Source organism: Lynx rufus, unplaced genomic scaffold (assembly GCF_022079265.1).
Source record: "Lynx rufus isolate CCGP_SWC_20201006 ecotype Redwood Valley unplaced genomic scaffold, mLynRuf1.p SCAF_6, whole genome shotgun sequence".
In the NCBI taxonomy this organism is placed as follows: domain Eukaryota; kingdom Metazoa; phylum Chordata; class Mammalia; order Carnivora; family Felidae; genus Lynx; species Lynx rufus.
Window position 1 is genome coordinate 143,452,110 of NW_025814878.1, and position 71,225 is coordinate 143,523,334.

A 71,225-nucleotide genomic window follows, 5' to 3' on the forward strand; every position below is an offset into this window, starting at 1 on the left:
GTTCTCAGTTTTTAAGAGTCTCTTATGCTTTGGCTCTCTCCCACTCTAACGTCTTTTTTTTTTTCTTCCCCTCCCCCATGGGTTCCTGTTAAGTTTCTCAGGATCCACATAAGAGTGAAACCATATGGTATCTGTCTTTCTCTGTATGGCTTATTTCACTTAGCATCACTCTCTCCAGTTCCATCCACGTTGCTACAAAGGGCCATATTTCATTCTTTCTCATTGCCACGTAGTACTCCATTGTGTATATAAACCACAATTTCTTTATCCATTCATCAGTTGATGGACATTTAGGCTCTTTCCATAATTTGGCTATTGTTGAGAGTGCTGCTATAAACATTGGGGTACAAGTGCCCCTATGCATCAGCACTCCTGTATCCCTTGGGTAAATTCCTAGCAGTGCTATTGCTGGGTCATAGGGTAGGTCTATTTTTAATTTTCTGAGGAACCTCCACACTGCTTTCCAGAGCGGCTGCACCAATTTGCATTCCCACCAACAGTGCAAGAGGGTTCCCGTTTCTCCACATCCTCGCCAGCATCTATAGTCTCCTGATTTGTTCATTTTGGCCACTCTGACTGGCGTGAGGTGATACCTGAGTGTGGTTTTGATTTGTATTTCCCTGATAAGGAGCGACGCTGAACATCTTTTCATGTGCCTGTTGGCCATCTGGATGTCTTCTTTAGAGAAGTGTCTATTCATGTTTTCTGCCCATTTCTTCACTGGGTTATTTGTTTTTTGGGTGTGGAGTTTGGTGAGCTCTTTATAGATTTTAGATACTAGCCCTTTGTCCGATATGTCATTTGCAAATATCTTTTCCCATTCCGTTGGTTGCCTTTTAGTTTTGTTAGTTGTTTCCTTTGCTGTGCAGAAGCTTTTTATCTTCATAAGGTCCCAGTAATTCATTTTTGCTTTTAATTCCCTTGTCTTTGGGGATGTGTCAAGTAAGAAATTGCTATGGCTGAGGTCAGAGAGGTCTTTTCCTGCTTTCTCCTCTAGGGTTTTGATGGTTTCCTGTCTCACATTCAGGTCCTTTATCCATTTTGAGTTTATTTTTGTGAATGGTGTGAGAAAGTGGTCTAGTTTCAACCTTCTGCATGTTGCTGTCCAGTTCTCCCAGCACCATTTGTTAAAGAGGCTGTCTTTTTTCCATTGGATGTTCTTTCCTGCTTTGTCAAAGATGAGTTGGCCATACGTTTGTGGGTCTAGTTCTGGGGTTTCTATTCTATTCCATTGGTCTGTGTGTCTGTTTTTGTGCCAATACCATGCTGTCTTGATGATTACAGCTTTGTAGTAGAGGCTAAAGTCTGGGATTGTGATGCCTCCTGCTTTGGTCGTCTTCTTCAAAATTACATTGGCTATTTGGGGCCTTTTGTGGTTCCATGTGAATTTTAGGATTGCTTGTTCTAGTTTCGAGAAGAATGCTGGTGCAATTTTGATTGGGATTGCATTGAATGTGTAGATAGCTTTGGGTAGTGTTGACATTTTGACAATATTTATTTTTCCAATCCATGAGCAGGGAATGTCTTTCCATTTCTTTAAATCTTCTTCAATTACCTTCATAAGCTTTCTATAGTTTTCAGCATACAGATCCTTTACATCTTTGGTTAGATTTATTCCTAGGTATTTTATGCTTCTTGGTGCAATTGTGAATGGGATCAGTTTCTTTATTTGTCTTTCTGTTGCTTCATTGTTAGTGTATAAGAATGCAACTGATTTCTGTACGTTGATTTTGTATCCTGCAACTTTGCTGAATTCATGTATCAGTTCTAGCAGACTTTTGGTGGGGTCTATCGGATTTTCCATGTATAATATCATGTCATCTGCAAAAAGCGAAAGCTTGACTTCATCTTTGCCAATTTTGATGCCTTTGATTTCCTTTTGTTGTCTGATTGCTGATGCTAGAACTTCCAGCACTATGTTAAACAATAGCGGTGAGAGTGGGCATCCCTGTCGTGTTCCTGATCTCAGGGAAAAAGCTCTCAGTTTTTCCCCGTTGAGGATGATGTTAGCTGTGGGCTTTTCATAAATGGCTTTTATGATCTTTAAGTATGTTCCTTCTATCCCGACTTTCTCAAGGGTTTTTATTAAGAAAGGGTGCTGGATTTTGTCAAAGGCCTTTTCTGCATCGATTGACAGGATCATATGGTTCTTCTCTTTTTGTTGTTAATGTGATGTATCACGTTGATTGATTTGCGAATGTTGAACCAGCCCTGCATCCCAGGAATGAATCCCACTTGATCATGGTGAATAATTCTTTTTATATGCTGTTGAATTCGATTTGCTAGTATCCAAATTGATTTTTTTCAACATGAACATTTTTTATGCTAGAAAAGTGAAAATTGCCCAGCTGAAATGTTACAAAAATCTTAAAAAAATATTAGAATTCATGTATCCAATGCTTTCACTTTTGTCATTACCTATTTCTTTTCCCACTTTACGCAATTGTAACTTTATAGTGAGTACGTTTTTGGTAAAATGGATGAATTGATTTTTTTCAGCAAATCGGTTACGCATTGGTTTCTGTCTAATGCACATATGGCACATTGATTTTGAATGAGTCGGTCTGATTCCACTGAAGGGACGCTCTGTTGAAAGGTGGTGACAAGTGGCTGAGGTACCTAACGGTCGGTTTTAGGAAGTGTAACAGCATCCATTTAACAATCCTGTAGCTCTGTGTTGTACAGAGAGGTTAGCAACCTGAAGTTCCATTGATGGTCAGGATGTTTAATTTCAGGTTTAAATAGTAATGCTACCTTCTGTCCATTGCTTCACGATCATCATGTTCATTTAAACAGTACTGATCGTGGGGCGCCTGGGTGGCTCAGTCTGTTGAGTGTCCGACTTCGGCTCAGGTCGTGATCTCACCGCTTGTGGGTTCGAGCCCCACATTGGACTCTGTGCTGGCAGCTCAGAGCCTGCAGCCTGCTTTGGATTCTGTGTTCCGCTCTCTCTCTCTGCCCCTCCCTCGCTCATGCTCTCTCTCAAGAATAAGTAAAACATAAAAAAAAAAAAAGACAGTACTGATCATTTGTTTGTTAATTTTTAATTGAAGGTACATTAGCAGTCCTCTGGGACACTGATCCAGTGAAGAAGTTTGCCTTGATGATGATGACATGATTTACATTTCCTTTTTTTTTTTTAAATTATTTAGAGAGAGATAGTGCGAGCATGGGAGAGGCAGGAGAGAGAGGGAGAGAAAAAATCCCAAGTAGGATCTACACAGAACCTGACACGGGGTTCGAGCTACAAAACTAGGAGATCATGACCTGACCCGAAGTCAAGAGTCAGACGCTTAATCGACTGAGCCCCCCAGCGCCCCTGTGGTTTATGTTTTCAAAAGCTTTTGACAAGGAGCTTCATCAAAAGTTGTTATTGTCGGGGCGCCTGGGTGGCGTAGTCGGTTAAGCGTCCGACTTCAGCCAGGTCACGATCTCGCGGTCCGTGGGTTCGAGCCCCGCGTCGGGCTCTGGGCTGATGGCTCGGAGCCTGGAGCCTGCTTCCGATTCTGTGTCTCCCTCTCTCTCTGCCCCTCCCCCGTTCATGCTCTGTCTCTCTCTGTCCCAAAAATAAATAAACATTGAAAAAAAAAATTAAAAAAAAAAAGTTGTTATTGTCATTTTTTTTTTTTAGAGATTTAGCTTATGTTTTGGGGGGAACTTTTTTTTAAAGTTTATTTTGAGAGAGAGGGAAGGAGAGAGAGAATCCCAGGCAGGCTCCACACCGTCAGCAAGAACCCGATATGGGGCTCGAACTCATGAACCGTGAGACGATGACCTGAGCCAAAATCAGGAGGCAGACGTTTAACCGACCGAGCCTCCCCAGGCGCCCCCTGACAAGGAAAATGCCAGAGCTGGAACTCTGAGCGCATAAAGCTGTGACAGAGATGGCAAGAGGGGCGCCACTACGTACTCTTGCCACTGGAGGGGAGCCGGTCAACTCAACACCCAGAGGGTAGCATTACTTTTGGTGACTTACTCTTAGGCTTCGCAATGAGGTGGAAAAATACGGACTTGGAACCAAGCCAGAACAGAATTTGAATGCTCATTCCACCACTTTCTATATAATTGACAGGAAAGTTACTTTACTGTTTAAATTTGTTTTATCATCTGTAAAAGCAGGTGTAGCAACGCAGACCTTCTAGGCCTGTAGTTTTAAAAAATGGGATAATGCACGTTAAGTGGCCTGGGATGATGCTTTTTAATAAATGGTAGCTATTATCGCCGCCGTCATTGTCCAGGGCCTGGTTCCAAGCGTCTGAGCCCAGGTGCGCCAGAACATATTCACATTGACCATCGCAAGTCAGATCGCTCATTTGAGACTCGTATAAAACAGGACGCTAACGTCTTAACAAAAGTGCAGCTGTGGTGAGGACTGGACTCTGTAATGAGCGCAAACATCGCGTTCTCTCCTGGCGGTCAGATCTGTAGAGGAAAGCATTGCTATCAGAAAACGAAGGTGTGGATGAAATGTGAAATTTGTGCGGAGGGCATTGGTTGTGTGATTCAGAAGGTTGTGGGACCTGCGGATCGCCCCACGTTGCCTCTCCAAGTCCCTCCAGCTCCCAGCCCATTCCGTCATGGGCCCTGTGCCCCTGTTTTCTTCCGTTCCCCCTCCTCTTCTCTCTGCCTGGACGCTGTAATTGACCTGGGGGCTTGGGCCGTGGTTATTTTTCCTCCGAAATGTAAACATAGGATCGTGAAGATGAGTACTGACCCCTCTCCTCCCCCGCTTCACTTTCAGCCAGTCACTCGGGTATACATACTGAGTGCCTACCGCCTGAGGTGCTGCGCCCAGGGGCTTGTGCACTGTGAGGCTCTGTGGTCACTAGTCAGTCTTGATTCAAAATGTTCCCAAATTGTCAGGGTGCCTGGGTGGCTCAGTCAGTTAAGCATTAGACTTTTGATTTTGGCTCCGGTCATGATCTCACCAACCGTGAGATCGAGCCCCACATCACGCTCTGCCCCGACAGCGCAGAACCTGCTTGGATTCTCTCTCCCTGCCCCTCCCCAGCTCGCTCGCTCTCAAGACAAACAATCGTTAAAAAACATGTTTCCAAATGATCCGATCTACTTTCTCATTTGCATTTGTCACAGTGAGAGACTTGACAAGAAAATGCGTCAGACTCTGAAAACAACTCTTCAGATAGTTCTGGCGCTTTTTCCTTCTCCTTCTTGCTCTCCTTCCCATGCAGCTCTCACGCACGCAGACTTACTGGCCCGGAGGTGGGGTAGGTGTCCTGCTTGCTCCTCGTCGCCTGTTACAGGCCGTCATTTATGCCTCTTCCCTGGAACCCCCAGCTCCACCAGGACACCTGCCATCAAAGCACAGAGCCGGCCACCCACAACCTCTCCTTGAGGTCCTCCGCCGACCCCAGGTCACTCCCTCATCCGCCGGAGGATACGGCACCTGCCTCACTCTTCCCGGGACTGTTCTCCTTGGGGATTTTAATGCACGTGCAGGCAACCCATCTAACGCCCGGCCCTCCTCTCCTCCCACAGTCCGTTTTCCCTTCCTCCTCAGACATCTGCACTCACGGTCACACTCTGGACCTTGTGTCCTTACCAGTAAGTACACTCCTCAGAAACCCCATTTCAAGCAGCCGCGGCCTGACTGCCATCTCCTCCCTACCCTTTCAGCTTCCTCCCTCTAGTACTGTCACTTTAATTTTTTCAACCCCAACAAAACCTCGAACAGACCTATGGATTTATCTTTGCTTCCCTCTCTCCATTCCCCGCTTAAATTCCACGAGCCATTATTATAAGCTGTCTCTCACAACCTCCCTTGTTTTCTTAACCTTCTGTTGGCTCAGACTCTCCTAGAAGACTCCCGGTTAAATCCGGTTTCCGGCTTATTCCGTCCCTGCCCCCCTGCAGCAGAACAGAACAGCAGACCGTAGCTAAAGGAAACTCCGGGATGGTGACTGGTCTCATTTGACGTTCACGGCCAGATTCCTCAAAGGGACTGTCCGTTGCCCTCCAGCCCCGCCTTTCCTCAGTCAGGTCAGTCCCCCCTCTCCTGCCCTCCTTTCCTTAGGCCTCTCCTTACTTCACCCACTGCTCAGGCTCAGCTGAGGACCCAATTCGACGAAGCGGCGGGAGCGGTCGGGGCAGCGCTTCCACGCTGGGCCTCCACCGGCTTTGGTGTTCCCTCCTGCTTTGAGGTCAGCCCGCGCCCCCTCCCTTCAGGGCTTCGCCGCCGCCGCCGTATGGCGACTTCTCTCCAGATCATCGCTGGTTCGGCCTCGGCAGTGTTCCAGCATACCGGGAGATCTCATCCATTCGGTACCCTCTTCCGGCAACTACCCCGATTTTCTCTCCGCGTTGTAGCAAAACTCAAGTGCCCAGACTTGGCTTTCTCCAACTGTTTCCTTCCTAGTCTGCAAACCCCCCTCCAGTCAGGTTTTAGTCTGCCAGAGCTGCTCTTAAGAGCAACGCTGATCTCGTTACTGCCAAACCGGACGTGCTCAGCCTTCGTCTTCTATCAGCCTCGAGGGAGACCAGTCGGCCGTCTTCGCCTTCTGAGACACAGTTTGCGTGTGGCTTCCGTGTACTGCGCTCCTTCACTATCCCGCCTCACCTGCTGCCTGCCTTCTGCACGGGTCTCACCTTTCTGATTCCTAAGGGCCCCGTCCTCGGAACTCTTCTCTCTGCTCTCCTCCCAAGCCAGCCCGTCCAGTCCCACGATCTTAAATATACACCGTAGGCTGTGGACAGGGTGGACTTCTCTCCTTCGTGCTCCTGACTTGCCTCCCTGGCGGCCTACTGGCGGCCTACGCCTGGATGTCTAAAGGATCCGAAGCAACACTTGGCCCCGATCGCTAAAAGTAAACACACAAACGCAAATGTTGGCAAAGATGCAGAGCAACAGAAACTTACTGCGTGGCGGAGGGGAAATTGTTCCGCTTTGGCGAGTGGTTTGGCGGGGTCTACTGAAGTTGAACGCGTGTCCCCCCCCACCCCGTGACGCCATCATTTCACTCCTAGGTGTCCAAACAGATGCGTACACGTGCACAGAAGACACGTACGAATGTCACTGGTGGCATTATTCGGAATTGCCTCGCACTGGAAACGGTCGGAACGATGCATCTGTTGGTAGGACGGAGAGACGGTGCTACATGCACAGCTCCTTGCAGCTGTGAGCCTCACACGCACGGTCTGAGTTTAAAAAGCTAGTCACAGAAGCCTCCAAACCGGTGAAACTTATCTATGGTATTAGAATGCAGGACGGATGGGGCGCCTGGGTGGCGCAGTCGGTTAAGCGTCCGACTTCAGCCAGGTCACGATCTCGCGGTCCGGGAGCCCAGAGCCCCGCGTCAGGCTCTGGGCTGATGGCTCGGAGCCTGGAGCCTGTTTCCGATTCTGTGTCTCCCTCTCTCTCTGCCCCTCCCCCGTTCATGCCCTGTCTCTCTCTGTCCCAAAAATAAATAAAAAAACGTTGAAAAAAAAAAATTTAAAAAAATAAAAAAAAAGAATGCAGGACGGCGGTTACCTTTGGGGAAGAGCGAGGTTGTGACTGGAAGGGGCTTGAGAGGGGCTGCTGGGATGCTGGTTGTACAGATGTGTTCTTTGTACGCTTGTATTTTGTGTGTGTGGTTTTTTTTTTTTTTTACCGTGTTTAAACAAGTTCCAAAACTGAATTCTGATTCGTCACCCCTCGTGTGAACCCGCGCCCTCTCTGGTGACCTCCGGCTCAGAACACCGCAGCTTCTTTGTGCGGGTTACACGAGCTAAAGCCCTGAGAGCCATTCTGGTTTCTTTCTCTCACGCTTCCGCGTCCACACCGTCAGCAAACCGGTCTGTTGTGTTTTCAAAATACGGCCTCAGCCGCTTCCTACCACTCACTGCTACGGTTTTGTCCAAGTTGCCATCAGCCCTTAGTTGGACTTCTTGGAGTAGTGTCCCGCTCGAGTCTTCTGGTACTTTCGACCCTGCAGTCTCTTCCCTACATCACAGCAAGTGACCCTTTTATTTTATTCATTTTTAATTTTTTTAACGTTTATTTATTTTGAGAGAACATGAGCAGGGGAGGGGCAGAGAGAGAGGGAGACACAGAATCCAGGCAGGTTCCAGGCTGTGAGCTGTCAGCACAGAGCCCGACATGGGGTTTGAACCCACGAACCGTGAGATCATGACCTGAGCTGAAGTCGGACTTTTAACCGGCTGAGCCACCCAGGTGCCCCAGTGACCATTTTAAAACATAACCAATGGGGCGCCTGGGTGGCGCAGTCGGTTAAGCGTCCGACTTCGGCTCAGGTCACGATCTCGCGGTCCGTGAGTTCGAGCCCCGCGTCGGGCTCTGGGCTGATGGCTCAGAGCCTGGAGCCTGTTTCCGATTCTGTGTCTCCCTCTCTCTCTGCCCCTCCCCCGTTCATGCTCTGTCTCTCTCTGTCCCAAAAATAAATAAACGTTGAAAAAAAAAAAATTAAAAAAAAAAAAAACATAACCAAAATCACATCCGTCCCCTGCTCAGTAGGCTCCAGTGACTTACCGTCTCATTCTGAATAAAATGCCAAATCGTCCCAAGGCCAGGCAGGCCCTGTGTGAATGTTTTCCAGCCATCTGACCTCTCCTACCACTCACCGAGCTCCAGCGGGTGTTCCTAGAACAGCCAAATGCTTCCGTCTCAGCCGAATGCTTCCAGGCCACACCCTCTGCCTGGAAAGTTCTCCTCCCAGGTATCTACTTAGTTCATTCCTTCAGTCTCTGTTTGGAAACGGACCCTCTCCTGAGAAAGGAGTTTCCGGCCATCTGATTTGCGTCGGCAGGGCAGCCCTTAGGGGGGTTTCCCACAAGCCATCTGTGCTATTTTAGTGCTATTTAAATACCGTCGCTCAGCATTTTACACATCTAAAAAATTTTTTAATATTTATATTTGAGAGAGAGAAAGAACCAGCAGGGGAGGACGGGTAGAGAGAGAGGGAGACAGAATCCAAAGCAGGCTCCAGGCTGAGCTGTCAGCACAGAGCCCAATGCGGGGCTTGAACTCACAAGCCGTGAGATCGTGACCTGAGCAGAAGTTGGACGCTCAATCGACTGAGTCACCCAGGAGCCCTGGCATTTTACACACTTATTTAGAATAAATGTGAGTTCTGTGAAAGCAGATTTGGTTTGGTCCACGTCTGAAGCCCCACTACTGTAAGGCCAGGTAACTCAGGCACTGGCTGTGGATGAATTACTTTTAATGAAGACCGACTAGGTTATGTGATATTTCCCCCTTTCCTGCTTCCCTCACCAAGGTATTGGACAAAAACCCAGTGAGGTGGCCCTTTATAATCTGGCGACAGACTAGGAAATTGCCGATCTAGGACCTTGGGAAAAATGCTTGGTCTCTATATGGGGACTGGACAGTCTTGGACGCTGAAACACCCTTAGAACTACATATGAAGGTCATAGAATTTTTTAGAAATCATAGAGAATTCCTTGCCTCCCAAAGTGTTGTTTTCTGGGTTACTGCTGAGATCCTTGTCAATGGTCGTGGCTACACCTCTGATGTAAACTGAACCGCTCTATTTTTCTGGGCTGATCATAATTTCAAGGAAAAAGCTGTAACTTCTTTTAAAGTTTTTTAAAAAGCTGTAACTTCTAACTTCCAAGTCTCCCCTTTAGATTTTAGTTGTACCCTGCCGTCTAGTCCGACACACCGGGATCCGGCACGTTATGTAAATCTGTAGCTACATTATGGTAGGTGTCTGTGGCGTATAAATAACAAAATTAGGGGAAAAAAGACATACCGCTTAAAGTAACTTCCTTTCTCGGTTCTTCAAATAGGAGTGAGGAGGGAAAAAAGGAGAGCCCGTGGCTAGGGGACAAGTCAGGCGAAGGACACCAGGCACCACAGTGGGCGATGAGACGGACGCGTCTGAGCAGCGGCTGGTCGTCTGCCCGCCTGGGGACCTGGGAGGTGTTCCGGGACAACTAGGAGATACGGTTTTGTGGGCTACTCAAAAAGATACAGAAACTAAGGTCACGTTAACTTTCGGAGTCTCCCTGCTCGTCCCTGGTCGGGGCCTGGCATACCGGGAGTGGTTAGCACACAGTCTGGAGAGCTGCTGGGCCGGCACGGGGGGAGGCATGGAAGAGGATGAAGTTAGGCAGTGACCGCACAGTCCCGGGGCTCCGCATCTGACCTGACAGCATCTCTGAAGGGATCAAGTTAAGGGAACAAAGTGGGATCTTTCAGGGTTCAGGACACATTTCCACATAAATCCTGTTCATTTAGGAATCGGTGGTACAGGGACAGGAGTCCTCTCCTTGCAGACAGACGCGGGGTTTCCCATTTGGGGATCTCCTCTGAAATGAGGACCCTTCCCACAGATGCAGAGGCTTCATTTCCTTGGAATCTGAGCGGCTCAGAGTCCAGCCAGAGCTTACCCTGTGACCGGGGTCCAGTCCTCCTGGCCAGTCTTCTCTCTCCCCGATGGGACGACCTAAGTCCTACGTGACAGAAGTCTCGAGAAATTGAGGAATACCAAGGTGACGTTCCTTTATAGATGCGTCAAGTTACGACAGAAAAAGGTCCTGAGATTTAAATGGCTACATTATTTCCTGAATTCTGTTTTTCACCGTCTGGCGTCTTCAGTCAAGGAGGGGCCCAAATCCCAGTGTAGGTCACTGGCATTTATATAAACAAGCCAAAAAGACTGCATGGATTTTTTTTTTTCACTTGTGAAAATCTGCAGCGCCCCCTCCCCCAAACCTCACCTGCAGAAGAGTCTAGAACTCCTTTTCTGTGCTACCCTGTTGTCAGAGCTCTCCATTCTCAAGGCCAGGCTGGGAAGTTGTCAGGTGCCCCTTAAAAGAGCTACCTGACCATCAGACTCCATCCGGAGGAAACCTGATGCTGATTTCTGGCCGACGCGTCGCCCTGCCTGCCAGGGGCATCGTGGGCACGGTCGTCTGCTTCAGAAATCTGGGGGCCAAGGAAAAGCAGGTAAAATGACCTTTACACAGCTGTTTAATTTCTGCAGTGTGGTGAGGAAATAAGTTGACCCTACACCCCAGAGCCTGTGCGAACCCAACTTAAAAAAATATTACAAAAACTATACTGTGTACAGCAGCCAATCTGTGAGGCTTGTAAGACGAGCCGCAGGAAGAAGCTACAATTCAAGGAGGGGGAATGAAATCTGCCCCCTTGTTCTTTCCAGGGTGCGCGGCAGGAGTGTGCCTGGTCTAACCCCCCAGGCCAGTCTCTGAGCACAGGGCCTTGGCAACAGAATTTTACAAAGTTCCTGAAGTGATTCCACGATGCAATGAGGGTTAAATAACACTGGTTTCAGGTACAGAAGAGGATCTTTGTAGGTTGTGATGAGCTAGAATGTTAAAACCAGAAGAGAAAATAACGGGAAGGTTTAACGTTATACTGACGTAAGCCGCTATATAATGAGTTATTAGTTTAGGAATGCTTTACAGTTCTTTTTATTAGGAACCAGTTAATCAACTTAAATGCATTAGAACAGAAGCATAACAGATCCCCAGCCTAGTTACTGAAGCACAGACGCTTTCTATTGGCAAAACATGCATAAATATACACACTCTAGATGCGACACAGCAAAATGCTGACGTGCAGTGACCCCGTTCAAGAGTACACTGTGAACACAAAAAAGTGGAATATAAAATTCCAAACAACCTTTGAAAGCGTCCACTCCAAATCCCCTCATTCACGGAGCAAAGTGAAGCTTAAAACAGTCGAATTTTCCAATGTCACAAAGTTGCTCGAAAACCACTGGATTGCTTCATCCCAATGTACTTTCCCTTCCGTAGTGTGACCGTGAAAAGTTAACATCTTTTAGGCAGTTTCTCACTTCACTCTGAATCTTCAGCACTTAACCAAAGGACAGACCGGAGCAAATGTGTCCGCCACGTCTGTGATGTTCCCGCAAGGGTCATATGCCCGGGTGCAGTCTCTGGTGCTTGTTGAGAGCAGAGCGGTATCGGAAGGCTTTCCCGCAGTCGCTACATCCAAAAGGCTTCTCTCCCGAATGAATCCTCTGGTGCTGGATGAGGTACGTGCTCTGGCTGAAAGTCTTCCTGCACTCGTTACAGTTATAAGGTTTCTCCCCCGTGTGCGTGTTCTGGTGTTCGGTCAGGTGCGTGCTGCGGCTGAAGGCTTTGTCACACTCGTTGCACTTGTAGGGCTTCTCTCCCGTGTGAATTCGCTGGTGCTGAGTCAGGTGAGAGCTCTGGCTGAAAGCCTTTTCGCATTTATTACACTGGTAGGGTTTTTCTTCCGTGTGAGTCTTTTGATGTTGAGCAAGAGAGGAACAGTGCCGGAAGGCTTTGCCACACTCCGCGCACTCGTAAGGCTTTGCTCCCGTGTGAATCCGCTTGTGTTGCGTGAGGTGTATGTTCTGGTTGAAGGCTCTCCCGCACTCGTTACACTTGTAAGGTCTTTCTCCGGTGTGTATCTTCCTGTGCTGAATCAGGGAGGAGCCGTAGCTGAAGGTTTTCCCACATTCGTGACACTGATAGGGCTTCTCACCGGTGTGAATTCTTTCGTGTTTAGCAAGAGATGAACTCCGAATAAAGGCTTTCCCACACTCCTTACATTCATAAGCTTTCTCCTGGGTGTGAGTCTTCTGATGTTGATTCAGGTTGGAGAGATAACTGAAAGCCTTTCCGCACTCATTGCATTCAAAGGGCTTTTCCCTGGTGTGAATTCTCCGATGCTGCGTCAGGGACGAGCAGTAACTGAAGGCCTTCCCGCATTCGTTGCACTTGTAAGGTTTCTCTCCGGTGTGAATTTTCAGATGTTGAGCGAGGGAGGACCAGTAACTGAAGGACTTTCCGCATTCGGCGCAGTCGTACGGCTTCTCCCCGGTGTGTGTTTTCTGATGTTGGGTGAGGTTGGAGTGCTGACTGAAGGCTTTCCCACATTCGTTGCATTCGTAGGGTTTTTCACCAGTATGGATCATGTGGTGACGAATAAATGTCGAGGGCCCATTGAAGGCCTTCCCGCATTCATTGCATTTATAGGTCTTCTCTCCAGTGTGAATTTTTTGATGCTGAGTAAGGTGCGTGCTCCTGGTGAAGGTTTTGTCACATTCATCACATTTGAAAGGTTTTTCTCCCGTGTGAATTTTCTGATGTTCCATAAAGTGGCCTCTCTGGCTGAAGGCTTTTCCACACTCATTGCAGGTGTACGGTTTCTCCCCAGTATGAATCCTCTGGTGCTGCACAAGATGGGTCCTCTGACTGAAGGCTTTCCCACATTCGTCACATTTATAGGGTTTTTCTCCAGTGTGGATTCTTTGATGTTGAGTAAGAGACGGACCCTCAATGAAGCCCTTCCCACACTGATCACATTTGTAGGGTTTATCTCCAGTGTGAATTCTTTGATGGTTGATAAGGTTTTCACTCCGGCTGAAGGCTTTTTCACATTCATTACATTTGTAAGGCTTCTCCCCGGTGTGCGTCCTCTGATGGCGAATGAGAGCAGAACAGTAACTGAATGCTTTCCCACATTCGTTGCACTTACAAGATTTCTCTTTTCTGACCGGGTTTGTATTCTGTTTGACGCTCGTCTTAGTAGCGGTCTCTTCTGCAGATGTTTCTTGTGTCAAAAGGTTTGAGCTTACACTGATGCTTTTTTCAAAGTCCTTGTTTATAGGGCCTCTCTCCCAAGTGGGTATTGTCTTTTCGGTTATTTTTATTTCTCTTGGCAGCGCCTGCTGGTGTGCCTGACGCTTCTCCAGACTGCCTTCGTACCCCCAACTTTCTGAAAAGTCAGAACCGCGAGGGTCTTCCCTTTTGTGGTTTTCCACCACTGCCCTGTGACACGGCCGCTCTTCAGAGATGTCCGGCTCTGGGACTGCTCGGCTATCTTCTGGTCCGACGTCACGGTCTGCAAGAAAAAGAAAACGCCCATGTTCTCTATTCAGAAGGAGGAAAAATAACTGCCCTTGTGGGAATGATCTAATGAAGCTAAAAATAAAGCTTTTGGGAAGTCCTGAGGACTTTCGAGCGCAGCCCTCTTATTTGAGTAGAAGGTCGGAAAGAGCCAAGGACAGCCATAAATAAAATCCGAAAGCGGTGAGACAATGTCTAATCCCACATCACAGAGATTATCTGTGCCAGTAAGGAAACGCCACTTGAGGTCACAGTAGATTAAGGACAGACCACAGAGCTGGCCAAGAGGAGACACAGATAGGCTAACGGAGGTGGTCTGAACTGGGATTCCTTGCCAGTGAACAGCAAAACAAAAATCAAGGAACCAAGATTCCCAGTAGGGACAGAAGGGGAAGACTTGGCTAAGACCACGGTGTTTAGCCTGGAACACAATCTAGTCCGTCTCTGCCAGAGACGCGAAGTTGTCAACGGAGGAAATACTTCAAGGCAGGCAGATGACAAGGTCAATTCTCGGCATTTTGAGAATGAGAAAAGGCAGTGACAGAGCAGACTGGGGCGGTGTTTGTGGGCGTGGAAGATGCCCAAAGTAGAAGGACCCAGACGTTCAAGTGACAGGAAAGATCAGCTTCAGGGGAAGCGAGAGCTGCGGAAGTGACAGGAACGTTTCGGGGGAGGGGCTCAATAAAACATAAACAGAGTTGAATACGTAATAATCTACACACAAGGCAGTTTATCAGCAAACGAACAACAGAAGCGGCGCCAGACCGGGGCTTCTGCACAAGCAGGAGGCGGAGCGCTGCCCCAGACACAGGCGACAACTAAAACTAGGTCCGTCGATGCCGGTAGAGTCGGGAAAGATAAAAAGCCGCATTTAAAACGTGTTTCTTTGGTCCCTTTGACAACAGGAGGCTGCGGCAGACACGCGAGAACCCCAAGTGTCCCGTGCTGCCGGCCTCGTCACGGTCACCATCACGGTCCCCGCCAGCACGCGCCCAGAGCTCTCCTGTCCCCTCTCCGTCCCTGGCGCCCTGGGGAATGGTGCAGGCGGACTCCTGACAGCGGCGCGTCCCCAGCAGGGACGGGAAGGTCCATGCGACATGGGTCTTGGGGAATGGCCAAACTTTCGTGTAAGAAACGGTACCTTTCCGGGGCACCTGGGTGGCTCAGTCGGTTAAGCGTCCGACTTCAGCTCAGGTCACGATCTCACGGTCCGTGAGTTCGAGCCCCGCGTCGGGCTCTGGGCTAATGATGGCCCAGAGCCTGGAGCCTGCTTCTGATTCTGTGTCTCCCTCTCTCTCTCTGACCCTCCCCCGTTCATGCTCTGACTCTCTCTGTCTCAAAAGTAAATAAACGTTAAAAAAAAAAAAAATTAAAAAAAAAATAAAAAAGAAACGGGTACCTTTCCTTAAGAGAACGGCACCTGGCAAGCCACGTGTACAGCACGTGCCCGTGAGGAACGGCTCCCAGAAGCGCTTCCCGGTGAGCAGGTGGAGACCGCGGCCTGTGAGGCCGTTCGGCGGCTCGTCTCCAGCCCCGGAGTCCCAGGGGAAGCCGGGACGTGCTCTCCACGTTGTCACGTCTGCGCGGTAACCAACGGAATGACCAGAACGGCAGTGGCGGGGCAGAGAAGGAAGGCTTGGAGGACCGTGGGGCGTGAGCTCGGGAACTCCCAAGCCTGCACCGCTGGGTTTCCAAGGCGCAGGGCGCACCGAGCCATAGGATGAACACGCCCAAGGCCCTACTTGAGTAGACAGGGAGGTGGGTGAGATTAGGTAAACGGGGCAGAGGTTTAAGAATAGGGAATCTCAGGATGACAGCATCCAAGAGGAGCTAAACGAGATGAGGCTGCAGGGCGGAAAGCACCCCCCCCCCCAACTTAGTACAGTAGCAGGAAGCTGATTTCACAGGAAGGAAGGACCCAATTAGGCAAACAGGTACAGAGGGCTATCGACCACCCCGGGATGATGTCACCCAGAGCGGAGCTAATTAGCAAAAGAAAGGTGCTTGTAGACCCTGAGGTGCAGGCTCTCTCTAGTCCCTGAGACCCGACCTTCCAACCTCCCGCCAGGAGTTTGTTTTGCACTGACCCAAACCCCCAACACCGCTTACCTTCAAAACCCCCTCCCCCACGCCCACGAGTTAACCTTCACGATTTCACGGGTTTCACGGTCTCTTTGTACTTGCCCGTCCCCAGGCTTGTACGCCTCCTGATCCTAACAAAAACGAAGCAAGACCCTTGCTCGGGGCTCTTGTCTCCTCCCGACATTAGCCTCTCTCACATTTTTAATCCTGCATCCGGCTCTCTTGCTAGACAAGAGAGAACTCCATACCCAGGATCTACGACAGAGAAAGTTCCAGAAGGCCAGACTGAACCGCACCATTCCCACTGCAGAAAGGCATTTGCACTTTACTGGTGTGAAGCTGTGGGCACCGAGCGCAGGACCGCAACAGCCCTGTGCGTGGAGAAGTACTCACACACGCGGACGGGCGGACTGCCACACACCAGGGAGACCGTAGGGATCGCGGCTACGCATCCAGATTCTGCAGAGACCAGGTCACCAAGACAGCCCAGAGGAGACGGCAGAAAGAGGGCAAGGAAGACAATGCAAGGACCAGGAGCCACTTCGGTGCAGGTATTGTTACCGCTTCCGATTACTGTACATTTCTGTAAATCTGTAAACTGCTTTTACAGAGGGAAAAAGCGCCAGGTCCGCAGCTAAGAGGAAGTCTGCTCTGAGGGCTGAAGCGGGCAGGACCAACAGCCAGCTTACAAGATGGCCATCGTTTGGTCACGTCCCAGGAATGAAAGTAAACCAAAGAATGGAGCCAAATATTTCAAGGGACTGTCTTCTACCTACGGACCGGGTCACTGGAACCACCACCTACGTGAGCTATGTATGTAGCTCATGTACATGACACACCAACATGAGGGGTCTAGTATTTTTACCTAAATAAGTCTTTTTGGTAATGACTAAAGCATTTTGTGAAAAGTCTAGGATTTTTAGATACATATTTAAATATTTTTAAATTGCTTTTTCATCTGCTCAAGTTGGAATTTTTAAAAACTTCGTTTTTAATTTGTAATAAAACTTGACCATTTTTTTCCCCAAAAGTTAACAACATGTAAGCATGACTTAATAAAAGCTTTTTTTTTTTAAATCACTTTTCTAAATTGTGTTCCATGAAACCATCTTCTTTTAAAAAATGTATTTATTTTGGGGGCGCCTGGGTGGCTCAGTTGGTTAAGCATCCAACTTCGGCCCAGGACATGATCTCACAGTTCCTGAGTTCGAGGCCCGCGTCAGGCTCTGTGCTGACAGCTCGGAGCCTGGAGCCTGCAGCCTGCTTTGGATTCTGTGTCTCCCCCTGTCTCTCTCTGTCTGCCCCTCCCCAGCTCATGCTTGCACTCTGTCTCTGTCAAAAACTTAAAAAAAAAAATTATTTATTTTGAGAGGGAGTGCACACAGGGGACGACGGGCAGAGAGGGAGAGAGAATCCCAAGCAAGCTTCACAATGTCAGCACAGAGCCCGATGTGGGGCTCGAACTCCCAGAACGTGAGATCATACCAAGAGTCAGACGCTCAATGGACTGAGCCACCCAGGGGGCCTCTAAGGGAAATATTTTAATTGTGCAGTTTGGAAAGGATTCACTGTTGGGAGGGTGAGGGTTTGAGGAAGAATGTGACATTCTATGCAACCCTGTTGGAAATTCATAATGCCCAACTACGTATTTGAAAATCTGAGTTCTTCTGGCAAGAAACCTGATAAAATTTTAGATGATCCAACACTTCCCAAATCTGAACACAGAGTACTTTCTTTTCTCCATAAAAAAGAACCCCCACCCCAGCTCACTGACTCTGGAGATCTATCCCTTACCTTGTATGACTAAGTCTGTATATGTTTTCAGGGTCAGATCTCTGAAGAGGTCTCTCTGTGCAGTTGGGAATTCACGGTTTACAAGAAAGTTATTCACAGTCTCAAGGACGGTCTGAGTCGTAAGATCGGAGGCGTAAGGAATAAAACGGAAGACTGCAGACACAGACTCGCTCGTGCAGAGTTTGGCTGGGAAGGCAAGGAGGCAGCCTGGATGGTGGCCGAAAGGATGAACAGTGTTGAGTAAAAGTATTCAGAAATTTAGGTTACTGTTTCCGTTTGAAAGGCCTAGTAATAGAGCCTGTAGATCTAAAAAAAAGGGGGAAAAACAACCCTGTAGGGCTGTAAAGCGAGGTGATAGTTAAGAGATCAGAGTCCCAAAGGAGGTGGGGAAAGATGGAACCCACCGGAGTCCAGGTTAAGAGGTTGCCTTCAGAACAAGGCAGGAAGGATGCCTCCTGGGAGAGGAATATAAAACTAGAACAGATGTCGAAAGCCCCAGTGTTCTCACAAAGCCCAAGAGTCCGGATGGATTCTCGTTTCGCCACGGGAGCTGCTTTCAAGAAAAACAGATCTATCTAGATTTCAGCCATAAAAACCTCTTGCCAGGCTGAGGCCTAGAAGTGACGATGCTCTTCCCCCAGGTCCCCAGTACTTACCCCCGCCAGTAGCTCCCGGAACACTGGACTCCACCACCCATGGCTCCGTCCCTTGTTCTAACTGGGAAATCACGTCAGGTTTGGAGACTTGGAGTCCTGCTCACAGGGGGAAAAAAAGGTGTCTGGCTGCAGTAAAAGCCCCGTGGGACAAATCCGACGGCTCTGAACAGCACATAAAGCCTCAGCGGTCCAAATGCCCAGACATGGTTTAATCTGGAAACTGACGTGGGTTCAGAAAAATTACTAGGTTGTACTTCTACCTGCTAGGAGAGTAGAAACCTTTTCAAAACTTAGCAATCTTTGCTTCCTTAACTTCATCAGAGGCAAAAACTTACCGAAGCAGAGAGCCCTCCTCCTCCACACCCACAGACACTTAACTCCGAGAGACCCTTACCTATAGAGACAAGGTGTGTATAATTCTCCAGCGTCACATCCCTGAACAAGTCTCTCTGTACAGGGTCCAGCTGTTTCCATTCCTCCTGGGTAAAATCCACTATCACATCCTTGAAGGTCACGGATTCCTGAAATAGCAAACATATTTCTCCTCAGCCATAACGCATTAACCCGGGGAAAGGGCCAAGTCGGCAACACTGACAGAAGCAAGGCGAGACAGTTGCGGGGCCATCTGGAAAAGGACTCTGATGGGTCCTCTTTGTGAAGTGACTATAAAAACGGTACCTCGTTCGTAGGCTCCCTGTGAGATCTATATAAGAAGTCAACGTGACACATTTAGGGTCTGGCATACAATTAGTGGTAAGTCAATGGAGGCCTTTGTTGTGGTCAGTCATCGTCACCTCTGTGTTCTAAGGTCTATCAAGTATTAATAATACACCTACTAACAAAAATGAAATGTTTTACTACCTACAACGTTCAGTAACAATCAAAAATGTTTCTGAAACAATCTGGGGAGGAGAATTCCCTATCACGTCTCAAAGTATACCAAGATGTATACCAAAAGATTAAGATAAATTAAAACAGTGGCCGAGTAAGGAATAAAACTCAATGTAGCAAAAGAGTCCAAAAATGGACCCATGGTTATAAGAACTGAATATATGGATTAAGCAACCATCAAATCAGTTTGAAAAAGCTGAATTAGTCACCAAACGGTGTCATAACAGTGACTGTCCAGAGAAAAAAATGAAGGTGGGTTTCTTCATGGCACACAAATATTTCTGTTGAGTCGAAATTCAATTTTAAGAAAAAGCAAAAATAGAATAAGAGGTAGGGTTTATAATCTTGCAGTGTAGAAAGCAAACATCCTAAGACAGACTGACCCATACCGCCACACAAATGTGTAAAACTTCTCAAATAAGCCATAAAAGGCAATATTCTGAGATCCCACAAATAGCAAAAGAAGCCCGATGAACCCACATCAATAAAAAAAAAAAAAAAAAAAAGCCAACAACCCAAACAGGCAATTCACCCGACAGCGTTAAATAAGCCGTGAAAAATGCCCCACTCCACCGCCACTACGGTGGGAGGAGCTCAGGCCGGCTAGCGCGGCGGGCAGCGCGCATGTGCAACGTGGCAGGGACACGCGGTCTGTCTCCGGGGCAACCTGACGGGATCCATAGAACTTTAAGTGCACGTATCCGTGAATCCAGCGTTATTGCTTGTAAGAATTTATTCTCCAGAAACGCCTCGGATGCAAAGACATACGCACCAGTGCCCTCGCAACACCGTGCAGGGAAAACAAGCAAATTAAATGCCCATTAATAGGACAGAGCTTACAGACTTTGCGGTGTATCCGTGCTACGCACTTGACGCGGACTTTTAAATGAAGTAGCTCGATGTGCGCTAATTAGGAAATGACGTGTGATACGAAGATCAGTATACATGGCCTGATCCTGGTTCTGTTCTTATGAACAGGCAAGTTCTATGTAAATGACAGAAAAAAACCTACAAGACGACACAACCAAGTATCAGTGGCGCTGTGTGGTGGGACTCGGAGGCAGTACGGGGGACGTCCTACTTTTGTCTTGATTCTGCATTTGAAATCGGGTGAGTTAATTTGGTTTGAAATTGGTAACTGTTGAGATTTCTGCCTCTAGCCACAGCAGAGCGACCGGACGGGCTCTCCCGGTGCGAGCGAGCACACGCCCCGAAACAAACACGCTGGCACTTGAACAGCAGGCGGACGGAGAGAGGGGAGCCGATCACCCGAGCCCCGCACCCCCTCGTTTCCGGCCCGGAGGCGCTAGGGACCCACAGCAGGAGGCAGGGCCCATCCCCGACGGGCGTCTCCCCGAGACCACGCCGGAGGCTCAGGACTGCGCGCGGAGGAACGTGCACGTTATGGCGTAAGCTCTGTCCCACGGGCAGCTGCCGCGGTGACAGAGCCAGAGTGGAGGGGACGCGCACGCTCCACTCCCATACCGTTCCGGCACACTCCAGGAGCGAGGCCAGAGGAACAGCGGCAGGTCTGGGCTGTTCGGCCCTTGCTCAGCTGCAGGGACACGTGACCAAGCCCTGGAAGCGAATGCCTGGGAGTCCCCGACGGCGGTGTTACCGTGTGCCTACGCGCCACGTCCCAGACCTGTCCGCACGTGAAGACACGCGCACACGGCGCCCACTTTGGGGTCTGCGCCACAGCCGCTCAGAGTCGCTCAGGACTCCAGCAGGCTTCCCGTCTCCTCCCCTGTCCGTGCGTCCCCTGTCCGTGCGTCCCAGCTGGAAAGGAAGTGCCTCTGCGTGACCGTCACAGAGGGAGGACTCGGAAGCGTGTACCTGATGTCTCTGGATTCCGCTTGTGATCTTTTCCCTTCTCACGCTGTTTTGTGTCCTTCGTTGTAATAATCTTTAGCCCTAAGTCTTGCCACCGAGTTGGGCGAGTCATTCTGGCAAATCACTGAATTCAAGGGTGGTCGTGGGCAGCCCGAAAAATGGACCCAGAGTAAGGCGAGGCTAGACCAGCCTTAAGAAAGCTTAGGGATCAAAAACAAACCGCAAGGGGCGCCTCGGGGGCTCAGTCGGTTAAGCGTCCGACATCAACTCAGGTTATGATCTCACAGTTTATGGGTTTGAGCCCCGGGTTGGGCTGTGTGCTGACAGCTCGGAGCCTGCTTTGCATTCTGTGTCTCCCTCTCTCTGCCCTTCCCCTGCTCGTGCTGTCTCTCTATCTGAAACAGACATCAAAAAACCCCACAAAACTTCAAGAAGATCAAGCTGTGGTCCAGATGAGAGTAACAAGACTGGCTTTACACTCCTGCATGAAATAACCAGAAACCCCCAGACAAAACCTATGAAACAACAGTTTCCAAGACAACGAATCTCCTACCACAAAGGACAGCCATCCCTAAGAATCAGTAAAGCAGTGAGGTGGGCCGTACAGCTGCTCCCACTTCCTGCCCCGAGAGCCCACGGACAGAGGGCCGCAGAGGAGACAGCGAGCAGAGAAGCCCCAAGAGCCGCAGAGGCTCCCACTTGAGCTTCCGGCAAGTAGCCAACCGTGCGTGGCTGCGAAGAGGCCGCCGGAGGCAGGGAGAGAATCGCCCGGTACCGGCGTTCAAAATGGGCTGGAGACAGTCTCCATTCCCATCATCAGTCGAGGTGGAAAATTTCATGGTTCATTAGACATTGGGTAGAATACGCAGGAAGGTCGTGTCTCAAGAGTGGCAGTAAGTGGCCTTAGACTATACACTGTCCTGGTTCACCTAACAGACCTTAAAGCAAGATTTGAAAGAAACACTGGTTCGGGCACCATAACTGCATCCCAGAATAAGGCTCAAGGATATTTGACAGGCACACAAAACTATGCAGAACCCAACAAAGTTAAATCAGAGATTTAAAGCAGAGATTATGAGGTATACAGAGCAGCAGGAAAATACAGCCTATAATGAGGAAAATAACCAGTTAAAGCCAACCCGGAACTAACACACATGCTAGAATTAACAGATGAGAACATTAAAAATTATTCTGGCCGTATTCCGTATGTTCAAAAAGCTAATAGAGGCACGCGAGACATTTTTTAAATAGACCTAAGTGGAACGTCTAGAGCTAAAAATGAGAATGTCTGGAGATGAAGAACACACTGAATAGCGTTCGTGGCAGATTAGGGATGAAGAAGAAAAGATTAATAAATTCAAAGACAATGAGATAAAAACTATCAAAAGTGAAACAGGAAAAAAAACATGTAAAAAGATATAGCTTCAGGGAGCTCTGGGCAACTTCAAGTGGCCCATTACGTGTGTAGCTAGAGTCCCTGAAAAAAGAAGGGGAGAGGAGCAGAGAAAACATTTGAAGAAATAAATTTGAAGAAATAAATTTTTTTCTAAACTTGATGAAAATTGTAAACCCACAGATCGAAGAAACTCCATGAACTCCAAGTATAAGAGACACAAATCTACATTGAGACACATCTTTTTTTTTTTTTTTTTTACAAAATAAAATGGTATTAGGTATTTTATTTTTTTTATTTTTTTTCATCTTTTATTTTTTTTATTTTTTATTTTTTTTATATATATGAAATTTATTGACAAATTGGTTTCCATACAAGAGACACATCTTAATTAAATAGCTCAAACCCAGTGATGGAGAAAATCCTGAAAAACAGGGCACATGAATAAATATAAAGGAACAGAGAAATGACAGCAGCTTTTTCGATGCAAGCAGTGCACAGAGGAGAAAATGAAGCAACAACAGCGTAGAACAGAATAGACAGTGTAGAGAGGAGAACGGTCAATGTAGAACTGAAAAACAAAGGCACAATAAAGACTTCTTCAGATATAAAAACTTGAAGGAATTCCGTGGCTACAAAGGTGCTCTGAGAAATCTTAAGACCTTCATGCAGAAGAAGAAATGATACCAGATGAAAACAAGGGCCTACACCAAGGATTCTCAACCTTGTCGTTACTGATATTTTGGACCAGATCATTCTTTTAAATAATCTGGGGGGAAGGGGCATCACTGCATCAACCCACCGGATGCCAACAGCACTTCCCACTGAGTCAGGACAACCAAAATGTCTCCTGACATTTCTGAATGTCCCAGGGGTCAAAATCACCATAATTGTGAATCACTGATGTACATCATAAAGGATGAAAAACACTAGAAATAGTAGTTGGGTGGATAAATATATATACATTTTTCTTACTATTTTTTCCAGCTCTTTAAAAGGTAATTGCTTGGGGCGCCTGGGTGGCGCAGTTGGTTAGGCGTCTGACTTCAGCCAGGTCACAATCTCGCGGTCCGTGAGTTCGAGCCCCGCGCGAGTTCAAGCCTGTTTCTGATTCTGTGTCTCCCTCTCTCTCTGCCCCTCCCCCGTTCATGCTCTGTCTCTGTCCCAAAAATAAATAAACGTTGAAAAAAAAATTATAAAAGGTAATTGCTTAAACAAAAATAAGTATTGTGGGATTTATAACAGGTGTACAAGTAAAACGTGTCTGGGGGCGCACCTGGGCGGCTCAGTCGATTAAGTGTCTGACTCTTAGTTTTGGCTCAGGTCATAGTCTCATGGTTCGTGAGTTCGAGCCCCCAGTCGGGTTCTGCGCTGACAGCGCGGAGCCTGCTTAGGATTCTCTCTCCCTCTCTCTCTGCCCGTCCCCAGCTCATGCTCTCTCACTCTCAAAAATAAACATTAAAAAAATATTAAGAAAAAAATAAAATTTCTTGAAAAACAAACATATGGCAATAACTGCATTAAAAACTGGGAGGAGTGGACTGGAAGTGCACTACTGGAAGGTTCTTACATTATTCCTGAAGGGCAGCCTCGCCTGAAAGCAAATGGCAATAAATGTGTATACCTTAAGCAACAGATAAAATAACCAAGGGTTATGGCTAGTAAGCTAGTGAAGAAAACACACTGGAATCCTAAGCAATATTAAGTTTCCAGAAGAAGGTACGGATAGAGGAAAAAGGGAATGAAGGCAATACAAATAAGAAAAAAAAGCTAGATGACAGACTTACACTAATCACTTCAACAATCACATTAAATGTAAATGTGAATGTATCACATTAGATATAAAATCACATTAAATAAATAGTCTAAACACCCCAGCGAAAAGGCAGATTGCCTGACTGGACAGAAAAAGCAAAACCCAATGAACTACATGTTGTCTATAAGTAACTCACTTTGAATATAAAGACACAAAGTAAAAGCAAAGGATGAAAAAAGATACACTACGCTGACACCAAGCAAATATCAAAGTAAGTTTCGAGACAAACAATATTACCAGGCATAAAAAATAAAAAGTTCATTTCTCAATGATAAATAAGGTCAGGTGATTAAGAGGACATAACAATCCTAAATGTTTACACACCTAGAAGCAGCTTCACAATACATGAAGGAAAAGCCGATGGAATTGCAAGGAGAAATAGACAAATCTATATAATAACAGCCCCAAATTTCACTATCCCTATCACAACATTTGATAAAACAAGTAGAAAATCAGTAAGGATATAAAACACTTGAGGGGCGTCTGACTTCGGCTCAGGTCATGATCTCGCCGTCCATGAGTTCAAGCCCCAGGTCAGGCTCTGTGCTTTCAGTTCAGAGCCTGGAGCCTGCTTCGGATTCTGTGTCTCCCTCTGTCTCTGCCCCTTCCCTGCTCACACTGTCTCTTTCTCTCTCAAAAATAAAAAAATATATATATTAAAAAAAAAAACCCACTTGAACAACAATCAACTTGACCTAAATGACACGTGTGGTATATGGAATAGTGGCCCTCCCAAAGATGTCCACATCCTAATCCTTAAAACCTATGAAATTATGGGGCGCCTGGGTGGCGCAGTCGGTTAAGCGTCCGACTTCAGCCAGGTCACGATCTCGCGGTCTGTGAGTTCGAGCCCCGCGTCGGGCTCTGGGCTGATGGCTCAGAGCCTGGAGCCTGTTTCCGATTCTGTGTCTCCCTCTCTCTCTGCCCCTCCCCCGTTCATGCTCTGTCTCTCTCTGTCCCAAAAATAAATAAACGTTGAAAAAAAAAAAATTAAAAAAAAAAAAAACCTATGAAATTATTATCTAATACAAGAGACACTGCAGAAGCGATCCCGGTGGGGAAATATCCCAGAATGCATGAGGGGCCCAAGGTAATCAAGAGTCCTTACAAGAGGGAGGCAGGAAGGTCACAGGGCAGATGTGAAGAGGGAAACAAGTCAGAGTCGCAGAGAGGTCTGCAGATGGAGGAAGGGGACACAAGCCAAAGAATGCAGGCAGCCTCGAGAAGCTGGAAGAAGGGAACAGATTCTGCCCTAGAGCCTTCAGAGGATGCAGCCCAGCCTACTGACCCCTGCAACTAAGCCAGTAAATGTGTGGGTTCAAGCCATTAAGCTTGTAAAAGGAAACAAATACATTCTTAGAATCCTCTACCCAACAACCTGAAAAAACACACATTCTTCTCAAGTGCTCACTGCTCATTTACCAAGATAGACTATAATGAGAACAAAAGTCTCAGATTCAAAGAGATTCAGTCATACAGAGAATGTTCTCTGGTTGGGTATCTTCACTGTCTTGACTGTGGTGATGGTTTCATGAGTGCACGTGTACGTCAAAACTTATCAAGTTATACACTTTAAATATACACAGTTTATCAGCATATCATTCACCAATAAAAAATAAAGACCTACCAGAGTCTTTGAGTCTGAGCTCAAAGTAGGAAGAACTGGGGTCATTTCTTTGACGATTACATTGTGGGACAAGAAGTAGGGGAAAAAAATCTAAGAAAAAGGAGCCTGATTAAAGGGGGGCTTGAGGTTAATTATACCTGGTGGAATAATGGTTACCTTTTTTTCCTAAATTCTCAGTTACTGTTTTTTCTTAAAACATTGTCCTGTCCAATCCCTCCTCAGAAACCACTAATGGTTCATGAATGGCCTACAGAATAAAGCCTTCAACACCTCGTCTAGACATCAGAGGCTTGTCCTGTTCCAACTTCTTCAACCATTTGTTTACCATCTGCCCAAAGAAACCAGCTCCCACAATCTTCATGAACCCTATGTGACACCTTTCTTACTTGTGAACCTTTGCTCAACATCTTCTCCATACCAAGGGGTGCCTGGGTGGCTCAGTCGGTTAAGCGTCCAACTCCTGATTTCAGCTCGGGTAACCATCTCACGGTGCATGAGTTCCAGCCCCGCTGACAGCACAGAGCCTGCTTGGGATTCTCTCTCTCTGCCCCTCCTCCACTCACTGACTCTCTCTCAAAATAAATAAACAAACATTTAAAAAAATATATCCAAATGTCACCCATCCTTTTACTAGTAACACAAATCCCTCATCCCCGTGAAACTCTCCTGACCCTGCCAGACCACACACTTTTTGCATTCTCTATTTTCATGGTACTCATTTAACCTGTTTTATATTTCCCTGTTCTGGTTTTTAGCGGTCATTTGGCCTATTCAAGTTAAGGATCAAGTCAAGACTTGATCTTCTTTTGCTCTCTCACTGTTGGGGCATGACAAGATTCGAAGCAAGAGGTTAAGTCACAAACGTGTCAGTCAAGCTGGAGAAGCAGAGGTCCGAACAAGGTCACTGGGCAGGTGGGAGCCCAGAATGAATTCCCAACATTGGCTTTTAAATGAACATACCCCACAGCAAAAAATACACAATCCACTCGAAGGACTAAAATGGCATTTGGGATAATTCTGACTTACGTGAAAACTGGCTGGTGGGAGGAGAGTATGTCCCCCTGGGAGAAGGGTGGACTCCGAAGAGGTCGGATCTGGAGAAGAAAAAACCACAGTGAGTCGTGTCAACATTAGCTGGTCCCTGCAATCTTAAATCCAGATTATCTTTCTACGTGAGAATAGCAGGAACTATTATGCCATTTCCTTTACTTCTCAGAATCCAAAAAAAGAAACAAGATAAATGCTGACTAGCGCCGTGGCACCCTCATCGGTAGGCTCGGGAGGTAAAGCATTACTCTCACAGTTCTGTCTCTAGACTTAACAGCATCATTCAACTCAATCTATGTTCCCTGTTAAGTGAGGCAAAGTATTTCTGCTGCCTTCTCTGCTATATCCAACATCTGAATAAAAAATGATTATTTCCAGGGGCACATGGGTGGCTCAGTCGGTTGAGCATCTGACTTTTGATTTCGGCTCAGGTCACGATCTCGTGGTTCATGAGTTCGAGCCCTGCATGGGGCTCCGCCCGGACAGCGCAGAGCCTGCTTGGGATTCTCTTCCTCCCTCTCTCGCTCAAAAATATATGAACATTTTTTTTTTAATTTTTTTTTCAACGTTTATTTATTTTTGGGACAGAGAGAGACAGAGCATGAACGGGGAAGGGGCAGAGAGAGAGGGAGACACAGAATTGGAAACAGGCTCCAGGCTCTGAGCCATCAGCCCAGAGCCTGACGTGGGGCTCGAACTCACGGACCGCGAGATCGTGACCCGGCTGAAGTCGGACGCTTAACCGACTGCGCCACCCAGGCGCCCCTGAACATTTTTTTTAAATGAAAAAAAGATACGATTACTTCCCAGGCCCTTTGAAACTCTGCTATTCATGAAAATTAAATATCACAATGGCATATATTAGTCATACTACCTACCTGCTAGATTGTCTAAAAATTAAACAGACCTGATCAGTACTAACTGCGGCAAGGACATAAAGAAACTGGAACTTTTGTGCAGTTGCTTGTAAATTTATCAATCACATAGAAAAAGTGTTTGGCAGGTATATACTGACTTTAAACACGTTCGTTGTGAATTCAGCAATTCCACTCGTGTGCCTACAATCATGAAAGTGAGGGCTTACAACCACCTAAACACTTGTACAGGACTGCTCATAGCAGGTTTACTGATGATAGCCCCAAACCGGACATAACCCAAACATCTTTCAACATGAATAAACCATGACATTTTCATACAACAGAATGTTATTCAACAATATAAAGAACGAGCTGTCGATATACCAAATAACATGGATGTAACTCATAATGTTGAGCAAAACAAAAAACATAACAAGACGCATACTATATAATTTCACTTAAATAAAAAAAAAAACAGACCAAACTGGTCTATGGTAATAGAACAGTGATTACCTCTGGAGGGATAACAACTGGGCAGGAGCGCAAGAGAAACTTCTGGGGCATCGGAAACATTCTATATCTTAATGTGGTGGTGATTACACTGGTATATGATACATAAAAAATTAATCAAGCACTATACTCTAGATTTGTGCACTTTATGTATATAATTGATATGTCAACAAACAAAAACAAACATTGCTCTTGGGGAGGTCTATTCAGAGTAATGGTTACCAGGGAAGCCCGGTTCTCAGAAAACAGAGGAAGCAACAAAAGGAACTGTTTATTATTCTAGACTTAAATTTGATCAGTAAGGGAAAACTGATCTGTAATAGAAATTTTGAGGAAAAAAAATGAAGATGGGATTTTATAGTTTTTATTTAAACTTTTTTATGTTTACTTTTTGAGACGGGGGTGGGGAAGGGGGAGTAAGAGAGGGAGACACACAGTCTGAAGCAGGCTCTGGGCTCTGAGCTGTCAGCACAGAGCCTGATCTGGGGCTTCAACCCACAAACCCTGAGATCCTCACCTGAGCTGAAGCTGGATGCTTAACTGACTGAGCCACCCAGGCGCCCCAAGAGTTTTGTTTTTTTTTAAGTTTTTGTCTTTTATTTAGTGTTGCTGATAACAATTCTTGTTTTTTTAAATTTACATCCAAATTAGTTAGCATATAGTGCAACAATGATTTCTGGAGTAGATTCCTTAGTGCCCCTTACCCATTTAGCCCCTCCCCTCTCCCCCTCCCACAACCCCTCCCATAACCCTCAATTTGTCCTCCACATTTAAGAGTCTCTTATGTTTTGTCCCCCTCCCTGTTTTTATATTATTTTTGTTTCCCTTCCCTTACGTTCATCTGTTTTGTCTCTTAAAGTCCTCATATGAGTGAAGTCATCTGATTTTTGTCTTTCTCTAATTTTGCTTAGCAAAATACCCTCCAGTTCCATCCACGTAGTTGCAAATGGCAAAATTTCATTCTTTTTGATTGCCGAGTAATACTCCATTGTGTGCATATATCTATGTATACATGTACCACATCTTTATCCATGCATCCATCCATGGACAGAAGGAAATGACCACGTACAGCTATGTACCCAAAACTTTAGGGAAACAGAAATGAGAAACATGGGTAAGATGCTTTTGATTTCAAGTAACAGAAACCCACAGAACCAACACCAGTGACACCTGTAGAAAGCAAGTATGTGCCTGGCAACAGCAGATGCTCACTACATGTTACAGGTATCAGGACTATAAGGGACGGAGGTTCATGAAAAGTAATCCTAACTAAACAACTGAAAAATCCCAAAAAGAAAACAAAAGGCAACGACTTACAATGAAATTACTCTGGCAATAATTCTGAGGAACTCAGAATTAAAAAGAACGTTCATAAAAGATATGATAGTCAGAGAACTGAGGAGAAGGATGTCATCAACGTGGCAGAGTAAGAGTTTTCTATCATCTTCCCTCAAAGAACACGATTCAGACAATCACCCAGGGATGGTTCCCAGTGGTCTGTGTGGAAGTCCAGGAGCCCAACAGAGAAGCTTCAGCACACCCAGGACCGGATGCTCCGAAGATGCAAGAGGCAGTTTCACTTTATGTGCATCACCCCCCACCCCCAAGGTGGTAAAGCTCAGGGCCGAGAGACCTTCAAGGCCCTTTATTTCTCCCACAGGGGAAAGTGAGACTGTGAGAGTATTCAGCTTCCCGCCAACGAGAACCACTTCCTTCCCACCCAGCCAGAGACCGTGTGACTGGGGGACAGGGAGCAGCTGAGAGAACAGGAGTCGGTGCTCTCAGAGGGAAGCGAAGGGCCACAGATCCTACAAGCCACTTCATGGGCCCTCAGGAAGCCAACCCACTGGGGATGCTCCGGCTGCAGATACCCCCAACTAGCCCATGGGCACCCCCAGTGCCCTACATACCTCCCCACAACACCCCTGGCCCTATGGCTGGCTCCCTATGGACACTCCTGATGGAGGGGAGAGCGAGACTTTGTAGACAACTAGTGAGCGCATGCAGAGGGCCGACCTGACCCTGCAGGGCTGAGAGAAAGCACTAAGCCCTCAGCATTCAGCACCACCAAGGAGAGCAAATGGGAGTCTGTCAGCCCTCAGCCTGGCTTTGCAGGACTGAGAGAAGGCACACAATTTTAAGAATTCCCAGCCAAGGGGCGCCTGGGTGGCGCAGCCGGTTAAGCGTCCGACTTCAGCCAGGTCACGATCTCGCGGTCCGGGAGTTCGAGCCCCGCGTCAGGCTCTGGGCTGATGGCTCAGAGCCTGGAGCCTGTTTCCGATTCTGTGTCTCCCTCTCTCTCTGCCCCTCCCCCGTTCATGCTCTGTCTCTCTCTGTCCCAAAATAAATAAACGTTGAAAAAAAAATTTTTTTTTTAAATAAAAAAAAAAAAAAAAAAAAAAAAAAAAAGAATTCCCAGCCAAGAGGGAATAAGAAATGTGGGGCAGACATAGCCATAGAAGGTCAGAGAAAGCCTCAGAATCCCTGACAGAAGGTATTTGTTTTCCTGAAACCAGTAAGTAAAGACAGGAGAAGGTGACTACTTCCTCAAATGCAAAGATGGAACACCAGATTTCAAGAAACACGAAAAACCAAGAAAACAGGACACCACTGAAGGAACACAATTTTCCGTTAACTAACCCCAAACAAATGGAGATTTATGACTTACATGACAAAAAAAAATAATAATTCAAAATAATTGTTTTAAAGATGTTCAGTGAGCTAGAAGAAAACACAGAAAAATATTTAAATTAAATTAGGAAATCAATACATAAAATTAGAAGTTTAGCAGATAGACATCATTAACAAAAGGCAAAGCAAAACAAAACAAATTTTAGAGCCAAAGAACATAATGAATGATATGAAAAATGCAATGGAAGACACCTATTGCACACTGGACCATGGAGAGGAAAGAACCTGTGAGGTAGAACACATGTCATTTGAAATTATCCATTCAGGGGCATCCGGGTGGCTCCATCAGTTAAGCGTCCGACTTTGGCTCAGGTCATGATCTCATGGGGAGTTAGAGCCTCGTGTCAGGCTCTGTGCTGATAAGAATCTGCTTCAGATTCTGTATCTCCCTCTCTCGGCCCCTCCTCCACTCACTCCCATCTCTCTCTCTCTCAAAAATAAGTAAACATCGAAATTATCCATTCAGAGGAAGATAAAGGAAAAAAAGAATGCCTATGAAAAACAATCTACACGTTAGTGGAGTCCCAGAAGAATAAAGGAAATAAGGAACAGAAAGCTTATCTAAAGAAATAATAACTAAGAATTTCCCAAATCTTGGGAGAGACTAACACCTCCAAGTTCATGAAGCTCACAGGTCTCCAAATAATTTCAACTGAAAAACATCTTCTCTAAAACACATAATGATAAAACTGTCTACAATCAAAGACAAAATTATAAAAGTAGGAACAGGGGAAAAAAAATTTTGTTCACATTTAAGGGAAGTCCTGGGAAGGCTACTGGCAGATTTCTCAGCAAAAAAAAGTGCAGCCAGCACAGAGTGGGATAATATTCAATGTGCTAAAAGAAAAAAACTGCAAACCAAGAATACTTTACCCAGCAAAGCTATGCTTCAGAAATGAGGGAGAGATAAAGACTTTTCTATACAACACAAGTTGAAGGAGTTCATCACCTCTAGAGTTGTTTTACAAGAAATGCTGAAAGGCATCATTCAAGGTGAAGTAAAAGTATACTAATTAATAACATGAAACATGAAATTACAAAACACACTGGTAAATGGGGCACCTGGGTGGTTCAGTCGGTTAAGCATCCAACTTAGGCTCAGATCATGATTTCACGGTCTGTGAATTCAAGCCTCGGTCAGGCTCTGTGTCGATATCTCAGGGCCTGGAGCTTGCTTCAGATTCTGTGTCTCCCTCTCTCTCTGTTCCTCCCCCACTCACACTCTGTCTCTCTCTCTAATATAAATAAGGAAAAATTAAAAAAAAAAAAAAACCCAACACACTGGTAAAGATAAGCATATAGTCAAATTCAGAACACTAATACTGTAATATGGTTGTGTGTTCAACATTTAATTCTTATATAAAGGTTAAAGGACAAAAACGTTAACTACAATAATTTATTAATAGACACAGAATATAAAAAGATGTAAACTGTGATGTCAAAGACAGATAATAGGAAGGGCAGTAGTAAGACAGAGTTTTTGTATGGAATCGCAGTTTAGTTGGTTATCAGCTTGAAACAGACTGTTTTATCTCTAAGATGTTTTCTGTAGGCCCCAGGATAACCACAAAGCAAAACTTACAGTAAATACACAAAAGTTAAAGAAATCAAAGCATACCACTATGGAAAATGATCAGTTCACAAAGGAAGACAGCAAAAGAGGAAGAAAGGAGCCAGGGAAGTACAAAACAGCCGGAAAAAAAACCAAAAAAACCTAATAAGGCAATAGTAGGTCTTCACTTAAATGGACTAAATTCTCCAGTCAAAAGGAACACAGTGGCTGAATGGATAAAGGAAAATAAGACCCAACTGATATACTGCCTTATAAAAGACTCACTTCAATTTTAAAGGCACACTAGGCTCAAAGTAAAGGGATGGAAAAAGATACTCCATCCAAAAGGAAAGCAAAAGAGAGCAGAGGTAGCTATACATATATCAGACAAAATAGACTTAAAGTCACAAATTGTGAAAAGAGACCAAAAGAGCCATTGTATGATGATAAAGGGGTCAATTCATGAAGAGGATATAATAATTACAAATACATACTAACATCAAAACTCCTAAACTTATTAAGCAAATACTAACAGGTTTCAGGGGGGAAATAGACAACAATGCATAATAGTAGAAGACTTCAGTACCCCACTTTCAGCAATGAGTAGCGCATCCAGACAGAAAATTAACAAAGAAACACTGGACTTGAACCTACTTTAGACCAAATGGACCTAAAAGACATATATAGAACATTCTATCCAACACCACCAAATACACATTCTTCTTGAGGACACAAGGGGCATTCTCCAGGATAGATCATATGAAAAATCACAAATCAAGTCTTGGTAAATTTAAGAAGACTAAAATCATACCCACTATCTACTCAATAATATGAAAAGTGGAGGTCATTCAAAAATACGTGGACACAGGGGTGCCTGGGTGGCTCAGTCAGTTAAGCATCTGACTCTTGGTTTCAACTTAGGTCATGATCTCATGGTTTTGTGAGTTTGAGCCCCACATTGGGCTCTGTGCTGATGGTGTGGAGCCTGCTTTAAATTCTGTTTCCCCGTCTCTCTGTCCCTCCCCTATGTGCGTGCATGCACGTTCTCTCTCTCTCTGAAAATAAATAATAAACAAACTTAAAAACATATATATGTGAACACAGGGGTGCCTGGGTGGCTCAGTCAGTTACGTGTCTGACTTCCGCTCAGGTCATGATCTCACGGTTCATGGGTTCGAGCCCAGCATTAGGCTGTGCTGACCGCTTGCTCAGAGCCTGGAGCCTGCTTCAGATTCTGTGTCTCCTTCTCTCTCTGCCCCTCCCCCGCTCATGCTCTTGTCTCTCAAAAATAAATGTAAAAATAAATAAATAAATAAATAAATAAATAAATAAATAAATAAAAATAATATGTGGACACAAAACAACATATTCCTGAGCAACCAAAAGAGTAAAAGAAGAAATCAAAAGGGAAGTCAAAAGATATCTCGAAACAAAAATGGAAACAAAATATCAAAACTTATCAGATACAGCAAAATTAGTTCTAAGAGAGAATTAACGCTAAATGTCTACATTAAGAAAAAAGAAAGTTCTCAAATAAACAACCTAGCTCTGCACTCAAGGAACTAGAAAAAGAACAAACTGAGTCCCAAGTTAGCAGAAGAAAGGAAATAACAAAGATCAGAGCAGAAGTAAATGAAATAAACACCAGAAAAATAATAGAAAAGATCAATGAAACTAAGAGTTGGTTTTTTGAAAAGGCACACAAAATTGAAAAACCTTTAGCTAAACTAAGAAAAAAAGAGAAAAACCTTAAATGAAAGGAAGCATTACCACAGAAATTGATACCACAGAAATCTGATCCACAGAAAGGATCACAAGAAACTACTGTGCCATCAAAATGGATAACCTATATCAGGGCATCCGGCTGGCTCAGTTGGTTGAGTATCTGACTCGAATTCAGTTCAGGTCATGATCTCAGTTTGTGAGACTGAGCTCCATGTTGGGCTCTGAGTTGACAGTACAGATCCTGCTTGGGATTCTCTCTCTCCCTCTCTGCCCCATCCCTGCACACACTCAACTCTTTCTCTAAATAAATAAATTTTAAAAAATGGATAACCTATAAAAAATAAATTCTTGGAAACATACAACCCAATAAAACTGAATCATGAAGAAACAGAATATCTGAACAGACCAATAAGGAGTAAGGAGACTGAATCAGTAATCAACCTTCCCCCCAAACAGACAAGCCCACTGTTTCACTGGTGAACTCTATCTAATACTTCCAACAATTTTTAACACCAATACTTTTCAAACTCAGCACCATATATAACAAACCTACTCATCATACTCACTGGTAAACATTCAAAGACTTCCCTTTATGATAAGGGACAAGAGGAGGGGCCCACTCTCACCTTTTCTATTTAACATAATACTAGAAGTCCTAACCAGAGTAATTAGACAACAAAAAGAAATAAAAGGTATCCACATTAGAAAGGAAGAAGTAAAATTACGTTTGCAGATGACATGATATTATATAGAGAAAAGCCTAAAACTCTACCAAAACCACTGTTAGGCATTAGTGGTATAGTGGTGAGCATAGCTGCCTTCCAAAAACACTGTTAGAACTAATCAACAAATTCAGCAAAGTTGCAGGATCCAAAATCAACATACAAAAATCAGTGGTGTTTCTAAACACTAAAAATGAAGTATCTAAAAAAAAAAAAAGAAAGAAAAGAAAACAATCCCATTTAGAATAGCATCAAAAACAATAAAATAAAATACTTAGGAATAAATTTAACCAAGTAGGTGAAAGATCTCTACTCTGAAAACTACAAAACACTGACGAAAAAAAAATCACAGAAGACACAAATAAATAGAAAGGTATCCCATGTTCATGGATCAGAAGAATTTCTATTGTTAAAATGTCCATAATACCCAAAGCTGTCTACAGATTCAATGTAATCCCTATCAAAATTCCAATGGCATTTTTCAGAATAATAGGAAGAAGAATCCTAAAATCCATACGGTACTACAAAAGACCCCCAAAAGACAAAGCAATCCTGAGAAAGAAGAACAAAATAGGATGCACCACACTTTCTGATGTCAAACTATATTACAAACCCATAGCAATGAAAACAATATGGTGCTAGCATAAAAAGTGACACAAACCAATGGAACAGAATTGAGAACCCAGAAGTAAACCTTCTTATGTTTAGCCAATTCATATTTGACAAGGAACCCAAGAATACCCAATGGGGAAAGAATGGTGGAAGAATAGTCTCTTCAAAAAATGGTGGTAAGATGGGGTGCCTGGGTGCTCAGTCAGTTAAGCATCCAACTTCCGCTCAGGTCGTGATCTCACGGTCCGTGAGTTCGAGCCCCGCATCGGGCTCTGTGCTGACAGCTCAGAGCCTGGAGCCTGTTTCAGATTCTGTGTCTCCCTCTCTCTCTGCCCCTCCCCTGCTCATGCTCTGTCTCTCTCTGTCTCAAAAATAAACGTAAAAAAAAAAAAAAAAAGCCTTTCAAAAAAAAATGGTGGTAAGAAAATTAGATATAATCACATGTAGAAGAATGAAAATGAACCCTGTCATATACCAATCATGAAAATTAACCTGAAATAGATTACAGATTTAAACAAAACCTAAAACCTAAAAGTCCTAGAAGAAAACTTAGGAGGAAAGCTCCTTGACACTAGTCTTGGCAATGATCTTTTTTTTTTTCAACGTTTATTTATTTTTGGGACAGAGAGAGACAGAGCATGAACGGGGGAGGGGCAGAGAGAGAGAGAGACACAGAATCGGAAGCAGGCTCCAGGCTCCGAGCCATCAGCCCAGAGCCTGACGCGGGGCTCGAACTCACGGACCGCAAGATCGTGACCTGGCTGAAGTCGGACGCTTAACCGACTGCGCCACCCAGGCGCCCCGGCAATGATCTTTTCAACATGACATCAAAAGTACAAGCAACATAAGCAAACATGAACTATAGCAAACTAAAAAATTTCTGCAAAGAAAAGCAAAGGAAACCATCAATAAAATGAAAAGGCAACCTATGGAATGAGAGAAAATATTTGCACACCACGTATTTGATAGGGGTTAATATCCAAAATATATGTAAGGAACTCATACAACTCAACAGCATAAAAACAAGTAATCCAATTTTAAAATAGGCAGAGGACCTGAATAAACATTTTTCCAAAGAAGATACACAAATGTGCCAAAGAGGTACATTAAAAGATGCTCAACATCATTAAGTATCAGGGAAATGCAAATCCAAACCAAGTGACATATCACCTCACACCTGTTAGGATATTATCAAAAAGACAAAAGATAATGTGTTGCTGGATGTGTAGAAAAGGAACTTTTGTGTACTATTAATGGGAATGTAAATTGGTATAGCCACTATGGAAATACATATATCACATTTTCTTTATCCATTCATGTGTTGATGGACACGTAGGTTGTTTCCATGTCCTGGCTATTGTGATTAACACTATAATAAATATGGGGGTGCAGATACTTCTCCAAGATAGTGATTTCATTTCCAGAAGTGGGACTGCTGGATCATTTGGAAGTTCTATTTTTAATTTCTTGAGGAACCTGTATTGTTTTCCATAGTGATTATATCCATTTACATTTCTATCAACAGTGGTGATATGTGTGTATATACACACACAATGGAATACTATTCCGCCATAAAAAAGGAAATCCTGCCATTTGCAACAACATGGATGGACCTTGAGGACATTAACTAAGTGAAATAAGACAAAGAAAGACAAGTACTGCATGGTCTCACTTATATATGGAATCTAAAAAAGCTGAACACATAAAGACAGTAGAATGGTGGTTTCCAGGGGCTGAGAGGTGGAGGAAATAGGGAGATGCTGCTCAAAGAGTACAGACTTCCAGTTGTAAGTTCTGGGGATCTATGTACTGCATGGTGACTATTGTTAACAATACTGTATTATACACTTGAAAGTTGCTGAGAGAGTAAATTTTAAAGGTTCTCACTGCACACGCATACACACATACACACACAGAAGGCAAATACGTGGAGTGAAAGATGTGATAACTAACCCTACTGAGGTAATCACTTCCCAATATATATCAAATCATCACTATGGACAACTTAAACTTACACAATGTTATGAGTCAAGTATATCTAAATATAGCTAGAAAAAACTTTTTCTCAGAAACATTTTGTAGTTTTAAGTGTACGGAGCTTACACATATTAGATGTATTCCTGTTTCTATGTTTTAATGTTTTGCTTTTTTTTTTTTAATGCTCATTTATTTATTTTGAGGAGAGAGAGAACATGAGCGGGGGAGGGGCAGAGAGCGAGGGAGAGAGAATCCCAGGCAGGCTCCATGCTGTTCAGTGCAGAGTCAGACGCAGGGCTCAGTCTCACAAACCATGAGATCATGACCTGACCCGAAATCAAGAGTTGGATGCTTAACCAACTGAGCCACCCAGGCGCCTCTCCCATTTCATATTTTTGATGCTATTGTTATTTTTATGGAATTGTTATTTGTATTATAATCTATAATTGTTCTTCGATGATATAAAAAAAAACAGCTGATGTTTAAAATCAAACTTTTTGTTTTGTTTTGAGATAATTTTAGATAGATATGCACTTGTAAGAAACAGAAGAGATTCTCTGCACTCCTAAAAAAAAAAAAAAGAATTGACAATCAATGAGATATATCTCGAACCTGCATAAATAATACAAGAAATATTAAGACTTCTAATGACGTTAAATAAATTCAAAAAAAGAACTGTATGATAATAGGTTAAACCAAACCTGACTTGATGGCCATATCTGAACAATGTAAAGACAGTGACAATGCAGAGGAAAGTCTATAATGACAGGTCACAGGGCTCTGTCCTTACTCTGAACCTGTTCAAGGACATGAAGAAAGAAATAAAAGGAATATTCATTAAATATGGCAGTGAGATAAAGTTGGAAAGGACAGTTAAAACACTGAATAAATGGGACACCTGGATGGTTCGGTCGGTAGACCCTGTGCCTCTCGATCTCAAGGTCATGAGTTCAATGTGTGGAGCCTACTTACAACAAATATATGTAAAAACAAAAACAAAAAAAACACTGAATAGATGAAGATTCGTAATTATTCTGACAAGCTGGAAAAACCCCTAAACAATCATATATGTGAAGTCCTGATATTTAAGGATAAAAAACAATTCTCTTACACAGGATGGCATAAATCTACTTCCCTACAGTTATGTAAAAAAGATCTAGGGTTTACAGCACAATATCGCTGATTTTTTTCAAAACAAACGTAACCTGATGCTGCACAGCAGAAATATAATTCAAACAAATTCGTCCTTTTAGGTGTTTTTCAAAGCATTTGTAAAGAACTATGTTTAATTTCAGGCAATGCATTTTAAGAAGCATGCTCTCCTGCAGGAGAGTCGAAGAGGTCCAGATGTGTCCTATAAGATCCATCAACGGAGCTGAGACGGTTTTGCTTAGAAAAGAATGTGCGAGTAGGAGTTGTAACAGCTGAATTCACATTCTGGAGGGCAGTAATGTGGAAGAGAGAACAGTCTCTTGCTTTCGGAGACCAAGAACTAAGATCCAACACAGAAGTTACAGGGCTAGGCACTTCTGCCTAATAGAAGGAACTAAAAAAAAAGAGCCAACAAGGGAACAGTCTGCACCCAAAATGGAGTTTGATGCCACACTTCGCATAGGCTTGACAGACGGCCATCAGCAAGGGACCCTTTAATTCTTGCACTGAAGGGATGATTACCAAGATTTTTTCTGACTGCAAGTTTACCATTCTAATATTTAAGAAACAGAAGTCACGTGAGGATCACAGACATTCTGAATCATCTCTCCTTCTCATTCCCCAATCCCGAAGCCAGGGAGACTTAACTCTTCCTGCAAGTCTCTCCGTAAGAATGTAAGAATCTCTCCCCTTGATGTAATGCAGTTTTTCTCTATCCCTAAGATAAGCTCCCCACCCCCCACCCCCCAACTTCCACCTCTACCAGTGAGTTCTGTCAAGTAGTCGATCTTCCGGTCCTCACTGTTCTTTTGCCTCCATCAGCCCTCTGTCCCCCCTCCAGTCCCCACTACCTTCCATCTCAGGAGCTCATTCCGTTCCTCCGGAGCCTGGACACCAGGATTTCTCAAGCAGCGTCCTTCCAGCGGGGGCCTCGGTCTGGGGGGCTCAGGTGTCCGGCCAGGAGTCTGCGCCGGCTGAGCCCTTACACGGGCGGAGCGGGGCAGCCCTAAAAGACACAGCCCGGGGTCAGCAGCCTGCGTCACAATCGCACCTCTGAGTTTTGCACAGTGGCTAAGAGACCCCTGGAAAAGAGAAGTGCCCGCCGAGAGCCACCAAACAGGCACTCCCGCTGAACAAAAAGAGAGTGGAGCTCGAGCACGCAGGTTCAGCCCCGGATTCAAAAACCCCTTGGTGCCCACCCTGCAGCCTGGCCAGAGGCGCCCCCAGACCCGGCCCGTTACCTCCGTGCCCACTTGCGGGCTCACACCCCGGCTCGCGAACGGAAGACACACCTGTTGCGGGGTGGAAACGCTGGAAGGTGGAGCGGCGGGGCGGGGCCCGCTCCCAGTCCTTCCTCCCAGACCGGAACAAAAGAACAAAGCCCTCCAAGGGATCAGGGCGGAACCGCCCCGCACGGAGGGAGGCGAGGGGCGCCCCCTCCGAGGACTCCCCAGCTCCCTCTCGCAGAGGCCGCTTCCAGCGGGGCGAGGAGGATGACGTCACGCAGCCGCAAGGCTGGCGGTTGCCATGGTGATACCTGGGCTTCCCTCCCTCTAGGGCGCTCCACACTCTCAGCTCGCGCGTCCGGAAGCGCCGGGACCGACACCAGACCTAGCGAAGGGAGCCGAAGAGGGTGCACTTCCCCAGCGCCAACCTCTGCCGGCTTCAACGGACACTTCCGGTCGCGCGGAGAGAGCCCCTCCCCCCGCTCGTCGTGCCCGGCGGACGCGCGGAACTACGGTTCCCAGAATGCTCCACGACGCCGAACTCCATTTCCCAGAGCTCCCGTTGGGCGGGGCCGGGAGTTCTCCGCGCCAGTCTCTGGCTTCTGAACTCTGGTGGGAGTAACGGGATCCTGGGGACCCTCAAGTTTGTGTGACCGAACGTTGTGTAGGAGATACACATTTACACACGTGTATAATTTTAAAACGCAGGGAAACACTGCACAATTCATTATTTGCCTTTACTACTTGTTCTGCATTCTATTTAGTGCTCTATTTCTTCATTTTAAAACTTCTTGTCGTGGCCCATTATATTGCCTTCAGGACTTTCAAATGGGTCGCGACCCACATCTTTTTAAATGCTAAGGGAAAGCGGGAAGTGGTGTTACCGTGTTCTGCCCTACAGCAGTGCACGGTGTATGCCTACGTCAGCTGCGAATGGAGTCCAACGCCGGTCTGTCGGTGTGTCCCTGGCAAAAAAGAACCCAATAGAACTCCGTAGGTTTTTATAGTGTTCGATGTGTGGCCCACGCAACTGACTGTGCTGCTTCCCAGGCTTTTGGATAGAGGGCCTAAGGTCAAGTCAGTGCTGGATGACAAAACATTAAACTTGGAAATCCTAACAATGAGTACATGAAAGACAAATTCACAAAGGAAAGGAAAGGAGAAACTGGACATCTAAAAGACATCGACCCAATGAAAACAGGATAGAAAGATGTGAGAACAAGATGTGAAAAAAACAAAACACTAAAAAGACATTCTAGATGAAAAAGGATAAAAATATATAGCGAGCATATTTAACATAAGCAGCATAATTAAAGTCATATTGGAGAACTGGATGGATGCTGTGAAAAGTGAGTCGGTTACCTATAGGATATTCTTTTAAAAAGCTCTTCTATGAATCAGAAGAAAAAGATGAATGAGGCACAAGAAAAAGTGATATAAAGGACAGACGATGGAAAGCCAACATAGGGATAACTGGCCATCAGGAAAAAGTGACGATATGCAATGAGCTATGATTTTCATATGACTTTATGCCAGGCAGGGCCCTAATAAGTGCTTTGCATCTATTAACTTTTTGAATTCCTAAAACAAGCTAATGAAGTTATTCTGTATTATTATTCCTACTCTACAACTGAAGGGAGCTGAGGCACAGATACGTTGAATAGCTTGCCTAAATCACACAGCCAGCAAATGGGGAAGCTGGGACTTGAGTTTAGGAATTTGGTCCCAAACTCTCACTTTTAATCTCTGTAACACTAGACCCCCCCCCCCCAAGTAAAGACATGAACAGTTTCCCGAGTTTAAGAATATATCTCTCATTCACGGCTGGTGGGAGGGCAAAATGGTACAATCACTTTGGAAGACAGTTTGCAATTTCTCACAAAACAAAACATACTCTTACAATACGATCCAGCAATCTCATTCCTGGATATTTGCCCGAATGAACTGAAAACTCATGCTCATATAAAAGTCTAATTTCCAAAACTTGAAAGCCACCAAAATGTCCTTCAATAGGTGATGGATAAACAATGGCACATCCAGACAATGGAATATTATTCTGCAATGAAAAGAAATAAGCTATCAAGCTACCAAAACACCCGGAAGAACATTAAATGCATATTGCTGAGTGAAAGAATTTAAAAAGGCTACATACTTTATGACTCCAACCATATAACATTCTGGAAAAGACAAACCTATGGAGACTGCAAAGGACAATGGTTGCAAGGTGCTGGGGAGAGGGAAGGAGTCATGGATAAATAGAGCGAAGGGGATTTTTAGGGCAGCGAAACCATTCTGTATGATAGCGTAATGAATGTATGCCATTATATTTTTGTCAAAACCCATAGAACGTACAAGACACAGTGAATCCCTACTATTAACTAGCAGCATAAATAATATCAATACTGGCTCATCAACTGAAACAAAGGTACCACACTAACCTAAGATGTTAATGATAGGGAAAACTGGTTGGGGGAAGGGGGAGTGAGAGTATATAGAAACTCTATACCTTCTGCTCAATTTTTCTGAAAACCTAAAACTTTTTTTAAAGTGTATAATTAAAAAACACATGACCATCAAAGTTGCTCTGTTAAGGTTTCAGAAGGAAACGAAGGACACGTAATGAGAAACTGGAAGAAAAGTGACTGTTGTTATAAAGTGAGGAAATTGCCAAGCACAGTGTGGAAGGTGCTTGACTTCTCCCTGATGTCTATAGTTAAAAAAAAAAAATTTTTTTACAAAAATTTAAAAAGAAATCGAGGAAAGAACTGTTAAGCAAAAGGGAACCAGATTTTGACGACTTGGAAAATTTTTAGCCACCCCTTACACGAAAGAGACTTTCAATGCTGAGGACAGCAAGAACGCGTGTGTACACATATATATTAGTTTTAGTGACTAGGTCTGCACATGAAATGGAAGCTAGTACAGGAAGTTGCACATAGATGCTCCGGGGCTATATGGGTAAAATATTAATTGAGCAGCTATCATGTGCCACGCACCAATTAAAAAATAAAACAAAAAACACTACCTACATAGAAGGTATAATTTGGTGAATAAAAGACAAAGCTTACTGAGTTTTTACTGGGTGCAACGCTCTGAACAGTTTATTTAAGTTAACATATTTCATTAACTCAGGGTTCTAGAGAACAGGAAAGGATAGAAATTCGTGAAAAATGCACAGATGAATAATTTAAGATATAACTCTGCCTCAGTAATGTGTCTTTTTGCACAATGGCTGGAAGTTTGGTAACACAGAATGTTTTTACTCCAAATAGTGAGTATCTAAGTATGTTATCAATAAATATTTGGGTGTGACATACATTTTAGCAGTAGCAAAAAAGTATGACATCCTAGTGATGAAGGATCTTTTGAAAGGAAAATATTTGATTAACTTTAACAGCTACACAACAAAGCATCCGAGAGTGAACAACTCAGTATGTCTACACAAAGTCAGCACAACCATGGACTCAGCACCCAATTTGAAAACCGAAACATTACCAGAATGCTAGAAACTCCTCCCAAGGGTAGTATTATTCTGATTTCTAACACCATAGATTAGTTCCACCTGCTTTTGAACTTTCAAACAATGGAATGCACTATAAATGTATTCTTTTGTGCCTGGCTCCCCTCGCTCATTCTTAGCGTGGGAGGTTTCATTCATGTGATTGTTCTTGTAGTTCCTTCCACTCCCTGTGGGGTGAAATTCCATTTTATGAGAAAACAACAAACAAACAAACAACAACAGCAGCTCACGATTTGTCTTTTCTACCGCAGATGGACGTTTGGTTTATTTCCAAAGCAGGACTAAAATAATAACCGGACTAGCTTTTGTTTCCTGCAGCTCAACGTGCATTGTCTTCCTTTACCTAGACCCATTCCATGAAAAACATTTTCAGTCCAGTAAAACAAAGTTGCACCTGTGTCCACTCCTTCCTCACGGGCACCCTAAAGCAAACAAGCAGTTGATTAATTGTAATTCAAAGGGCACATCACTAATTGCTGTTTTGCAGTGTTTTCCAAAGCACAGATCTTGGATAGTCCCTCGGTATCAAACCTCAATCAAAACTAGCGTTCCAGATGACTTAAGCAAAAACAAAAGAGCCACAACGTGCTTGATAAAAAACGTGTACACCAAGTAAAAAAGAGGAGGGGATCCGCACAAGTTATGGATAATAACTGCTTCACGTCTACCCCTTCGGAGCAGGCTGTCCCATCAAACCACAGGATTAACTAACGTCTCTCCCTTTCTCGTCTCTTCCTCGCTCTCTACAGGCGACGTGATTTCTCCACCTGCGATCGTTTGCCTCTTAAGTGAGCAGGGCACCCCGAGTAGACCACAACCAACTCCTGGCACCGGGGCACCCCACGACCTCGGACTCGAAGGCGGAGACCAAGTCGGGGAAGAGAAAACACACCGGCGCTCGCTAACTTTGGAGAGAGAGAGAGAGCGAGAGAGCGAGAGCCTGCTTCGCACACGAATCAACACAGGGTCCTGCTCTGGGAAGGCGCCCCCCGCAGCCCTCCCCCCGCCCTGCGCCCGCGACAGCGGTCGGCGGCGCCGAGTCCCTCCCGAAAGCCGCTCCGGTCGGTCACGGGCCCAGGGCTCCCCTCCAGCGGGCCCGCGGCCCCGGAACCCTCGGCAGGTCGCACACACTTGGCAGCGACTCGGCTCCCGGCGCCCGCGGCCTCCACCCTTTCCCCGCCTTCGGCCGCTGCTCTTTCTAGGTAAGGCCTGCGCTGGCCGCTCGAGCCCCATGTAGTCGTGGCCGAGTGGTTAAGGCGATGGACTAGAAATCCATTGGGGTCTCCCCGCGCAGGTTCGAATCCTGCCGACTACGGCGTGTTTTTCTCCGGTCCGAGTTCGGCCTCGGCCCGCCGGGAGCAGCGGGCCCTGTTACTTTAACGCCCCGGAGAGCAGGGCTCCCTCTTTTCCTCGGAAAACCCGCCCGAAGCTTTAGCGGAGGCCGGCCGGGGCTAGCCAGTGTAGACGCGCACCAGGCACCTGGGCCACCACAGGGGACGCTCCCCGGGCGCGTCCCGTCAGTTCTTTCCGTCGTCCCGCCCCGGAACTGCAGCCGCGCTCCGCGCTCCGAGGTCCGGCGAAGGACCGCCCTGGGCCGGGGGCGTCCACCAGCGGCGCCAGGGCGCTAGTCCAGGAGTGGGGCGGGGGCGGGGGCGGGGGCGGGGCGGGGGCGGGGCGGGGGCGGGGCGGGGGAGGAGCTGCAGTCCGACCAGGAGGAAAATGGCTTCCGCGCCGGAGGCGGCGCCAGCTCCGGAACCACGTGGTGGACGGCTGGCGGCCAATCAGAATTCCCCCGGATGTGACGCGTCGGCAGGGCACAAGGTCGCTCTAGGTATCCCTCAAAAATGTGTGCTGTGAATCTGATCAGAGGAAACCTCTGACGGTTTCAGAAGGAGGGTCGTTCCACAAAGTAACTGCGTTGTTCTCCTCCTCGCAAATCGCACCAGTATGACACAGAGGAAGAATAATGTTTCAGATCTTAAAAGAATTTAATGCAACACATGATCTGGGGTTTTCTTTTGCTGCGCAGGACATTATTGGAACAATCGGTGAAATCCCAATGAACCACAGGGATTAAATAATTTTATTTTATCGGTGGTAATTCCTGATTGTATTCATCGTTCTTTGGTTATATAAAAGAATGGCTTTAAGAAAATACTGGGAGAAGAAAGAAAAGACCATGCGTTTTCAAACTCCGTCTCAGTTTCAAAAAAGTATGACATTAAGAGAAAACGAAAGTACAATAATATGTCAAACATGCTAAACTTTGGAGAATGGAGTGAAGGGTAGCCAGGAATTCTTTATATTCTCGTAAATGTTCTGTCCGTCGGAAATTATTTGAAAATTAAATGATTTCAAAATAAAAGGGTGAAAGAAGAAAACAGAATAAAACCATAAATGAAGAATATACTCATTGAAATTTATTGTCTTCTTCCAAAAGCAAGAGCACACTGTACACACTATGTTAGCTAATTTGACAATAAATTATATTGAAAAAGAAAAGCACAAATACACAGTTTGAACCATTGATATGAAAGGGGCAGTGAGTAAATTACTCAATAAGAATTTAGGATTGGTGAAGGAATGGGTTCAAAATGTTTTTTTTTTTTAAGGTTACTTATTTTGAGAGCAAGAGAATGGGGAAGGGGCAGAGAGAGAGGGGGAGAGAGAGAATCCCAAGCAGGCTCCCTGCGGTTGGTGCAGAGCCCCGTGTGGAGCTTGATCCCACGACCAAGAGATCACGACCTGAGCCCAGAGCAAGAGGCGGAGGCTTAAAGGACTGAGCCACCCAGGCACCCCCCCCTCCCCACAGCATCGTTTTTTAAAAGAAAGGCCACCCTTCCAAGATAAAAGCCTAAATCTGAAATATTACTTTAAAGTTAATTGTTAACATTCGGTCATGAAGTTTTGATAGTCAAGTTTAAAAGATAGTATTACGTGCGGCTCTGTCGGCCACTAGCTTACTTCTGAAGCGACTCTAGGGCACAGGAGGCTGCCCCCTGCTTTTCACCTACCATTGAATCTCATTTGTCTCTCTTCTTCAGAGACAAACTATTCCTTTTTTATGGAGGAAATATGATTCGTCATGATAAGAATTACGAAGGCACTGAGAGCAATCAACGCGGGTGGGGCTTGAAGGGCTCCGAACCGTGGGAGAAGGGACACAGGACCCGAGGTGCACAAGGGCATCCCCTTGAGGACACGTGCTATTTTCCAGCATTTTGGAATAGATGTCGAGTGCAAAGATGTAGATGCGCTGGGCCGGGGAGACCTAGAACCCGAGGGACAAAGTTCTGGTGGTGAGGGAACCACGGAGAAGGAGCTCGAATTTCTATGTATTCTTCTTATGTCATTGACAAATCCCTCAACTGCACACACACACAGGAAGATGTTCCAAAACTCTGTCGGAAAGAGCAGCTGGAAGGCCAATAATGTTCTCTAGAGATTCAGCAGGCGTATACTTCTGGGGGACACAGAGGTTAAAGTTCACGCCTCTCCCAGTCGGAGGGAACTTGGTTAACAGTACTGTTATTTGAGACTTCAGAAGCATTTCCCCTTAGCAGTAAGTGACAGACCCTAGTCATAAGAACCACACAAAAGGAGTAACGGCTATGTCTTTAGCTTAAAGAAACACTAACATAGCCCAACTATAACAAAGGTTCAATCTTATGTACTTCAGAAGGACTACCAGAAAACTCTGAATGTTTGAAAAGAAAGCAATACACATCTATGTAGTCCATGGGTCAAAGAAGATAACAAAATGGAAATCTAAAATTTTTTTGAGCTGAATAATAATGAAATGCATTATATTCTTATTTGTCTGATGTAGCTAGAGCCATTCTTAGAGGGAAATTTTTATTTTTTTATTTTTTATTTTTACATATTTTTTAACGTCTATTATTTTTGAGACACACACACACACACACACAGCACGAGCAGGGGAGGAGCAGAGAGAGGGGGAGACACAGAATCTGAAGCAGGCTCCAGGCTCCGAGCCGTGAGCACAGAGCCCGACGTGGGGCTCGAACTCACGAACTGCAAGACCATGACCCGAGCCGAAGTCCAACACTTAAATGACAGAGCCACCCAGGCCCTCCCCCCCCCCAAATTTTTATTTTTGACTGCAGGTATTAGAACAAGACAAAGGTTGAAAATAAGTGATTTAACTTTTTAATTTTATGGCTCAGCAAGCCGTAAAAAGTTGGGAATTTAAATGCACAAAGTAGAAGGCTCTATAAAAATAAGTGCAAAAATCGATCAATGGAAAACAGACATACATCAGAGAAAATCAACAAAGTAAAAAAAGCTGGCTCTGAAAAGAATGATAAAATAGATACACCCTGAACAAGACTAATCAAAAAGACGGTAAGATAACCACACAAAATACCAGCAGTAGGAGTGAAATAGATGATATTCATATATATCCTAAATATATTTTGAAAACAAGAAAGAGGCATTATAAACATCTTTATGTCAGTACATGAGACGTGTTCAATGAAATGGATACATTCCTGGAAAAACACAATTTACCACAACTGACACAAAAAGCAATAGGAAACTGAATTGTCCTATTCCTATTAAAGAGATTGAATCCATAATTTACTCACCGTGTCCGGGGCGCCTGGGTGGCTCAGTCGGTTGAGCGTCTGACTTCGGCTCAGGTCACGATCTCATGGTCTGTGAGTTTGAGCCCCCAGTGGGGCTCTGTACTGACAGCTCAGAGCCTGGAGCCCGCTTCGGATTCTGTGTCTCCCTCTCTCTCTGCCCCTCCCCTGCTCATGCTCTGTCTCTCTCTCTCTCTCTCAAAAGTAAATAAACATGAACAAAAAAATTTTTTTTTTAAATAAAGAGATTGAATCTACAATTTAAAGAGTCACTCATACAAACTTCCAGGAGTAGATAGATTCATTTGTAATTTTTCTATGCAAAGAGAGATGAAATCAATCCTACTGAAATCTTACAGAAAAAAAACATCTTTCAACTCATTATATGAGACCAACATAACTGTGATCCAGAACCTGAAAGACATTATGAGAACAGCATATTACAGGCCAGTACCTCTTATAAACAGAAGCGAAGCTCAAAACTGTTAACTAAGATAAAAGCACATCAAATCAAGCATATTTTTTGAAAAAGCTGAAACATCATGATCAAATGGACTTTATTCTAGAAATTCAAGATTGGCTTAACATTTTTAAAGTGTAATTTACCGCATTGGTAAAATACATGTAAGAACCAATGATCATCTCATTAAACACAGAAAAAACATTTGATAAAATTCAACATCAATTCATGATAAAAACCCGAAAAATGCCGAATAGAGGGGAATTTCTTTAGTCTACCTAAAACAATAAAATAATACCTACACTGAACCCAGTCTGGGAACATGACCAAGATGTCTATATTATTTCTTTTACTCAACATGGTTCTGGAAGTAAAATCTAGTGCAATAAAACAAGAAGAGAATAGGAGTCCCTGGGTGGCTCAGTTGGTTGAGCGCCCGACTTCAGCTCAGGTCATGATCTCACAGCTTGTGAGTTCAAGCCCCACGTTAGGCTCTGTGCTGACAGCTTGGATCATGAAGTCTGCCTTCCTCTCTCTCTGCTCCAACCCACTTGCATTCTGTCTCTTTCTCAAAAACAAATAAACATTAAAAAATTTTTTTTAAAAAAAAGACAAGAATAATTGATATTAATACTGGGAAATGAAACCTTTCATTATTATGAATGTACGAAACTGAGAAGAATCTAAAAATTACTGGAATTAGTTAAATGAATTTAGTTAGTTACTATTCGTTACTATTCAGAAGGTTATTGCCTTTGTGGTCAATGTGCAAAATGTCAAACGTGTGAATATATTCTAGCAATAAACAAGTGAAATATAGAGTTTTCTAAATTCCATTTCAATAGCATTACAAACATTACCTAGGAATAAGTCTGACAAAACTGTGCAAGAAGACTCCATCAGAAACTACAAGACATTACTGGGCTACATTAAAGAAGACCTAAACAAGTGATCTCTTTTGCATATGGGATGACTCAAGAGTGTTAGGATGTCAAATCATCTTAAATTACTCAGCAGATTCAATGAAATCCAAATCCAAATCTCAGAAAGTATTTTTGTAGAAACGGGCTCTGGTGCAAAGGAACTTGCAAAGTCAAGTCAATATTGAAGAAGATAAACTAAGCTAGAACAATTATGCTGCCAACTCACAAAATAGGTCCTAGGTAAATTTAGTCAAGCGAGGGTGGTCTTTTCCATAATGATACAACATCTTGAGAGAATTAAATGAATCTTGACTTCCTACTTCGCATTATAAATGCATTACAAACAAAACTATTTCGTGATAAACCTTCATGTGAAAGAAAGAACAACCCAGTTTCTAGAAGAAAACAGAGCAGAATATCTTCATGGACTTGGGCTAGAGAAAGATTTCTCAAATGGGACCAACTGAGTCATAAAATAAGAAGTTGAAGAGTTGGACACTTCAAATAAAGGATGTATTGGTTGCAGAAGACACCCATGAAAAAAGCAAAAACAAAGCCTTGAAATGGGAGGAGGTATCTGGGATCTGTATGTATATTATCCATCCATCCATCAAATGACTAATTTCCATATATATATATATATATATATATATATATATATATACACACATATATATATATGAAGAACCTCTACGAATAAATAAGAGTAGACAACTCAACTTGAAAGTGGGCAACAGGGGCGCCTGGGTGGCTCAGTTGGTTAAGCGTCCAACTTCAGCTCTGGTCATGATCCTGCAGTTTGTGAGTTTGAGCCCCGTGTTGGGCCTCTGTGCTGACAGCTCAGAGCCTGGAGCCTGCTTTGGATTCCATGCCTCCCTCTCTCTCTGCCCCTCCCCTTGTGTTCTGTCTCTGTCTCTCAAAAATGAGTAAACATTACAAAAAGAAAAAGAAAATGGGCAACAGGCTTGGCAGACATTTTGTTAAAAATATTCAAAATGGGGGGCACCTGGGTGGTTCAGTCAGTTAAGCATCTGACTTTGGCTCAGGTCATGATCTCACGGTCTGTGAGTTCAAGCCCCGCGTCGGGCTCTGTGCTGACAGCTCAGAGCCTGGAGTCTGTTTCAGATTCTGTGTCTCCTTCTTTCTCTCTCCTCCCCTGCTCATGATCTGTCTTTCTCCTCTCAAAAATAAATAAATGTTAAAAAATTTTTTTCAAATATTCAAAAGGGTCAATAAGCATATAAAAAAGCACTCAACATCATGACTCATCAGAGGAATGCAAATCGAAACCAAAATTAGATAGCACTATACACCCATGAGAATGTCTAAAATTTAAAATTCTAAGCATAAAAACTAGTGGTAAGAGCATTTTCACATTGCTAGTAGGAGTATAAATTCGTGTAACCACTTGGAAAAAATGTTTCACCATGCCTACAAAAGTTACACATAATATTCTTGTGACCCAGATATTATCCTACTTGACCATATAACCAACACAAATAGCGTGTACGCGCATGTTTGTCGCAACGTCATTTGTGATAGTCAAAGTCTAAACCACCTAAATGTACTGTCAGTGGCAGAATGGAAATGTGGAATAGTATACAGCCATTATAAGGAATAACTACTGATAAACACAGCAACATGGCCAAGCCTCACAGATACGATGTCACTCAAAAAAACACCTAGAAGAGTGTCCATCTCCACTTATAAGAAGTACGAAGACAGCAAAACTGATATATTATGATAGAGTGCTTGTCCTTGGAGGGAGGGTACACACGGACAGGGATGAGACTAGTGAGAGCCTTCTATACTGCTGAAAATATTCTGTATCTTGATCGTGGCGATTGTCATACAGGTATATGTACATGCGAAAGCTGATCAAGCTATATAATTTTAAGATTTGTGGTCTTTTTTTTTTTCAACGTTTATTTATTTTTGGGACAGAGAGAGACAGAGCATGAACGGGGGAGGGGCAGAGAGAGAGGGAGACACAGAATCGGAAACAGGCTCCAGGCTCCGAGCCATCAGCCCAGAGCCCGACGCGGGGCTCGAACTCCTGGACCGCGAGATCGTGACCTGGCTGAAGTCGGACGCCCAACCGACCGCGCCACCCAGGTGCCCCAAGATTTGTGGTCTTTACAGTACGTAAGTTATACCTAAATTGAGAAAATGAAAAGAATTAAGGCAAAATAAGGATGGTTTCACTCAAAGGTAAGCAGGGAGAATGCCTCATTAGCAGATATGCATGACAAGACCTGATAAAGGGTGAGGTGCTGGGTGACTCAGTCGGTTAAGCACCCAACTCTTGGCTTCGGCCCAGGTCATGATTTCATGGTCGTGAGATCAAGCCCCACGTAGGGCTCCACACTGAGCATGAAGCCTGGTTGGGATTCTCTCTGTGTTCCTGCCCGGTTCATGCTCTCTCAAAAAAAAAAAAAAAAAAAAAAAAAAAAGTTCCAATTTCAATAAGCATCAAAAATGTCAACTGCCTAGCAGTAAATCTAATAAAAGATGAGCAAGATATCTATACTAAAATCCTGTATTCATCCAGAAGAAGGTGAATAATATAAATACTTATCGATTTAAAAAGGGGAAAGGGAGCAGGAATGGGAGGACAAAGAACAAACTGGCAAAGTTGAGAGAACTGGAAGCAAAACTAAATACCTACTTATCTTTAATGCTGGTAGACTAAATATTTCAATTATAAGACAGATCATCATAATGGGAAAAAAATTTACCCAAAACGATATGCTTTTTATAAGGCACACAATTTAAACATATGGCTTTTTTAAAAAGAATTGAAGTAAAAAAATGGAAGACACAGAATAAATAACAACAACGAAAACTGACCCGAACCACTTAAATGATAATAATTTGAATTTGTAGCCTTTAAGAAAGAAGCATTACTAAAAATAATGAGGCTATTTCATAACCTCCAGGGTCAATTTAGTAAGAAAATATTACAACACTATATTTGTACGGGCATTAATAACAGCTTCAAAGTATAGAACGCAAAAGATGGACAGAGCTAAATGAAGACACACAAAAATCCATAATCATAGTTGATGTTTCAACACCTCTGTAGAAATAACAAACGGGACTTGGAGAAAAATTTAGTATGGAAAATTAAGTAAAATTTAGTGAGGACATTTTAGGCAACTGGATTAATATGATACCCAACTGCAGAACACCTGAGCTTTGGGGGGACACAGGAGACACTGAACAAAATCACTCAGGCGAAGCATCACGCAAGTCTCAACAAGTTTCAGGAGACAGAGATCAAGCGGAACAGGTCCAGCACTGTAAAATGAAATCAAAACCAATGTCAAGAACATCAACAAGTGGAAAATCCTCAAATGTTACAAAATCAAGTAACAGAATTGAACTTACAAAATAACCCTGTGGGTCAAATAAGTTTAAAAAACTGTAAACGATTTTTAACTGCATGATAATGAAAACCGGGTCTATAACGTCTTGTGACAAGAAGCTACAACAGCACTTGAGGTCTAATCGTTAGCTCCAAATCTACACATTAACAGAGAAGAAAAATGGAAAGGTAATGATCTAAGCTTTCATCTCAAGAATCGAGTTTTAACAAGCCAGTAAATTAACTCTTTAAAAGTCTCAAGGAAAAAACAATAGTGTGATACCCGCTGAAAAAGAATAGAGGAAATTAATAGAACAAAAATTTGCTTTTCACATAGTAAAATTGTTACCTCAAATCAAGACTATTTTTAAAACATTTTTTTAATGTTTATTTATTTCTGAGAGGGAGAGAAACAGGGTGTGGGCAGGGGAGGGTCAGAAAGAGAGAGGGAGACACAGAATCCAAAGCGGGCTCCAGGCTCTGAGCTGTCAGCACAGAGCCCGACGCGGGGCTCAAACCCATGAATCGTGAGATCGTGACCTGAGCCAAAGTCGGACGCCCAACCGACTGAGCCACCCAGGCGCCCCAAATCCAGACTATTTTTAAGGAGGAAAAAGTGTAAAAGGGGGACGACATTAAAGATCTTACTGATATCAAGATCAGAGTGAAAAGATAAAATGAATAGTTCGTGGGGAAGGAATCTGACAATAGAGGACAAATCACAGGTTCCTTTATAAACGTGACTTACCAAAGCAGACACAAAGAGAAATTAAAAGTTCAAACAGTCTGAAGTCTACGAGAGAAATTAAAGTCATAATTACCCTCTGTGTTAGCTTGCTATGGCCGCCATTACAAAATACCATAGAATCAGGGGCTTAAACAACAGAAATTGATTTTCTCACATTTCTTGAGGCTAGAAGTCCAAGATCAAGGTGCAGTCTTGGTTTATCCAGAGACCTGTCTCTCTGGCTTGCAGAGAGCCATTTTCTCTAATGTGAAGATAGCTGTGTCCTTATATGGCCTTTCTTCTGTGAGTGCTCATCTCTGGGGTCTCTTGGTGTGCAAATTTCTTCCTATAAGGGTACCGGTCAGATTGAATTAGCGCCCATCCTAACAGCCTCATTTTAACTTAGTTTCCTTTTTAAAGTCTCTATCTCCAAGCGCAGCCACATTCTGAGGTGGGACACTGGGGTGGGGGCGGCGGTTAGGTCTTCAGCATCTGATTCTGGGAGGGAAAGGGCGCCTGGGTGGCTCAGTCGGTTGAGCATCTGTCTGACTTCGGCTCAGGTCATGATCTCACAGCTCACGGGTTCAAGCCCCATGTCGGGCTCCGTGCTGACAGCTCAGAACCTGGAGCCTGCTTCAAGTTCTGTGTCTCTCTCTCTGCGTGTGTGTCCCTCCCCCATTCATGCTATATCTCTCCCTCTCTGTCTCTCAGAAATAAATTTAAAAAGTTTAAAAAAATGCATCTGGGAGGGAACACAATTCAGCTTATAACACCTTTTGACAACGCAAACAGTATGCAAAAATGGCTTCACACTGTTGAAAACTTAAACCATTAAGGAAGGAATAATACCATACATAAACTCTCTCAGCAAACAGAAAAAGTAAAAACATTCGTAACTCTCTTGATGAGGCCTGAATAATCTTCATACTAACACCTGACAAGGATATTACTAGAGAGGAAATTCCAGGTCAATCTGTGTGTTGAACATTCTAGATGTAAAACTCCTAAGTCAAATAATAGCAATCAGATCCAGTAATATCAGTGATCCAATGAGTTGAAAGTAAAGAGGTAATGTTTGTCTTAGTGATATGAAATTTGTTTAATATAAACATCAATCACTTGAAATGTATCACAAAGAGTAAGAGAAAAAAATCAAATGATCATAGCATTTGACAAAATTCAACACCCCTCATTAAAAACTTTCACCAGTCTAGGAATGGAAAGGAGATTTCTTAATCCCATGATGCATATATACAAAATCCGACATCTAACATCCTGATTATGGTAAGTATTTAACACTTTCTCCCAGATACTGGGACCAAGACAAGTATGGTCACTCCCACCACTGCTTTCAAAGTTGTACTGGGATCTTAGCTCATAAAATAAGTTAAGGCATAACAAAGAATTAAAGACATTGAGATTGGAAATGAAGAAATATGACTGTCATCATTTGCAGATGACGCAATTAGGTGCTTGGAAAACTCCCCAAATCTACAAATTATTAGAATTAATAAGTAAAAATAGCAAATTTGCTGCATACAAAACCCAACATCCAAATAAATATATGTCATCTTCATACACACTGGCAAAAAAAAAAAAAAAGACAACTTTTTAAAATGTCACTTACAATAGCAAGAAAACTATGAATAACCTAATAACAAATACCGTAATAAATGTCATTAAAAAGTACAACAGTGCTACATTAATAGCTCCGAATCACTGTGCAGAGAATTTTAAAAATTGTCTAAATGAAAGGATATACCATATCCATAGATTGAAAGACACAGACTCAATGTATTTGAAGTAAAATATTCAAACAGGACTTTTGGTAGAATTGACCATCTCTAAAATGCAATTTCAGGGGCTCCTGGGTGGATCAGTCGGTTAAGCGTCCGACTTCGGCTCAGGTCACGATCTCGCGGTCCGTGAGTTCGAGCCCCGCGTTGGGCTCTGTGCTGACAGCTCAGAGCCTGGAGCCTGCTTCGGATTCTGTGTCTCCCTCTCTCTGCCCCTCCCCCGCTCACACTCTGTCTCTCTCAAAAATAATAAATAAAATTTAAAAATTTTAATAAAAAATTAAAATAGGGGCGCCTGGGTGGCGCAGTCGGTTAAGCGTCCGACTTCAGCCAGGTCACGATCTCACGGTCCGTGAGTTCGAGCCCCGCGTCAGGCTCTGGGCTGATGGCTCGGAGCCTGGAGCCTGTTTCCGATTCTGTGTCTCCCTCTCTCTCTGCCCCTCGCCCGTTCATGCTCTGTCTCTCTCTGTCCCAAAAATAAATTTTAAAAAGTTGAAAAAAAAAAGAAAAAAAAATTAAAAAAAAAAAGAACAAATCTGGAGGACTTTTACTACCACATAACAAGACTTATTCTAAAGCTACACTGATTAAGAAAGTGTGTTACTGGCATAAGGACAGATACAAAGATCAATACAACAAAATAGATATGCCTACACAAAACCACACACACGTAACAAAGTGTCACTGCAATTCAATGGGGCAAGTGATAGATTGTTCAAAAAGCAGTTCTGAGTCAGCTCAACATACAAAGGAGAACAATGTGGACATTGACCTCCTCTGTAAACTATCCCCTAAACTAATTCAAGACGTATTCAAGACCTAACTATGTGAGCTGAAGCAATAAATGTTATCGAGGAAAACAGGAGACTGTCTTCACGAACTTTGAATTAACGAAGATTTCTGTTTAATAAGCACAAAAAGCAATACCCATTAAAAAAAAGATAAATTGGACTTCTTTCAACTTAAGAACTTCAGCACATCCAAAGACAACATTAATAGTGCGAAAAGGCACAGGGCGGGAGGAGATATTTGTCACACACACGTTTGGCAAAAAATTTGTCTAGAATATGTAAAGAACTCCTTAAAATCAGTAAGAAAAAAGGCTATAGGCAGTAACCCAGATGGGGGGAATCTGGGTAATCTCCTGGGGCAACGGCTGAAAAACTGGTCACTAACAGTGAGGGCGTCTTTCGAGGTGTCAGTAGGCTTCCCCTCAGGGTGATACAGGTGCATTATTTTTAATTCTCTGGGAAGGCAGAACATTTCAGCTCTAACGTCTACACAGGGTACAGCAGGTTGGCATAAGCATCTCGTTCCACTTTCTGAACCTTCCCTTACGACAGAGGCTAGAAGGTTAAAAGTACAAATCCTGGGCGCGTGGGGGGCTCTGTCGGCTAAGGGCCCGACTCTTGACTTCAGCTCAGGTCATGATCTCGTGGCTCGTGGGTTCGAGCCCCATCTCGGGCCCTGTGCTGCCAGCTCGGAGCCTGGAGCCTGCTTCGGATTCTGTGTCTCCCCCTCTCTCCGCCCCTCTGCCCCTCGCACTCTCTTTGTCTCTCTCAAAATTAAGTAAACATTTTTTAAAAAAAGAAATGTAAACTACTTTCTGACTGTTGTGTTTTCTTAGATTCTGTTTCTGTCTATCTGATACGCACTGATCACAGGGCCAAGTTAACCCCCGAGTTTGTTTTTTTACATCTCCTGCTATCCAGAGCCCAATACTCTGAACCACCTCCCAAACTGCTTCTAGGGGACCCGAGTAGCATCTAAGTTTTCTTGCAATGACACCGACCTCTCCTCTCTGAGACCGGGGCACAAGTCACTGGCTGACTTGCTTTCTGCCACGACAAAAGGCTCTCGTGCCAAATTTTGAGAACCACTGCCCTGGAAAGTACACTGGTGCTGCAGAAGCCTCCAGATTTCTGCCCCGCGGTTCGGGCAACAGACGTCTGAAACCAACCATTCCAGGGGCAGCGTCTGGATTTTCTGCTTTCTCGACCGCAGAGACAACGCAGGCTCTCTGGGAGCCCATCTCCGCGGGGTTGGATTAGAGCTGGCACCTCCCTCCACCCCCCCTGTCCCAAACTTTCCTAGGGGTCTGTATTCTTCATTAATCCCCTTTCGCTTACAATAGCTTCAGAGGTTTTGTTTTTGAAGGAAATCTTTAGGGACGTACAACACAATGTAGCAGTGATGAGGAAAAAGACGTGAACTGTAACGACACAGCTCAAGAGAGTTTCACAAAGGGAACGCACCTGTGTACCCGGGACCCCAGAATGAGAAACCCCCTTCTCGGCATCCCGGGCAGGTTCTCCTCGAACTACAGTTCCACGGGAATTTACTTAAAACGTCACAGGTTCGTTGGAAACGTGTGGCCCGAATAAAAGCGTCATAACGTGACACATTACGGCAACATCTGCATCGCAACTTCCACGTTGGTTTCAATTTGCACTTAGTCACCTTATAAGGTGACCCGACTTGTAAGCAACGGCTACGCGACTGATGCTCAGTTTGCTGGGAAAGTTAGTTCAGCCAATAGACTGCTCAGTTCAATGCGGAGTCCCGCCCCTTTACCCCAAACCCGCCGTAATACTCCCCTCAGAGCAGACTCCCCTCCATTAGCCCGGGGGGTTTCCTAGAATTGATTTTCTGTTAGGAGAGGAACCTCCTTCATCTCCCTCCCACCCCCTTCCCTCTTCCCGTCACCTCTCTCCCCCCTCCTCCTCTTGTCTATTTAGTTTTGCCTCAAAAAAAGGGACATTTATTCAAAGAGAAAAAGGCAAAGAATAGCAAGATACTCCTCCCTGTCTCCCTCCCGCCCCTCCCCTCCCCTGGTCCTCCCCAACCCCCCTTCCCGCCGCGCACAGACCCCTGGCTGCTGCGGGGAGGAGGACAGCCCCTCTCACATAAGGTCGGGAACACCGAGGGGCATCTCCTCAATGGAGGTGTTGCAGAAGGTCTGGGTGTCTCCAAGAGTCCCCCTGTCTTCTTCGGTCACCATGGTAATGGCCACAGTCTGTGGCCACATATGGCTTTAAGCCGCCTCCACGCACACTTCAGTCCTGCGGGCGGTTTAGCGGCGCCGAAGCCCCTTCTGTCTTCGGCTCGAGCCCCCTCCTCCTCCCCACCCAGGCGCTCCTCCCTCCCCTCCTTGTCCTCCCGGTTTAAAAATGAGATGAAGCCCTTCTAAGCAGGACAGACCAAATCCGCTTCAAGACTTGGGAAAACGCGGCCAGAGAAACTCACATGTAAACCTAAGAGGAAACACAGACGCTGCGGGGCGTTGGTTAAACCTGGAGAGAAAGAGCCCGGGCCTCGGCCCAACGTCAAAGCCGAGCGGGAAACAAGAGGCTTAGCAACCTGCCGGCGAGGGGGTGCAGAACTCTGAGCGCCCTCCGCCCGGGGCCAAAGCCAAGGAAGCAGGTGCCCGCCTGGTGCCCGCCTGGTGCCCGCCTGGAACTCACCGGGAACCCACCTGCAGCCCGCGTGGAGGCCCGGAAGTCCTGGAAGCCCGGACGCACCCGCGACCGCTGGTGGCACCGCCGCTCCGGGGTCCCGGGGGTCGGCCGCAGCGTGTCCGCGGAGCTCCCGAGGGATCGTGCGCGTCGCCGCCGCGGCCCACGGAAGCGGGGCCGTGCGCTCCCGCCCGCGGGTAGTCGTGGCCGAGCGGTTAAGGCGACGGGCTAGAAATCCGTTGGGGTGTCCCCGCGCAGGTTCGAGTCCTGCCGACTACGGCGTGTTTTTCTGCGCCCCCGCGGGCACTGCGGGGCGGCCCTGGTGACCAGGGCCCCGCTCCGTCCCTCTCGCTGCCTCCGGGCTCCCGTCGTGCGGCGGTTTTTTTTAAAAATGGTCTTCACAGGCAAAACCCCGCAAAACCCACCGAGCAAGCTATTCTCTGCGGCGACGCCGCCTGGGTTTCCTCCTGCGGGTGGCGCGCCCGGTGGCGGGGGGCACAAGGCCCGGGTGCCCCGCAGACCCAGCGCGGAGGGACCCCGGGCCCCGCGCGGTTTGCGGCGCTCCCGCCGGAGGACGCCACGCGCGCCCCCCGTGCGTCCCCGCCCGGGCCGGCGTTCTCCGGGCCGCGGGCGCCCCCTGGCGGCGGGGCCTTCCCGCCGGTCCCGGGCCCCCGACCACCTGCTTGCTCCACTCAGTTCTCGTCCGTCTTCCTGCGCCTCACTGTTTTCTAGGCAACCGGATCGGATGCAAAACAAGCGAGCTGCACGCGTCACGATGAGTAGTACAGAAGGACAACGGTAACCCGACAGCGGGGACGATGGGCACAGGCAGCATCCTGTGCCGCCCAGAGACCTACTTCGGTGGACTCGACCTCATCTGCGTGGTGCTCGGCTAAAAGCGCACAATCTGAATTTAACTTTCGGGAAAGCATCAAGCTCAGGGCGAGGGGGCGTTCTACAAAATACCGGCCCAAGTTAGGCTTTGAAGGTCAAGGAGATGAAACACAAAGATGGGGGCGCTCTTCCAGACGAAAGGACTAAGGAGGCAGGACAAATGAATGTCATCTGTTTTTCTTGAAATAAAGGATTCGCACAATTGGCAAAACAGTAACAAGGCCTCTAGATCAAGTAAGAGTTTTAATCCAGATTTCATAACTGTTCTGTGGTTAGGAAAGAGAACGTCCCTGGTTTTAGGAAATACACACTGAAGTATTTAGTGGTAAAGGGACATCTTGTCTGAAACACACTAGAAAAAAATTCTATATGTGTAAACTTATTTCTATATATCTAGCTATTAAAAAACACATATCATAAATTAACAGCGAATATAGGTGAAGGATTTATGAAAATCCTTTGTACTATCTTGCAAGTTCTCCATAAATTAGAAATTAGATCAAAATAAAAAGTTGAAGGAAGAAAAAGAAAGCAATAGAACTATTAATCTAACAATATGCTCCTTTAAATAAAAACCCAAGCACAATTTGAGCATTAGACATAACATAGGGAAATACTATGTTTCGAAACACTCAATTAAAAAAAAAAATGTTTGTTTATTCATTTTGAGACAGAGCATGTGTGCAAGCAGGGTAGGGGCCAAAGAGAGAGGGAGAGAGAGAATCCCAACGTGGAGCTTGAACCCATGAACCGTGAGATCAGGCTGAAATCAAGCCAGATGCTCAGCCGCGGGAGCCACCCAGGTGCCCCGGAAAGACTCAATGTTATCAAGACGACAACTATTTCCAAATTGATCGACAGGTTCAATAAAACCCAATCAATCTCTATGTATTGTATGGAAATTAACTCACTGCTTTAAAAACACATTTGGAAACGCAGAACAACTTAAAAAACAAGAAGCTATTGAAGAAGATAGCAAAGTTGGAAGACTGATACTATATATATATATATATATATATATTCAAGACATATGTAATTACTTATAAATCCATACTGATTAAGGCAGTGTGCTCTTGGTTATTATATATGTAAATACTAAAACATTGTCTTCTTATTTATTTATTTTAGAGAAAGAGTGCGAGTAGGGGAGAATCCCAAGCAGGCTCCACACTCAGCTCGGAGCCCCATGAGGGGCTCCATCAGATGACCCCAGGATCATGACCTGAACCAAAATGAAGAGTCAGCCACTCAACTTACTGAGCTGTCCAGCGCCCCCATTATCTTCATTATCTGTGTCAACTTGGCCAGGTTGAACTACATTCCCCAGAATTCCCTTTTCTATGTGTTTCTGATTGGATGGTCCCCAGGAGACATTCTTGGGGGAGATTTGGAGGAAGAGGTCAAGTAGCAGCCATCTTGGTGCTCATTCTAACTCATCTGCTGACTTACCTCCTCAGGAGGCAGAGCTGGGTCTGCCACTGCCCCCCACCCCCCCTTCCCCTGCACCCTCCTTCAGCCTCCCCCTTTCCCGGATCACATGTGTGCGTTTAGCCCTAAATGAAGGGCCCTGGCTTCTGCGGGACACCTGCACCACCAAGTTCTGAGGCAACCAAGGCTGACACAGATTTCAGTCCGTCCGGTGGGATCCAGTTCAGGCTTGTGGGTTCCAGCTTGTTCTAATCTTAGCCACTTTTTATCTGTCTTCCCGTCTGGGTCAAACTGCCCTGGGGGGGTCTGAGCTTCAGCACTTCAACATTTATGTGGACTATTCAACCGGCTTCTACAAATCTACATGTGTACACATGTATCTGTCTATCTCTACGTATCGATACCTGTATATGAAATTTACATAACCATCCTGGGGGGGGGGGTCCGCTTCTGCCATTGAACACTGACCGCCCTTATTTTTTCATGGACTTGCACTAAGCGTTAACCCTCACGTGTTGACCAGGAATAAATTTAGTTGTCGAAATGTCTGTATTCAAGAAGAGGGTCACGGAAGAAAAAGATGATTAAGCAACCACACAAAGGAATGGGCGAATACCCCGCCAAGATTTAAAGTCAGATCGGTGGGCTGGAAGCGGCCAGTGCCAGAAGGACTTGTGATCTGCAGCATTGTGGAACACCTGAGACCAGACATACTCGTCCACCTTAAACTGGAAAACGGAATACGGTATACAACACAGTGTTCTTCAGACAGCAAGCGACTTCAGACAGTGACTAACGCGGATACCCGGGAGAAGAAAAACGGATGAGAAGAAAAGCACCCCACCTTACTGCTGGAAAACAGATCAAGAGGGACATTTCATGATGGTAAAGGGGTAAATACATCAGGACACAACAACCCTACATCTGTATACAATTAATAACAGTTTCAAAATACGTGTAGCAAAATCCGAGAAACTGCAAAGAGAAAGAGAAAAATTCCTCAAATACAGTTAAAGATTTTAACACTTTCAGTAATGGTGGAACACAATGGTCAGGAAAGTCAGTCAGAATATGCCAGATTTGAACATTATCAATGAACTTGACCTAATTAACATTTATCGAACCTTCTATCCAACAACAGAATATATTATATTCAAGAAACATTGAATACTCACCAAGGCAAATTGTATTTTGGGCTATAAGACAAATCTTGGTAAGTTTAAGAGGATGTGAAATCATAGAAAATATGTTCTTTGACCATGACAGAATTAAACCAGAAATCAGTAATGGAAATTAAAGACAATACATCTAAATAACCCACAGGCCAAATAATATATCACAAGGGAAATTTAAATTTTTTATTAAGAAAATAAAAACAAGGGGCACCTGGGTGGTTCAGTCGGTTAAGCTTCCGACTTCAGCTCAGGTCATGACCTCACGATTCGTGGGTTCGAGCCCCGCGTCGGGCTCAGGGCCTGGGGCCTGCTTCAGGTTCTGTGTCTCCCTCTGTCTCTGCTCCTCCCCTGCTCACGCTCTGTCTCTTAAAAACAAAGATTAAAAAAAATTTTTTTAAAGAAAGTAAAAACAAAACATAAAACATCTACAGCTGAAGCTTTGTATAGAGAGCAATTTATAGCAAGAGATGCTTATATTATAAAAGTTCTTAAATCAATGAATTATAGTCCATCCCAAGAAACTACAAAAAGTGCACCTGAAACTAATATAACACTGTGGATTAGCGATACTGGAATTAAAATTTAAAACTTAATTTAAAAAAAAACTAGAAAAAAAGAGCAAATTAAATGCAAAATAAGCAGAAAGAAATATTAAAGAGAAAAGCAAAATTCAATTAAACAAAACAGAACAGTAGAGAAAATCAGTGAACCCCAAAACCTGGTTATTTGACAAGTTGAATAATATTGACAAATCTCACACCGGGTTTTTAACGTAAGGGTGTATGCAGTGGCATATTGATTTAAACCTGGCTTTCCATTTTCATATTTTCCGGTGATATAAATCACGCAGAGAGCAATGCTTCCTATGAAAAATTTAAGGAAAACAAAAGTGATGGAAACAGACAGCTACCCTCACTTCACTGCACGTCTTTGCTCTCTTGTTCGATTGGCGAGTGTCCCGTCAGTTTTTTGGTTTTTTTTTTTTAAATGTACTTGCTTAATCTGGGGTTTCACTTTCTATACATGGGGGCTATGTGTACGTGCTGTTATGGGTACTAAGGTTCACACGCATTTTCCAAGAAGAACGACGAGGATCCAATTCTTTGCGGGCTACCTGGTGCCCTGAGATCGGGCCGGCGTCACCGTCCTGCCTTCCTGGCCAACGTGCCGCTTCCACGGTTCTGCAACGACAACGACGCGGCGGCCTTGGTGACCACGCAAAGCGGCTGTTTCTGCCCCGTTTGCTCGGTCCGAGTGGAGGGTTCACGGAAGCCACGGCGTCTCCCCCTCCCGGGACCCCGGAAGGCCGCGGGGTCAGTGGGGGCCGTTCCAGCGCGGAGAAAGCAGACCCCGGGTGCGACCCCGCGAGGGCCCAGGCTCAGACCGCCGCCTCGTGCCGGACTCACTTGTCTGCTGGAAACACTGACGCGCCCGCGGTGAGGACTCTCCTCCCCGCGCTCCCGACTGCCCGGGCGGCACGAGAGGTCGGGCCCTCTTAATCTGTACCGTTTTGCAGGCCAGCCCCCCATTCTCCCCGCGGGTTCGCGTTCCGCTCACCGGGCCGGCCGAGCGGTGCACCGGGCCCGCGAGCCGGGCTTGGGCGCCGCGCTGTCTACGACTTGAAAAAGGCGGCCGAGCGTCGTGTAGTCGTGGCCGAGTGGTTAAGGCGATGGACTAGAAATCCATTGGGGTCTCCCCGCGCAGGTTCGAATCCTGCCGACTACGGCGGCTCCTTTTCCCGCGGGCGGGCGAGCGGGACACCCCCCGCCTTTTTTTTTTTTTTTTTTTTTTTTTTTTTTTATCAAAGCCCGGGAGCCCCGCGGAGGGGGCGCGGCTGTGCCGAGGGCGCAGCAGGTGCGGGGGTCTCGGGGACGCGCCGCGGGCGCCCCCGGTTTCGGGGCAGCTCTGGAGCGGCCCGGGGTCGCCGCTTCGGCCGCCTGCGTCCCCCAGCGCGGCGGAGCAGCCCGGCCGGGGAGCGGGCGCCGTCGGGCCGGCAGGGCGGGCGGGGTCGCCGGCAGGGGTCGCGGGAGCGAGCCGCGCGCCGCCCTCGGGGCCCAGAGCACGCGGGCGGCGGGGGTTGGCTTTATGGGATCTGCAGGAGGGCGCCACCGCGTCCTCCTCGTTAGTATAGTGGTGAGTATCCCCGCCTGTCACGCGGGAGACCGGGGTTCGATTCCCCGACGGGGAGCACGGGGCATCCTTTTGCGTCCACACCCGCCTGTTTTGGAATCCCTGGCCGCCCGGAGAGCTGCGGAGCTCGACCCGGTTGGCGACCGTGAGCGGCGGGGACCGGGAAGCGCTCTCCCGCCGCCGCGGCTCTTCCGGGCGCGCCTGCCTGATAGAAGACGCGGTCCAGGACGCAGAAGCCCGCGCGCCGTCTTGACCTTGTTCAATCAGCCTCTGTTAGGGGGAGCGCTCGGTGCCGGTTGGCGAGTCCGGGCAAGCCTCAACGGCGGACCGCAAGAGAAGTTACGACAGAGAAGTTCATTACTCACAGGTGGTGGAGGAAGGGCGCCCGCGCTTCAGAGCGCCGCGTCGGGAGGTCGAGGCAGACAGAGCAACCCGACCTGCCTTTATTAGGGCCCGTGAGTGCAGTGCTCTGGGGGGGTTCCAGGGCTAGGGCTGGACTGGCCGGTTCGAACCAGAAGAGGGGTCTGGGTGAGCTCCACAGGGCTCTAATCTAAGGAGAGCGCAATGTCATGGCCCTGGGAGGCAGGGGAGACTTGATCACGAGCGCTTCGGGGACGTCATGGCAGGAACGTACATTTGCTGTGACCCTGCGGGCTGCTGTGTAGGGCACACCCCTGTACGAGGGCCTGGTGTCCCTTTCCCGTCCCTGCGGGCCTCGGCCCAAGAACGTGGATGCTGAGACCGCAGTCCCCCCCGGGGTAGCCTAGCTGGGCTCTCCATACACAGGGATGCGAATAAGAAAAATGAGTAGGGAACACACAGTCTAACAGAAAGATGGGCAAACGTCCAAGGGGTCCTTCACAGAAGAGGGCATCAAAGTAACCAATAACCTCACCAGAAAGAGTGACAAGTAAAGCAAGTAAGTTCCACCACTACATTCGTTAGAGTTCTCCAGAGAAAGAGAACCGACAGGACGTGTTTCTAGAGAGACAGAGATTTATTTGGAAGGATTGGTCACAAGCTTATGGAGGCTGGTAAGTCCAGAATCTCCAGAGCGGGCAGCGGGCCGGTGACCCAGAAGAACCCAGGCGGCCGGGCAAGTCTGAAGGCTGTCTGCCGCCTGAATGCCTTCTTGCTCGGGAAGCCCGTCTTTTGTTGGATTTATGCCCACCCACATGATGGAGGGCAATCTGCTCTGCTCAGAGTCCACCAATTTCCACGTGAATCTCATCCAAAAACACCCTCACAGAAACGTCGCAGAGACACAGAATAACGACTGACCGTACGGCCCGGCAGGTTGACGCGTAAAATTAACCAGCACAACTATTTGCCCGTTAGAAACGTTCAAATAAAAGAAGACAAGGATGTGGACTCTCATTTGTGGGTTCGATTACTTGCAAAAAGTACTTTGGCATCACAGGACTCAAGCTTGAACACACACACTTACGGCGGTTCCACAATTCCATCCCAGACGACATCTGCCCGGCGAAACCCCCGACTGATGTTGCCTTGAAAGCCACGCACGAGAATATTCACGGCAGCACTGTTGTGGCCCAAACTAGGAACATTCCAGATGCCTCCGTGGAGGAGGTGGACTTTAAGAGATGCCTTGACATCTGGGGCTGATTTTCAAGAGTGGTGAAGGGGTGTGTGTGTGCGTGTGTGTGTGTGTGTGTGTGTTGGCTTTTTGTTTCATTTTGTTCCTCTACAAACAAAAGGTCTGTTCCTACCTGGACCTTTCCTTTCCACTTTCTTCTGCATGCAAATCAGAACACGGAGTCTTTGAGTTTATACTTTGTTTCCCGAATCAACCATAAGGCCCAGGTAAGTGTCCTTGGTCCCCGGATGTGCAGGAGAAGGTAGGAAGAGAGGGCTGGGACCAGAGAACTCTCCCCTGGAGTCTCTAAGTTGTAAGGTGGAGATACTGAACCTGGTGAGTGCTGGTCAGAGACTGTGCTGTTAGGTTCGGGAGTTTTTCTCTAACTGACCTGATTTTCACTTTTTTTATCTTTAAATCCCACTTCTTTCCAAAACTTGCAAATGTGATACTATGACACACTCAATGGATAAAGTGTATCAGACCTCGATGTGCAAGAGAAATTCTAAGTTCAACTTCTTTGTCTACCATGTTATCTGTAAATTTCATGGTAATACCATAGTAAGAGTAATTCCACAGGCACTCACGTTCCAAAGATAAGACGATTGACTACCCCGGTCATTTACTTAGTTTACGTCCTCAGACCAGTGTCACCACAGATCTCCATTAGTAATTTTGCTCTAAAGTCATCCTGTGACGAATCCTGGCCCCTAAAGCTCTTATAAGTCTCCTTCCCTAAGTCCCCTCTTTGAGACACCGAGACTCTTCCAGTCTGAGACTCTAACTTGCGGAGTAAGTTTAATACACCCAGTTTGCCAGAATCAGCAGGCTTTTTCCCTGATGGTGTTTGGAGGGGGCTCCACGTGGATTTTGTTCTTACTCTCAAACTAGAAATATCCACTTCTTGTGGTTTAACCAACTTTTCCCACTCTTGGGCCCTGGAATTTTCACACTGAGAAGGTTTAATGGGTGCAGAGCTCTTTATAAACCGATCATTCATATGAAGCCACAATAACAATCAGTTACTATCACTCAAAAACAGGTAAAACCTCATTGCTGTTCAATGATCCGCCCTACACTTGGGCTAACAAAACACTTAACACACAGTGGGTAACAACTCACACTCCCGGCCAACCACTTAGATTTATCTATGGAGGCAAAAATCTGAATAAGAGAGTCAGGCAGTAACATTAATTTCCAAGTGTAGACAACAGCAGTGAGAGCAAGCTGAGCTGCCCCCACACCTGCACCAACGTCTGGCTCCCTGGGTATAGACACAAACACAGACAGAGTTCAAACTCAGTCCTGCCACTTACTAGCTGCGTGACCTTGGCCAACTTATTTTACTCCTATGGGTGTCCCTTTCCAGATTTTTAAACTGAGGATATGAATACAATTCACTTCACACGAATGTTGTAAGGATCTTACGTGCTAACATACACAAAGCGCTTGGAGATTTGTATGTAATGGGCGCTTGATAAATACCAGCTGATATTAACGTCATTCCTACGTGTGAACTACACCAGGATTGAGTTGCTGGCCACTAACCCTGCAATATTTGTGAAAAGTGACTTCACAACTGCATTTAAGAAAGTCCTTGCTCTAGTTAGCATCTGACTGTGCAGTGTTGGGCGACTCAGTCTCGGGTTTCCTTATCTGTAAAATGGGACTTATGTTACCTACATGATAGGGCTATGGGATTAAATGAGCTAATGCAGGTAATCCCAAATTCAGTGCTTGGGACATAGTAAGGATTCAAACATTGGTAGCTGTTAGAGTAAATACTGCTTTATAAAGCCTGAGTTCCCTAGAGCAGACGGTAGCAAGGAAAACACCTCGTCTCCAGAAGATGGGGGTCCGACTTTGCTGCCCAGCGACCCCGAGTTGGCTATGAGCCATAACCGTGGAAAAAGAAACGGCCTTCCTCAAGTCAAGACGTCCACACCCTCACAGATTTACTCACCCCTTTGCGACTGTTTGGCATCGGAGGAAGAGGTTATGAGACCCAGAGAAATGGGTAGGCAGGGCGACCAGGGGACCCGGACGCCAAGGGCAAAACCGTAGCCGGCAGGATTCGAACCTGCGCGGGGAGACCCCAATGGATTTCAAGTCCATCGCCTTAACCACTCGGCCACGACTACCTGCTGACGGCCGCCTCCTGCCAGCGATTTTGAAGGCGGGCCACCTCGCGGCGCCAGGCCGTCCTGCGCCTGCCTGGACGCGCCGCGACGCCGAGATGCGACGCGGGGAGGGAGGCTCGCTGTGCGGGAGTCGGGTCTGCGTCCACGCGAGGCCTCTCAGTCTGGGGTGCCGGGGTCATCCGGCAGCAAAGGGAATCGGGCGGCGCGGGTGGGATTCAGGGAAGACTGTCCGTGCCCGGAGTCCGCTCCCTCGTCACCGCCGGCCGCGCGTCCGCGGGGTCTCTGCGGAGCGGGCGGTGGTCCCGGCGGCCTCGGATGTGCAGGTGCCAGTGGCCTTGGGAGCGCGCTGGGAGGACTCCGAGTTGCTGGCGTCTGCTGTCGGCGCCCGCCACTAGAACCTCAATACCTCGATGGCCTTCACCTGCTTTGCGCTTTCCTGCTTTCCAAGAACAGGTTGAAACCCGACGGGAGCGCGGGTGCGGCGGGAGGGGCGGGAGGGAGCAGGTGCAGAAGACCACCCGGGAGGGGGGTCCCTGCGCCTCGCCCGCCCCGGGAGGGAGGCCCCTTGGATGGGGAGATGCAGGTCGGACGGGGAGGACCCTGTGCACCTCCCCTAACACACGGGCGGTGTGAGCGCGGCCGCGTCTGGCTCGAGTAATAGGATTGTCCCCGCGCGCAGAGACTGCCTTCAGCGGCACCCCGTGGAACCGGGTTCTTCTCTCAGTGCAGAATTTAGGGACCACAGGGGTGAGAACTGGGGATTGAAGTGCTTTGTCAAAGCTCCCTCACAGCACAGTCACCAGACTTGCTGATCTGGTCGGGAGAATTCCCTGCGCGCCCGAGGCCCTCAGGCTCCCGCGTCTGTTCTCAGGGCGGGCGGAGGGACAGGTGCTCCCCCAGTGGGTCCAAGGCTGGCGCCCAGGAAGATCCGCTGAAATCCTGTCCCCCCTCCCACCTGTGAATGTGACTATTTGAAGAGAGTCTTTGCTGATGCCATCAAGTTATTAAATGGGGTCATTGTGGATTAGGTGGGGCCCTAAATCCAATGATAGTGTCCTTATAAGGAGCAGGAGATTTGGAGGCACACGGGGACACAGCCCACGAAAGGGGGAGGCAGAGGTTGGAACAAAGCGGCTGCAAACCTAGGAGGCCAGCGGAGAGCCATGAAAGAGGTTCTCCTCGGTCCCTCTAGAAACACCAACCTTGGAGACACCGTGCATTCGGGTCTCTGGACTCCGGAGCTGTGAGAAGATACATTTCTGTCGCTTTAAGCCACTCACTTTCTGGTAATTTGTTAGGGCAGTCCTGGGCCACCAAGCCAGCTCCCTTCCCGGGGTGCTTGGAACAAGATCCTTGTTCGGGACTCGCTCCCACATTCCACCGCGGAAGCCCACACAAATGGCTAACCTCCTTCCACGGCAAACTTATTTTGGAGCAAACTCTCCTAGGGAAAGAACCCAAACTAAAAGAAATTATTTATGTGCAGAGACACTCGTGATGCTGTTAGTTATAATTAAAGCATTTCCAAAAATGGGAGGGGGTGATGGTATAGCTTAGGCGTTTGAGGGTTGTGGGTTATTTCTTTCCTTGTGTTTTTCATGAAGTACACCTCGTGACTCAAGTGTTTTTAAAATGAAGCAGCAGAAATCGTGACTCTATTGCTGAAGCCAGAAAGATGTATTCTCCAGGTACAAGGCTTCAGTATCACTCAGCAGCCAAACGTTGGAGGCACATGGGGACTACTTGTCCACCATGGCCGTGAAGCCCAGTTTTCCTGGGAAGGAACGGAGCACAGAGAGATTAAGTGTCCGGCCCCAGGTCGCAGAGCTAGCAGGAGAAAGCAACTGAGTGGCTGCAGCTAGGAAATGTGAGTTCACTTGAGAGAGGACTTAGTGCAGAAAAGTGCCATGTTCATTTTGGGTTTTGTTGGGTTTTTTTAATAGACGTCGTCAATCCAGTTGGCTTTTAAAACTCAATATTGGCCAAATAATCATAACAATTGATAATAACAGTAATAATAATAATAATTTGAGAAATAATTTGGGAGATTGAAGTCCTAAAGTAGCCACGAAGGTGAGGCTGGTGGCCGCAGAGACTGCCACGCTGATGTGCAGATTCTGAGAATTAGTCTTCAGCGAACGAACGTCTAGGTTTGTTTTGAGGAGGGCGTTTGTCTCCTTGGGCCACGCCAGAATCAGCGCCGAACAGAAACCGCCAAAATGCTCTGGAACAGATGAGCTCCGTGTTTGCGAAGCGTTTGCAAAGCAAGGTCTTCTGCTCTTGGCCTTGTTTATTTAGGAAAAGATGTTTATTATTAATTAAAATAGACCAGTTGTTCAACAATGCAGCTGGAGGGGGGCACGCGTCCAGGAGGGCTGGGGCAGCTTTGTAAGGTGCCCTGCTCCTGGGCCCTCCACCTCATTGCCCCCGTCGCCCCGTGGATTTCACGCAGAGTAGAAAGTGATCCCTGTGGGCTTGGAGCCAGAGTCATCCTAGCGGTCGTCATGGGGATGAAACTTGAACTTGGCGCGGTGAAAAGGATGAGAGACACGAACCTCCCGTGTGAGGGTGCAGGCAGGAAACCGGCCCTGAACCAGCCGCTCGGAAGATACGGGAGACCACTGGGACACCCCCCCCCATGCCACAATTTTTTCTCATCTACGCGTAATCACAATGAAACAACTTGGAAAATACTGCCACTTGGGGACTAGAAGGGCGTTTGTGTGTGTGTGTGTGTGTGTGTGTGTGTGTGTGTGTAACTCTCTGTCTCTCTTCGTGAACGTGCACGTACAGAGGTGGATGAAAGCCACGTGCACACAGCAGTGATTCCTCACGTGGAGAACATGCTGGGACCCCACACAGGTCTGGAAATAGATGCAGCCCCCTCCCGCCCCATCCCAGTCAACAGATTACAGAATATGTTTTGGGTTGAAATGATCATCCTACTCTGTGTAGTTTTCTGTCCCTTCTGATATATCCCACTTCGTGTATTACCCTGTC

The 71,225-nt window shown here is 45.9% G+C and overlaps 1 protein-coding gene and 5 non-coding genes across 8 annotated transcripts; 4 read left to right on the forward strand and 2 right to left on the reverse strand.

The window, feature by feature from the left end:
* Positions 1–11,399: 11,399 nt before the first annotated feature.
* Positions 11,400–41,137, reverse strand: ZNF184 (zinc finger protein 184). 3 transcript variants are annotated; one of them, XM_047102013.1, is made up of 6 exons: positions 40,320–41,137; positions 39,634–39,788; positions 26,964–27,031; positions 18,772–18,898; positions 18,378–18,473; positions 11,400–13,840 (listed from the first exon to the last, which is right to left on the reverse strand). In XM_047102013.1, exons 2-6 carry the CDS (start codon positions 39,638–39,640, stop codon positions 11,883–11,885), a joined length of 2,256 nt encoding a protein of 751 aa, XP_046957969.1. In that variant the 5' UTR covers positions 39,641–39,788; positions 40,320–41,137; the 3' UTR covers positions 11,400–11,882. The 3 variants fall into 3 exon arrangements, with proteins under 3 accessions (XP_046957969.1, XP_046957967.1, XP_046957968.1); XM_047102011.1 differs by having other exon boundaries at positions 40,075–41,137; XM_047102012.1 differs by having other exon boundaries at positions 40,024–41,137.
* Positions 41,138–44,761: 3,624 nt separating this feature from the next.
* On the forward strand, positions 44,762–44,843 carry TRNAS-AGA (transfer RNA serine (anticodon AGA)). The gene has a single exon. It is a non-coding gene; the product is annotated as a tRNA-Ser (tRNA).
* A 14,214-nt stretch (positions 44,844–59,057) lies between these two features.
* TRNAS-AGA (transfer RNA serine (anticodon AGA)) lies at positions 59,058–59,139 on the forward strand. The gene has a single exon. It is a non-coding gene; the product is annotated as a tRNA-Ser (tRNA).
* A 4,861-nt stretch (positions 59,140–64,000) lies between these two features.
* TRNAS-AGA (transfer RNA serine (anticodon AGA)) lies at positions 64,001–64,082 on the forward strand. Its single transcript has one exon. It is a non-coding gene; the product is annotated as a tRNA-Ser (tRNA).
* Positions 64,083–64,473: 391 nt separating this feature from the next.
* Positions 64,474–64,545, forward strand: TRNAD-GUC (transfer RNA aspartic acid (anticodon GUC)). The gene has a single exon. It is a non-coding gene; the product is annotated as a tRNA-Asp (tRNA).
* A 3,598-nt stretch (positions 64,546–68,143) lies between these two features.
* On the reverse strand, positions 68,144–68,225 carry TRNAS-UGA (transfer RNA serine (anticodon UGA)). Its single transcript has one exon. It is a non-coding gene; the product is annotated as a tRNA-Ser (tRNA).
* Positions 68,226–71,225: the final 3,000 nt, after the last annotated feature.

What these genes read in the sequence shown, in the direction of transcription:
- ZNF184 (XM_047102013.1), bottom strand. An exon ending in TCCCACCAGCCAGTTTTCAC is followed by an intron (nt 18,899 to 26,963) that starts GTAAGTCAGAAT and finishes TTGCTATTTCAG; the next exon opens with GAATCCGTGACCTTCAAGGA. An exon ending in TACACACCTTGTCTCTATAG is followed by an intron (nt 18,474 to 18,771) that starts GTAAGGGTCTCT and finishes CCCTGTGAGCAG; the next exon opens with GACTCCAAGTCTCCAAACCT.